This window comes from Hyla sarda, unplaced genomic scaffold (assembly GCF_029499605.1).
Source record: "Hyla sarda isolate aHylSar1 unplaced genomic scaffold, aHylSar1.hap1 scaffold_308, whole genome shotgun sequence".
NCBI lineage: Eukaryota > Metazoa > Chordata > Amphibia > Anura > Hylidae > Hyla > Hyla sarda.
This window is the reverse complement of record NW_026609803.1, coordinates 2946-75034: the sequence shown is the minus strand read 5'-3', so window position 1 is coordinate 75034 and position 72089 is coordinate 2946. Positions and strand designations below refer to the sequence as shown.

At 43.8% G+C, this 72089-nt stretch overlaps 1 protein-coding gene, 1 long non-coding RNA gene and 1 pseudogene across 2 annotated transcripts; 2 read left to right on the top strand and 1 right to left on the bottom strand.

The window, feature by feature from the left end:
• Positions 1–32640: 32640 nt before the first annotated feature.
• Positions 32641–37735, bottom strand: LOC130328485 (uncharacterized). Its single transcript, XR_008872457.1, has 3 exons — positions 37220–37735; positions 33271–33346; positions 32641–32852 (listed from the first exon to the last, which is right to left on the bottom strand). It is a non-coding gene; the product is annotated as an uncharacterized LOC130328485 (long non-coding RNA).
• Positions 37736–48247: 10512 nt separating this feature from the next.
• LOC130328484 (solute carrier family 52, riboflavin transporter, member 3-B-like) lies at positions 48248–57557 on the top strand (annotated as a pseudogene).
• On the top strand, positions 55174–57557 carry LOC130328483 (uncharacterized). Its single transcript, XM_056553466.1, has 2 exons — positions 55174–55603; positions 55683–57557. The coding sequence occupies exons 1-2, from the start codon at positions 55174–55176 to the stop codon at positions 56573–56575; spliced, it is 1323 nt and encodes a 440-aa protein (XP_056409441.1). The 3' UTR covers positions 56576–57557.
• Positions 57558–72089: the final 14532 nt, after the last annotated feature.

Genomic DNA, 72089 nt, shown 5'->3' with positions numbered 1-72089 from the left:
GTATATCATTACTGCACTATATGATCAGTCTCCTGCACATGTATATCATTACTGCACTATATGATCAGTCTCCTGCACATGTATATCATTACCGCACTATGTGAACAGTCTCCTGCACATGTATATCATTACTGCACTATGTGGACAGTCTCCTGCACATGTATATCATTACCGCACTATATGATCAGTCTCCTGCACATGTATATCATTACTGCACTATATGATCAGTCTCCTGCACATGTATATCATTACCGCACTATGTGAACAGTCTCCTGCACATGTATATCATTACTGCACTATGTGATCAGTCTCCTGCACATGTATATCATTACTGCACTATGTGATCAGTCTCCTGCACATGTATATCATTACTGCACTATGTGATCAGTCTCCTGCACATGTATATCATTACTGCACTATGTGATCAGTCTCCTGCACATGTATATCATTACTGCACTATATGATCAGTCTCCTGCACATGTATATCATTACTGCACTATGTGAACAGTCTCCTGCACATGTATATCATTACTGCACTATGTGATCAGTCTCCTGCACATGTACATCATTACCGCACTATATGATCAGTCTCCTGTACATGTATATCATTACCGCACTATGTGATCAGTCTCCTGCACATGTATAACATTACTGCACTATGTGATCAGTCTCCTGCACATGTATATCATTACTGCACTATATGATCAGTCTCCTGCACATGTATATCATTACTGCACTATATGATCAGTCTCCTGCACATGTATATCATTACCGCACTATGTGATCAGTCTCCTGCACATGTATATCATTACTGCACTATGTGATCAGTCTCCTGCACATGTATATCATTACTGCACTATGTGATCAGTCTCCTGCACATGTATATCATTACTGCACTATATGATCAGTCTCCTGCACATGTATATCATTACTGCACTATATGATCAGTCTCCTGCACATGTATATCATTACTGCACTATGTGATCAGTCTCCTGCACATGTACATCATTACCGCACTATATGATCAGTCTCCTGTACATGTATATCATTACCGCACTATGTGATCAGTCTCCTGCACATGTATAACATTACTGCACTATGTGATCAGTCTCCTGCACATGTATATCATTACTGCACTATATGATCAGTCTCCTGCACATGTATATCATTACTGCACTATATGATCAGTCTCCTGCACATGTATATCATTACCGCACTATGTGATCAGTCTCCTGCACATGTATATCATTACTGCACTATGTGATCAGTCTCCTGCACATGTATATCATTACTGCACTATATGATCAGTCTCCTGCACATGTATATCATTACTGCACTATATGATCAGTCTCCTGCACATGTATATCATTACTGCACTATATGATCAGTCTCCTGCACATGTATATCATTACTGCACTATATGATCAGTCTCCTGCACATGTATATCATTACTGCTCTATATGATCAGTCTCCTGCACATGTATATCATTACTGCACTATATGATCAGTCTCCTGCACATGTATATCATTACCGCACTATATGATCAGTCTCCTGCACATGTATATCATTACTGCTCTATATGATCAGTCTCCTGCACATGTATATCATTACTGCACTATATGATCAGTCTCCTGCACATGTATATCATTACCGCACTATATGATCAGTCTCCTGCACATGTATATCATTACTGCACTATGTGATCAGTCTCCTGCACATGTATATCATTACTGCACTATGTGATCAGTCTCCTGCACATGTATATCATTACTGCACTATGTGATCAGTCTCCTGCACATGTATATCATTACTGCACTATGTGATCAGTCTCCTGCTTATGTATATCATTACCGCACTATGTGATCAGTCTCCTGCACATGTATATCATTACCGCACTATGTGATCAGTCTCCTGCACATGTATATCATTACCGCACTATATGATCAGTCTCCTGCACATGTATATCATTACTGCACTATATGATCAGTCTCCTGCACATGTATATCATTACCGCACTATATGATCAGTCTCCTGCACATGTATATCATTACTGCACTATATGATCAGTCTCCTGCACATGTATAACATTACTGCACTATATGATCAGTCTCCTGCACATGTATATCATTACTGCACTATATGATCAGTCTCCTGCACATGTATATCATTACTGCACTATATGATCAGTCTCCTGCACATGTATATCATTTCTGCACTATATGATCAGTCTCCTGCACATGTATATCATTACTGCACTATATGATCAGTCTCCTGCACATGTATATCATTACTGCTCTATATGATCAGTCTCCTGCACATGTATATCATTACTGCACTATATGATCAGTCTCCTGCACATGTATATCATTACCGCACTATATGATCAGTCTCCTGCACATGTATATCATTACCGCTCTATGTGAACAGTCTCCTGCACATGTATATCATTACTGCACTATATGATCAGTCTCCTGCACATGTATATCATTACTGCACTATATGATCAGTCTCCTGCACATGTATATCATTACCGCACTATGTGAACAGTCTCCTGCACATGTATATCATTACTGCACTATATGATCAGTCTCCTGCACATGTATATCATTACTGCACTATGTGATCAGTCTCCTGCACATGTATATCATTACTGCACTATGTGATCAGTCTCCTGCACATGTATATCATTACTGCACTATGTGATCAGTCTCCTGCACATGTATATCATTACTGCACTATGTGATCAGTCTCCTGCACATGTATATCATTACTGCACTATGTGAACAGTCTCCTGCACATGTATATCATTACTGCACTATATGATCAGTCTCCTGCACATGTATATCATTACTGCACTATATGATCAGTCTCCTGCACATGTATATCATTACTGCACTATGTGATCAGTCTCCTGCACATGTATATCATTACTGCACTATATGATCAGTCTCCTGCACATGTATAACATTACCGCACTATGTGAACAGTCTCCTGCACATGTATATCATTACTGCACTATATGATCAGTCTCCTGCACATGTATATCATTACCGCTCTATGTGAACAGTCTCCTGCACATGTATATCATTAATGCACTATATGATCAGTCTCCTGCACATGTATATCATTACTGCACTATATGATCAGTCTCCTGCACATGTATATCATTACCGCTCTATGTGAACAGTCTCCTGCACATGTATATCATTACTGCACTATATGAACAGTCTCCTGCACATGCATATCATTACTGCACTATATGAACAGTCTCCTGCACATGTATAACATTACTGCTCTATGTGAACAGTCTCCTGCACATGTATAACATTATCACATTTTGTAGTTCTGTGCTGCTGGGAGGATCTATATGTGTCTCCCGTATACTGAGACTCGCACACCTTTACACTCAATCGGACTCACCGCTCCGCCCCACCCTGTGGCCTTATGCTTCACCCCCACAGCTGCCAATCTGGTCAGTCTAAGGCACGCTACACCAACAGCTGCGCTCACCTCCAACCTTTGTCTCTTAACTAACTTCCTCACAGTTTTCTTTTCATTTATTTTATATTTATACTTCTGTGTTTCCGGGCGGTGTGCCTCCAGCTGTTGTGAAGCTACGATTCTCACTTATAGGAATCATGCCGTTGGGTTCATGCTGTACACATCCTGGTACTCATGCACGTTGGTAGGATTCATGCCGGTAACATTTATACGCCACACACGCTTATAGGGTTCATTCGTTCTCTACGCGCTTGTAGTTTTATACCGTACACACGCTTTTAGGGTCATACTGTACACCCCCTTTGTAAGGTTTATACTGCACACACGCTTGTAAGATTCATACAGTACACACTTGTAGAGTTTATACCGTTTACTTGCCTACAGGTTTCATACTGTACACTCTCTTGTAGGATTATATTGTACATTCGCCCTTAGGATTCATGCTGTACGCTTGCTTGTAGCATTCATACTGCACTCACGCTTGAGCATATTTGTGGGGTGCATGCTTGTAGCATTTACTCTATACACACGCTTGTACATATTTGTAGCATTATGCTGCGTACATACTTATAAGATTCATGCCGTACACAGTACACACTGGTAGGATATCCTGTGCACACGCTTGTTGGATTCTTACTTTACACGCGTTAGGATTATGCAGTACATTCGCGGTAGCATTTATACAGTACACTCGCTCGCATAATTCATAAAGTTCATGCGGTGCATACCAATGTAGCATTCATACTGTACACTTGCTCGTAGGTTTACGTGGTATACACGCTTGTACTCGCTTGCAAGGTTCATACTACACACGCTCTTGTAGGAGTCATGTTGTACACACTAATAGGAATCATACTATGTACACGCTCATACGAGTCACACTGTACGCATGTTTATAGTATTACATGGTCCACGCTCGTAGGATTACTACTGAATATGCACTCATAAGGTTTGTGCTGCACTCCCGCTCGCAGGACTTGTATCACGCATGTTTGTAGGGTTATATTACTCGGGTGCACGCGGGAATCAGGCTGCGTGTGCACTCGTGGCATGTGTTCTGTACATGCGCTTGCGCTATTTGTGAAGTTCGTACGCCCGCAGTTTTGTGCAGCACACATGCTCATACAGCACATGGGGTGTGGCCCCGTACGCAGGTATGTGGTCACAATAGTTACTACTTGACGGCATAATCTCTGCCATCGGTCGTGGTTAGCTTCAGGTGTTCACTGGTGGTCTATACGCGTATATGGTTGGCCCGAGTATAGGTTCAGCAAGTTGGTGGTACAGCCATGCATAGCGGTTCACGACAGTTTCACACGTAGTCGTTCTGCACGCATCTTTATATAGGCAGGGTGATACATAGCAGTTGTCGCTGCTGACACATATTCAGAACGACAATTACACGACGCACAGGCGGGGCTTACCCAGTAAACCGTTGCAGACGGGGTATGTTTCATTATCGTTGGTACTGACATGCCTTCTGAACGACACTGACATTACGCATAGGTGGTGTTTACCTGTTAAGCCTGTAATGTTGCAGAAAGGGTACGTCGCATAATTGTTATTACTGACACGCCTTCAGAACAGCAATAACACCACACATAGGTGATGTATACCCATCATGCCTGCCACGCCTGCAGGGGGTACGTTGCACGGTTGTTACTGACACGCAGTCAGAACAGCAATAACGCCACACATAGGTGATGTATACCCATCATGCCTGCCACGCCTGCAGGCGGTACGTTGCACGGTTGTTACTGACACGCCTTCAGAACAGCAATAACGCCACACATAGGTGATAAGATTTGTTTTATTATCCAAGTAATCACCTCATGAACCTGACACGTGTTACGCCTAGCGCTCCGGGTCCCCGCTCCTCCCCGGAGCGCTCACGGCGTTCTTCTCCCTGCAGCTCCCCGGTCAGCGCTGACCGGGAGCGCTGCTCTGCCATGGCCGTTGGGGATGCGATTCGCACAGCGGGACGCGCCCGCTTGCGAGTCGCATCCCAGGTCACTTACCCGTTCCCGTCTCCTGCGATCATGTGCTGGCGCGCGCGGCTCCGCTCTCTAGGGCGCGCGCGCGCCAGCTCCCTGAGACTTAAAGGGCCAGTGCACCAATGATTGGTGCCTGGCCCAATTAGCTTAATTGGTTCCCACCTGTTCCCTGGCTATATCTAGTCTCCTCCCTTGCACTCCCTTGCCGGATCTTGTTGCCTTAGTGCCAGTGAAAGCGTTCCTTGTGTGTTAAATAGCCTGTGTACCAGTACCTTTGCTATCTCCCCTGACTACGAACCTTGCCGCCTGCCCCCGACCATCTGCTACGTCCGACCTTGCTACTGCCTACTCCCTTGTACCTCGCCTATCTTCAGTATCTTCAGCAGCCAGAGAGGTGAGCCGTTGCTAGTGGATACGACCTGGTCACTACCGCCGCAGCAAGACCATCCCGCTTTGCGGCGGGCTCTGGTGAAAACCAGTAGTGGCTTAGAACCGGTCCACTAGCACGGTCCACGCCAATCCCTCTCTGGCACAGAGGATCCACTACCTGCCAGCCGGCATCGTGACAGTAGATCCGGCCATGGATCCCGCTGAAGTTCCTCTGCCAGCTGCCGCCGACCTCCCTACATTGGTCGCCCGACAAGAGCACCAGCTGTCGTACTTGATCTCCATGACACAGCAACTCCAGTCGCAGCTACAGCAGCTCCAGTCACAGCAACAGCAGCAACAGTCGCAGCTACAGCAAGTTCAGTCTCAGCTACAGCAGCAACAACCATCTCCTCCGCCAGCTCCTGCACCCCTTCCGCAGCGAGTGGCCACTCCTAGCCTCCGCCTGTCTTTGCCGGACAAATTTAATGGGGACTCTAAGTTTTGCCGTGGCTTTCTTTCCCAATGTTCCCTGCATCTGGAGATGATGTCGGACCTGTTTCCCACTGAAAGGTCTAAGGTGGCTTTCGTAGTCAGCCTTCTGTCCGGAAAAGCCCTGTCATGGGCCACACCGCTCTGGGACCGCAATGACCCCGTCACTGCCTCTGTACACTCCTTCTTCTCGGAAATCCGAAGTGTCTTTGAGGAACCTGCCCGAGCCTCTTCTGCTGAGACTGCCCTGTTGAACCTAGTCCAGGGTAATTCTTCCGTTGGCGAGTATGCCGTACAATTCCGTACTCTTGCTTCAGAATTGTCCTGGAATAATGAGGCCCTCTGCGCGACCTTCAAAAAAGGCCTATCCAGCAACATTAAAGATGTTCTGGCCGCACGAGAGACTCCTGCTAATCTGCATGAACTCATTCATCTAGCCACTCGCATTGACATGCGTTTTTCTGAGAGGCATCAAGAGCTCCGCCAGGAAAAAGACTTAGATCTCTGGCCACCTCTCCCACAGTCTCCATTGCAACCTGCGCCTAGGCCTCCCGCCGAGGAGGCCATGCAAGTGGATCGGTCTCGCCTGACCCTGGAAGAGAGGAATCGCCGTAAGGAAGAGAATCTTTGCCTGTACTGTGCCAGTACTGAACATTTTTTGGTGGATTGCCCAATCCGTCCTCCACGTCTGGGAAACGCACGCTCGCACTCAGCTCTCGTGGGTGTGGCGTCTCTTGATGCCAAGTCGGCTTCTCCACGTCTCACGGTACCTGTTCGGATTTCCACTTCAGCCAGCTCTCCCCTCTCAGCCGTGGCCTGCCTGGACTCTGGAGCTTCTGGGAATTTTATTCGGGAGTCCCTTGTGAATAAATTCCGTATTCCAGTGACCCGTCTTGTCAAGCCACTCCACATTTCCGCGGTCAACGGAGCCAGGTTGGACTGTACCATACGTTTCCGCACGGAGCCCCTTCTTATGAGCATCGGATCTCATCACGAGAGGATTGAACTTTTGGTCCTCCCCAATTGCACCTCGGAAATTCTCCTTGGACTTCCCTGGCTTCAACTTCATTCCCCAATCCTGGATTGGTCCACTGGGGAGATCAAGAGTTGGGGGTCCTCTTGTGCCAAGAACTGTCTAAAACCGGTTCCCAGTAACCCTTGCCGTAACTCTGTGGTTCCTCCTGTATTCGGTCCCCCTAAGGTCTTTAAGGACTCTGCCTGCCACAGGAAATGCCCCTCCCCCCCTCCCAGTTCCATCAGGCAAGCTTCTGTGTCCCCTCATGGCCCTCGTCCTGGTGTCACACTGCCCCGTGCCAGGTCTCGCCCTCTGCCCTCTCTCCCCATTCCTACTCCTGCGGTTCTGCCTGCCGTTGAGGAATCCCTCCATCCTTTCCCGGTGTCCTCATCCCAGGGGAGGCAGTTACCCGATAAAGAGAAGGGGAGACCTAAGGGGGGGGGTACTGTTACGCCTAGCGCTCCGGGTCCCCGCTCCTCCCCGGAGCGCTCACGGCGTTCTTCTCCCTGCAGCTCCCCGGTCAGCGCTGACCGGGAGCGCTGCTCTGCCATGGCCGTTGGGGATGCGATTCGCACAGCGGGACGCGCCCGCTTGCGAGTCGCATCCCAGGTCACTTACCCGTTCCCGTCTCCTGCGATCATGTGCTGGCGCGCGCGGCTCCGCTCTCTAGGGCGCGCGCGCGCCAGCTCCCTGAGACTTAAAGGGCCAGTGCACCAATGATTGGTGCCTGGCCCAATTAGCTTAATTGGTTCCCACCTGTTCCCTGGCTATATCTAGTCTCCTCCCTTGCACTCCCTTGCCGGATCTTGTTGCCTTAGTGCCAGTGAAAGCGTTCCTTGTGTGTTAAATAGCCTGTGTACCAGTACCTTTGCTATCTCCCCTGACTACGAACCTTGCCGCCTGCCCCCGACCATCTGCTACGTCCGACCTTGCTACTGCCTACTCCCTTGTACCTCGCCTATCTTCAGTATCTTCAGCAGCCAGAGAGGTGAGCCGTTGCTAGTGGATACGACCTGGTCACTACCGCCGCAGCAAGACCATCCCACTGTTACGCCGAGCGCTCCGGGTCCCCGCTCCTCCCCGGAGCGCTCACTTCACTCCCTCCGCTGCAGCGCTCCGGTCACGTCCTCTGACCCGGGGCGCTGCGATCCTGCTGCCAGCCGGGATGCGATTCGCGATGCGGGTAGCGCCCGCTCGCGATGCGCACCCCGGCTCCCCTACCTGACTCGCTCCCCGTCTGTTCTGTCCCGGCGCGTGCGGCCCCGCTCCCTAGGGCGCGCGCGCGCCGGGTCTCTGCGATTTAAAGGGCCACTGCGCCGCTGATTGGCGCAGTGGTTCCAATTAGGGTTTTCACCTGTGCACTTCCCTATATTACCTCACTTCCCTTGCACTCCCTTGCCGGATCTTGTTGCCTTAGTGCCAGTGAAAGCGTTCCTTGTGTGTTCCTTGCCTGTGTTTCCAGACCTTCTGCCGTTGCCCCTGACTACGATCCTTGCTGCCTGCCCCGACCTTCTGCTACGTCCGACCTTGCTTCTGCCTACTCCCTTGTACCGCGCCTATCTTCAGCAGCCAGAGAGGTGAGCCGTTGCTAGTGGATACGACCTGGTCACTACCGCCGCAGCAAGACCATCCCGCTTTGCGGCGGGCTCTGGTGAAAACCAGTAGTGGCTTAGAACCGGTCCACTAGCACGGTCCACGCCAATCCCTCTCTGGCACAGAGGGTCCACTACCTGCCAGCCGGCATCGTGACAGTAGATCCGGCCATGGATCCCGCTGAAGTTCCTCTGCCAGTTGTCGCTGACCTCACCACGGTGGTCGCCCAGCAGTCACAACAGATAGCGCAACAAGGCCAACAGCTGTCTCAACTGACCGTTATGCTACAACAGTTGCTACCACAGCTTCAGCAGTCATCTCCTCCGCCAGCTCCTGCACCTCCTCCGCAGCGAGTGGCCGCTCCTGGGATACGCTTATCCTTGCCGGATAAATTTGATGGGGACTCTAAGTTTTGCCGTGGCTTTCTTTCCCAATGTTCCCTGCATCTGGAGATGATGTCGGACCTGTTTCCCACTGAAAGGTCTAAGGTGGCTTTCGTAGTCAGTCTTCTGTCCGGAAAAGCCCTGTCATGGGCCACACCGCTCTGGGACCGCAATGACCCCGTCACTGCCTCTGTACACTCCTTCTTCTCGGAAATCCGAAGTGTCTTTGAGGAACCTGCCCGAGCCTCTTCTGCTGAGACTGCCCTGTTGAACCTGGTCCAGGGTAATTCTTCCGTTGGCGAGTATGCCGTACAATTCCGTACACTTGCTTCAGAATTGTCCTGGAATAATGAGGCCCTCTGCGCGACCTTCAAAAAAGGCCTATCCAGCAACATTAAAGATGTTCTGGCCGCACGAGAAATTCCTGCTAATCTACATGAACTTATTCACCTAGCCACTCGCATTGACATGCGTTTTTCTGAAAGGCGTCAGGAACTCCGCCTAGATATGGACTCTGTTCGCACGAGGCGTTTCGTCTCCTCGGCTCCTCTCTCCTCTGGTCCCCTGCAATCTGTTCCTGTGCCTCCCGCCGTGGAGGCTATGCAGGTCGACCGGTCTCGCCTGACACCTCAAGAGAGGACACGACGCCGTATGGAGAACCTCTGCCTGTACTGTGCTAGTACCGAACACTTCCTGAGGGATTGTCCTATCCGTCCTCCCCGCCTGGAAAGACGTACGCTGACTCCGCACAAAGGTGAGACAGTCCTTGATGTCTACTCTGCTTCTCCACGTCTTACTGTGCCTGTGCGGATGTCTGCCTCTGCCTTCTCCTTCTCTACAGTGGCCTTCTTGGACTCTGGATCTGCAGGAAATTTTATTTTGGCCTCTCTCGTCAACAGGTTCAACATCCCAGTGACCAGTCTCGCCAGACCCCTCTACATCAATTGTGTAAATAATGAAAGATTGGACTGTACCATACGTTTCCGCACGGAGCCCCTTCTTATGAGCATCGGATCTCATCATGAGAGGATTGAACTTTTGGTCCTCCCCAATTGCACCTCGGAGATTCTCCTTGGACTTCCCTGGCTTCAACTTCATTCCCCAACCCTGGATTGGTCCACTGGGGAGATCAAGAGTTGGGGGTCCTCTTGTTCCAAGAACTGTCTAAAACCGGTTCCCAGTAACCCTTGCCGTAACTCTGTGGTTCCTCCAGTAACCGGTCTCCCTAAGGCCTATATGGACTTCGCGGATGTTTTCTGCAAAAAACAAGCTGAGACTCTACCTCCTCACAGGCCTTATGATTGCCCTATCGACCTCCTCCCGGGTACTACTCCACCCCGGGGCAGAATTTATCCTCTCTCTGCCCCAGAGACTCTTGCCATGTCCGAATACGTCCAGGAGAATCTAAAAAAGGGCTTTATCCGTAAATCCTCCTCTCCTGCCGGAGCCGGATTTTTCTTTGTGTCCAAAAAAGATGGCTCCCTACGTCCTTGCATTGACTACCGCGGTCTTAATAAAATCACGGTTAAGAACCGCTACCCCTTACCCCTCATCTCTGAACTCTTTGATCGCCTCCAAGGTGCCCACATCTTCACTAAATTGGACTTAAGAGGCGCCTATAACCTCATCCGCATCAGAGAGGGGGACGAGTGGAAAACGGCATTTAACACCAGAGATGGACACTTTGAGTATCTGGTCATGCCCTTTGGACTGTGCAATGCCCCTGCCGTCTTCCAAGACTTTGTCAATGAAATTTTTCGTGATCTGTTATACTCCTGTGTTGTGGTATATCTGGACGATATCCTAATTTTTTCTGCCAATCTAGAAGAACACCGCCAGCATGTCCGTATGGTTCTTCAGAGACTTCGTGACAACCAACTCTATGCCAAAATTGAGAAATGTCTGTTTGAATGCCAATCTCTTCCTTTTCTAGGATATTTGGTCTCTGGCCAGGGACTACAGATGGATCCAGACAAACTCTCTGCCGTCTTAAATTGGCCACGCCCCTCCGGACTCCGTGCTATCCAACGCTTTTTGGGGTTCGCCAATTATTACAGGCAATTTATTCCACATTTTTCTACCATTGTGGCTCCTATCGTGGCTTTAACCAAGAAAAATGCTGATCCCAAGTCCTGGCCTCCTCAAGCAGAAGACTCCTTTAAACGACTCAAGTCTGCCTTTTCTTCGGCTCCCGTGCTCTCCAGACCTGACCCTTCCAAACCCTTCCTATTGGAGGTTGATGCCTCCTCAGTAGGAGCTGGAGCTGTTCTTCTACAAAAAAATCCTTCCGGGCATGCTGTCACTTGTGGTTTTTTCTCTAGGACCTTCTCTCCAGCGGAGAGGAACTACTCCATCGGGGATCGAGAGCTTCTAGCCATTAAATTAGCACTTGAGGAATGGAGGCATCTGCTGGAGGGATCAAGATTTCCTGTTATTATCTACACCGACCACAAGAACCTCTCCTACCTCCAGTCGGCCCAACGGCTGAATCCTCGCCAGGCCCGGTGGTCTCTGTTCTTTGCCCGATTTAATTTTGAGATTCACTTTCGTCCTGCCGATAAGAACATTAGGGCCGATGCTCTCTCTCGTTCCTCGGATGCCTCAGAAGTTGATCTCCCTCCGCAACACATCATTCCACCTGACTGCCTGATCTCCACTTCTCCTGCCTCCATCAGGCAGACTCCTCCAGGAAAGACCTTTGTTTCTCCACGCCAACGCCTCGGAATCCTCAAATGGGGTCACTCCTCCCATCTCGCAGGTCATGCGGGCATCAAGAAATCTGTGCAACTCATCTCCCGCTTCTATTGGTGGCCGACTCTGGAGACGGATGTTGGGGACTTTGTGCGAGCCTGCACTATCTGTGCCCGGGATAAGACTCCTCGCCAGAAGCCCGCTGGTTTTCTTCATCCTCTGCCTGTCCCCGAACAGCCTTGGTCTCTGATTGGTATGGATTTTATTACTGATTTACCCCCTTCCCGTGGCAACACCGTTATTTGGGTGGTCGTTGATCGATTCTCCAAAATGGCACATTTCATCCCTCTTCCTGGTCTTCCTTCTGCGCCTCAGTTGGCTAAACAATTTTTTGTACACATTTTTCGTCTTCACGGGTTGCCTACGCAGATTGTCTCGGATAGAGGGGTCCAATTCGTGTCTAAATTCTGGAGGGCTCTCTGTAAACAACTCAAGATTAAATTAAATTTTTCCTCTGCATATCATCCCCAGTCCAATGGACAAGTAGAAAGAATTAACCAGATCCTGGGTGATTATTTGCGACATTTTGTTTCCTCCCGCCAGGATGACTGGGCAGATCTCCTTCCATGGGCCGAATTTTCGTATAACTTCAGGGTCTCTGAATCTTCCTCCAAATCCCCATTTTTCGTGGTGTACGGCCGTCACCCTCTTCCCCCCCTCCCTACCCCCTTGCCCTCTGGTCTGCCCGCTGTGGATGAAATTTCTCGTGACCTTTCCATTATATGGAGAGAGACCCAAAATTCTCTCTTACAGGCTTCTTCACGCATGAAGAGGTTCGCGGATAAGAAAAGAAGAGCTCCCCCCGTTTTTTCCCCTGGAGACAAGGTATGGCTCTCCGCTAAATATGTCCGCTTCCGTGTCCCTAGCTACAAGTTGGGACCACGCTATCTTGGTCCTTTCAAAATTTTGTGTCAAATTAATCCTGTCTCTTATAAACTTCTTCTTCCTCCTTCTCTTCGTATCCCTAATGCCTTTCACGTCTCTCTTCTCAAACCACTCATCCTCAACCGTTTTTCTCCCAAATCTGTTCCTCCCACTCCTGTTTCCGGCTCCTCGGACGTCTTCTCGGTCAAGGAAATTTTGGCTGCCAAAAAGGTCAGAGGGAAAAATTTTTTTTTAGTAGACTGGGAGGGTTGTGGTCCTGAAGAGAGATCCTGGGAACCTGAGGACAACATCCTTGACAAAAGTCTGCTCCTCAGGTTCTCAGGCTCCAAGAAGAGGGGGAGACCCAAGGGGGGGGGTACTGTTACGCCGAGCGCTCCGGGTCCCCGCTCCTCCCCGGAGCGCTCGCTTCACTCCCTCCGCTGCAGCGCTCCGGTCACGTCCTCTGACCCGGGGCGCTGCGATCCTGCTGCCAGCCGGGATGCGATTCGCGATGCGGGTAGCGCCCGCTCGCGATGCGCACCCCGGCTCCCCTACCTGACTCGCTCCCCGTCTGTTCTGTCCCGGCGCGCGCGGCCCCGCTCCCTAGGGCGCGCGCGCGCCGGGTCTCTGCGATTTAAAGGGCCACTGCGCCGCTGATTGGCGCAGTGGTTCCAATTAGGGTTTTCACCTGTGCACTTCCCTATATTACCTCACTTCCCTTGCACTCCCTTGCCGGATCTTGTTGCCTTAGTGCCAGTGAAAGCGTTCCTTGTGTGTTCCTTGCCTGTGTTTCCAGACCTTCTGCCGTTGCCCCTGACTACGATCCTTGCTGCCTGCCCCGACCTTCTGCTACGTCCGACCTTGCTTCTGCCTACTCCCTTGTACCGCGCCTATCTTCAGCAGCCAGAGAGGTGAGCCGTTGCTAGTGGATACGACCTGGTCACTACCGCCGCAGCAAGACCATCCCGCTTTGCGGCGGGCTCTGGTGAAAACCAGTAGTGGCTTAGAACCGGTCCACTAGCACGGTCCACGCCAATCCCTCTCTGGCACAGAGGGTCCACTACCTGCCAGCCGGCATCGTGACACCCGCTTTGCGGCGGGCTCTGGTGAAAACCAGTAGTGGCTTAGAACCGGTCCACTAGCACGGTCCACGCCAATCCCTCTCTGGCACAGAGGATCCACTACCTGCCAGCCGGCATCGTGACAACACGTCTTCAGATTGTGTTTACTTGTGTTGTCGGTGCACCTCTTTTACGATATAGTCACGTTCTCAAAAAATGGAATTCACGATGTTTTGGGTTGTCATGGTACTCGTATGAACTTTCGCACTTACCACTGGGCACACACTTATCTAGACTCAGTTACGCATACAATTCTCGTCCGACACGCCTTCGGATACTTTCCCTCTGTCCTGGTTTAAAGAGTTGTTTATTGTTGTCCAAGTAATCACCTCATGAACCTGACACGCTTTCAGGTTGTGATTGCTTGCGTTGTCGATGCGCTCCTTTCTCTGTGTAGTCATGTCCCAAAAATGTACTTCATGGTGTTCTTGGTTGATATGGTACTCGTATAACGCTTCGCACTTGTCACCGGGTGCATACTCGTCTAGGCCCGGTTACGCATACGATTCTCGTCCGACACATCTTCGGATACTTTCCCTCTGTTCTGGTTTAAAGTGTCGTACATTGTTGTCCAAGTAATCACCTCATGAACCTGACACGTTTTCAGGTTGTGATTGCTTGCGTTGTCGATGCACTCCTTTCTCTGTGTAGTCTTGTTCCTAAAGATGCTCTTCAGGGTGTTCTAGGTTGTTAAGGTACTTGTATAACGTTTCGTACTTGTCTAGGTCCAGTCACGTATACAATTCTCATCCGACACGTCTTCGGATACTCTCTCTCTGTCCTGGAGTTAGACGGTCAGCTATGTTATAGATAAATGAGCTTGGCTAGACGGTTAGTTTGGCTGTCCCTACAACATACATTTACTTTCACATGTGCTCACATTGAAGCAGTCCAGAATATTGCAGCAGATGCCTTATCTAGGAACAACCTGTCACAATTCTTTCAGGTGATGCCAGAAGCCGATTCCATAGGGGCGCAAGTTCCCCCATTCCATTCACTAGTCATGAACTGAACCAGCACCTTCGGATAGCCAAACGTTTGGTCAGTGATTCCTTGTCCGCAAATACACGAAAAATTTATGGTACGGCGTGGAACTCATTCTCCAAATTCAGATCCAAGCACGCCGAAGGCGACAAGATTTCAGTTCCCTTCCTATTAGCATATGTCGGGTTTTGCCATACCACACTGCATTTATCCCACAATACTATTAAGAGTTATCTAGCCGGTATCCAACACCATTTATCCTTGACCAATACCCGTAGTTACTCCATACACTCTTCTCGCTTGGTGAAGTCCGCTTTGAAGGGCATCCTTGAGAAGGAAGTCCCTCGCAGCCCAGTCAGACAACCAATCTCAGGCAACATGTTCAGGCAGTTGTCCGACTTGTTAGACTCCGCACCATTGGGTATTCGCGATAGTCTCACATTGATAGCGGCCATGTACCTTGCCTATTATGGGTTTCTCAGACCGGGTGAGTGTACTACTCGGACCATTAACGCGCCCTTTCCTAAGGTCAGTCAGCTGTCACATGTCTCTGATCATTTCCAGCTGTCCCTCAGTCAGACCAAGACCTCGTCTCCGGGTCAAACTGTGATTGTCCGGTTTTCCCCACCGTGCACAAATGGTGTCCTGTCACAATCCTCCGTGAATTGTTGAATGCCTGTGTTAACCTATCAGCTGACGACCCTTTACTCCATTTCAGATCCAACCCGCTAACTACTTCTCAATTCATCAAACATTTACGCATTTTGGTCAGGTCGCTGGGAGGAGTCCCGACTTCATTATCCGGTCACTCCTTCCGTATTGGCGCAGCTACAGCCGCTTCTAAGCACGGGGTCCCAGCCCACGTAATCATGAAATTAGGATGTTGGAAATGCGGATGCTACATGCAGTATATCCCTAACCCTCGCAAAGAAATGGCTAGCGCATTCCAGTCTCTTGTGTTGTAATCTGCAATAAACAAATGTTTGTTTAAATCTGGGTTTTGCCCTCTTTTCCAGACATATTCTTTACGCCGCAGTTATGGCACACTTCAGACTGCTTAGTTGAGGTTGATAGGTTATTGGTTACAGTTGGTTGTTAGGTTAGTTCTAGGGTTGTACGCATATAAGTCATGTAGCAACGACCACAAATGGTAAGGCCTGCGCAGCTGGCCTGTAATTGTGGGAGGAGCGGGATGACCATAAAACCCACGGCTCTCCCCCCTTCAATGACGCCGTGGGTTCTTCGCTCCCACCCGCCCCCCCCCCCCCCTTCTTTTCATTTCATCACACTTACCACAGGGTATGCCCTCTTTTCCTGGCATATTCTTCACGCCGCAGTTATGGCACACTTCAGACTGCTTAGTTGAGGTTGATAGATTATTGGTTACAGTTGGTTGTTAGGTTAGTACTAGGGTTGTACGCATATCGGTCATGTAGCAACGACCACAAATATATATACATACATATATATATATATATATATATATATATATATATATATATATATATATAATTATAATATCTGGAGAGCAGTGATGTCATCTCCTGTATAATATATATATATGATATCTGGAGAGCAGTGATGTCACCTCCTGTATAATATATATATATGATATCTGGAGAGCAGTGATGTCACCTCCTGTATAATATATATATGATATCTGGAGAGCAGTGATGTCACCTCCTGTATAATATATATATATGATATCTGGAGAGCAGTGATGTCACCTCCTGTGTAATATATATATATGATATCTGGAGAGCAGTGATGTCACCTCCTGTATAATATATATATATGATATCTGGAGAGCAGTGATGTCACCTCCTGTATAATATATGGAGAGCAGTGATGTCACCTCCTGTAAAATATATATATATATGATATCTGGAGAGCAGTGATGTCACCTCCTGTATAATATATATATATATATATATATATATATATATAATATCTGGAGAGCAGTGATGTCACCTCCTGTATAATATATATATGATATCTGGAGAGCAGTGATGTCACCTCCTGTATAATATATGGAGAGCAGTGATGTCACCTCCTGTAAAATATATATATATATGATATCTGGAGAGCAGTGATGTCACCTCCTGTATAATATATATATATATATATATATATATATATAATGATATCTGGAGAGCAGTGATGTCACCTCCTGTATAATATATATATGATATCTGGAGAGCAGTGATGTCACCTCCTGTATAATATATGGAGAGCAGTGATGTCACCTCCTGTAAAATATATATATATATGATATCTGGAGAGCAGTGATGTCACCTCCTGTATAATATATATATATGTATGATATCTGGAGAGCAGTGGTCACCTCCTGTATAATATATATATATATATGATATCTGGAGAGCAGTGGTCACCTCCTGTATAATATATGGAGAGCAGTGATGTCACCTCCTGTATAATATATATATATATGATATCTGGAGAGCAGTGATGTCACCTCCTGTATAATATATATATATATGATATCTGGAGAGCAGTGATGTCACCTCCTGTATAATATATATCTATATGTGTGAAGGCTGACGCAGTTAGCCTGTATTTGTGAGAGGGGGCGGGGTTAATCACTATAAGAACCCGCGGTGCCCCTAGCACAGTACGCCGCGGGTTCTTCACGTGATGAGAGGTCAGCTGACACACCAGTCACCTGACCGGAAGCTGTTTCCGGCGGTGCAGTGCGGTACGGTACGGGTAAGTGGCCGGGGCTGGCCTGGGTGGCGGCATTTCTCCGCAACCACCTCTCCGGAGGTAAGCCGGAGTCCGGGGGTGTACCCTCGGCCAGGCCCCGGCCCCGGTTTCAGTAACAGTGGGACACATGGCCCGTTCTCTTCCTCCGGCTGGTCTGGCACGGCAGTGCATAACGAGTCCCCTCCGGCAGTGGGATCCGTGACGGGGGCATGCTGCTGCTGTCTTTGGATGGCTGCGCGAGTCCTCGCTCCCCCACGAACCCCCGTGGCAGTACGGTACCAGCATTTCTACAGCCGGGTCGGTGCTATCACCTTAGGGTTTTCTGCCAGGGTACTGGCCCCTGTTTGTGGTTTCGGGGAGATTATAGGCCATCATCATACCCCCGCCACCTGTCATGGTTATGTAGTGTATATTGTGTGTGTCGGTTACCGGGTTCGTGCACAACGGGGGAAAGGGGGGGGGGGGGTTTAGTCACATGCCAGCACGTTCTCTGGCTGCTCAGCTCTGCATTTTACTACAAGGGGTTAATTATATGCCGGCACGTTCTCTGGCTGCTCAGCTCTGCATTTTACTACAAGGGGTTAATTATATGCCGACACGTTCTCTGGCTGCTCAGCTCTGCATTTTACTACAAGGGGTTAATTATATGCCGACACGTTCTCTGGCTGCTCAGCTCTGCATTTTACTACAAGGGGTTAATTATATGCCGACGCGTTCTCTGGCTGCTCAGCTCTGCATTTTACTACAAGGGGTTAATTATATGCCGACACGTTCTCTGGCTGCTCAGCTCTGCATTTTACTACAAGGGGTTAATTATATGCCGACACGTTCTCTGGCTGCTCAGCTCTGCATTTTACTACAAGGGGTTAATTATATGCCGACGCGTTCTCTGGCTGCTCAGCTCTGCATTTTACTACAAGGGGTTAATTATATGCCGACACGTTCTCTGGCTGCTCAGCTCTGCATTTTACTACAAGGGGTTAATTATATGCCGACACGTTCTCTGGCTGCTCAGCTCTGCATTTTACTACAAGGGGTTAATTATATGCCGACACGTTCTCTGGCTGCTCAGCTCTGCATTTTTACTATTAGGGGTTATTATATGCCAGCACACTCTCGACTGCTCCGCTCGTTGCATTACACTAAGGGATATTTAAAAAAAAAAAAAAGAGGTTATTCTATGCACTCATTCCTTCCACGCATACAGTCAGATAATTATGCCGAGTACACGATTCATTTTCTACGCATACGGTCATGTATTTGTTGGTGTTCACGCTCTTATAATTTATTCCTCATACACGGTCATATAGTTGGTCTGAGCAGGCTCAAAAAAAAAAAAAAAAATTTTTTATCTTCGTTCCTATAATTATTCTACGCATACGACCATATAATCGGTTCCTTGCACACGCCCCCTTAATGTGCTCCATGTATATGATTATATATGTATATATACACGTACACGTTTTAGCTTATTCAAGGTTACGACACGGCCCTGTTTCATGTGTTTGTCAATACACATGCACTTGTAGCATTGGTGCAGTTCAGGCGCACGTAGTATGGGCGCTGGTAATTCTGTACATGCACTCATGGTATTTGTACGATTCATGCACTCGCGCACGTTGATTACGCTCATGGCATTTTTCTGTTTACTCGTTCGTAGCATTTGTGCCTTACACACGCTTGTGGGATTTAGGCCTTACAGGTGCTCGTGGGATTAATGCCTTACACGCTTGTAGAATTCATGCTGTACACACGCTTGTGGGGTTTATACAGTGCACACGCCTGTTGGTTTCATGTGGTACACATGCTTGTTGGGTTTATACTGTACACACGGTTGTAGCGTTTGTGCTGTACACACGGTTGTAGCACTTGTGCCGTGCACACGCTTGTAGTGTTTGTGCTGTATACACGCCTGTACATGCTTGTAGGATTCATGTTGTACTCACGCTTGTAGGGTTTATACTGTACACACGCTTTCACATGCTTGTTGGATTTATACTATACACACGCTTGTTGGATTTATACTGTACACACTTGTAGGAATTATGCTGTACGCATGCTTGTAGGATCTATGCTGTACACATGCTTGTAGGGTTTATACTGTACATACTATTGTACATGCTTGTTGGATTTATACTGTACACACGCTTGTTGGATTTATACTGTACACACGCTTGTAGGATTTATGCTGTACACACGGGGGTAGCGTTTATACTGTACACTCTTTTGTTGGATTTATACTGTACACTCTTGTAGGATTTATGCTGTACACTCACTCATAGGATTCATACTGTACAAACGCTTGCACACACTCGTAGGATCCATACTGTGCACGCGTTTGTTGGATTTAAACTGTGCACGCTGGTACGTGCGTGTGGGGTTTGTGCTGCACGCGCGCTTGTAGGATATATTCTGTGCACGCGCTCGTGGGGTTCATAATGTACACACGCTTGTACACGCTTGTAGGATTTATACTGTACACAGGCTTGTAGGATCATCCTACACACGTGCTTGTAGGATTTATTCTGCACACGCGCTCGTAGGATTCGTACGGTACACGTTCGTAGGATTTGTACTGTACACACGCTCGTAGGAATTATACTGTACACATGCTTGCAGGATTTATACTGTACACACGCTTGTAGGATTTATATTGTACACACGCTCGTAAGGTTTTGTACTGTACACGCTCGTAGGATTTGTTCAGTACATGCCCTTGTAGGATATATACTGTACGCTCGCTTGTAGGAATTATGATGTACACACGCTCGTAGGAGTTACACTGTACACACGCTCATAGGGTTTTGTACTGTACACACGCTCGTAGGATTTATACTGTGCAGTGTACACACGCTCGTAGGATTTATACTGTGCAGTGTACACACGCTCATAGGGTTTGTACTGTTCACACGCTCGTAGGGTTTATACAGTACACGCTTGTAGGATAAGTACGGTGCACTCGCTTGTAGGATTTACACACGCTCGTAGGAGTTATGCTGTACGTAGGATCTATACAGTACATGCGCTAGTAGGATTTATACAGTACACGCGCTCGTAGGATTTGTGCTGTACACGGGCTCGTAGGATTTGTGCTGTACACGGGCTCGTAGGATCTGTGTTGCACACTCGCTGGTAGGAATTATACTGTGCAGGCTCGTAGGGTTGTATTGTACATGTGCTCATGAGAACCATGCTGTTCGTGTGCTCGTGGCATACGTCTAGTACATGCGCTTGCGATGCTTGTGCGGCTCTTGCGCTTGTAGCATTTGTGCCGCACGTGTGCTCGTACAGCGCATGTAGTGTTGTTCTGTGCATGGGTACGTGGTCATAGAATTACTGCATGCATGTATTGTTTATCGGTTGTCGTTGGCCATACGCACATACAGTTTGGTTGTGCATTTGCGCATACAGTTGTCCTGAGTATAGGTTCATCAAGTTTGTTGGTAGAGTCACTCATAGCTGTTAGACGGCACAGTTCTATACATATGCACATAGTTGTTCCGTTCATATTTTTGTATAGTGGGGCCGGGCTTACGTATATAGTTTGTTCCGGCGTTCGTGTACGCGCATTTTATTCATTCGGTCTATACGCTCAGTTTCCATGCATACTCTCGTATAGTCTGTCCTGTCCATATGCTCATCCAGTTGGTTTGGACAGTTGCCCAGTTTGTTAGAGGCCATATTGTTTTGTGCATACGCTCATATAACTTGTTCTGGGTGTTTGCTTACGCAGTTCGTTCTGTGCATGTAGTTAGCTTATGCATACAGGTCATTCGGTGAACACAGGCAGTGGTTCGGCCATACGTCCGTATGGTTCTTTCTCTGCACACGCGCATACAATTTGATCGGTGCATACGCTCACATAATTGTTAGGTGCTCACATAGTGTATTCCGTACATACCAACATATAGTTTGTTCCCCGCATGTTCACATAGTTCGTTTGTGCATATGCCCGTATAGCTTGTGCATACGCGCACACAGTTCGTTCTCGGCATGCTCACTTAGTTCTATGCATATGCGCATAATAGTTTTCGGCATACGCTTACTTAGTTAGTCCATGCAGACGCACTCATAGTTTGTTCTGGCATACGTTCACTCAGTTAGTCCTGTGCATACGCGCAAATAGTTCTGTGCTTACGCTTATGTAGTTGCCAAGCGCACTCGCTCATAAAGTCGTGTGCATTCACTTACTTAGTCTGTTCCATGGACTTGCTCTGGTAATCGGTTTAAGTTGTTCAGTGTTTCTGCTAGTAGTTATTGTGATGTACATATTTGATAGTTTGGTGCATACACTCGCTCGTGTAGTTCATTCCAGCTCACGTTCATATGCTTTGTGCGGAACAGGCTCTCGTATAGTTTGGTCGGTGTATGCGGTCAAGGTGTCTGGTGTGGACACGTGGTCTGGGTGTTATTGTTGAACACATGGTCTGGTTGGTTTGCCGGGCCCACGTTCAGTGTCATGTGCAGCATATGTGCCAAGGAGTTATGCTTGGTATATGCTTACGGTATTCATACTCGGTACATGTTCATATACATTCAGCACATACGTTACTTTGTTGAGGTTTTCAATTTCGGATTGACCAGTCACGTCTACAGGTCGGTCCGGATACAACCTGTCACGGCTTCAGGTTGGCGACAGTGTCATCACATACGTTGTGTTTAGGTAGCAGTTGGGTTAGGCTACAGGTATAGCTTTATTTTCGGATGCCACGTATTTACGTCAATCATGGTTACGACCTGTCGTGGCTTGGCGGTGATACTTTTAGTTTTATAGTTAATTAAGTTTCAGACCTGTCACGTCTACAGGTCGGTTCAGTTACTACTCGACACGGCTTCGGGTTGACGACAATGTTATGTGTTTTCACAAGTTCATTAGCATCAGGGGCCACGTATATACGTCAATCATGGTTACGACCTGTCGCGGCTTGGCGGTGATACTTTTAGTTTCGTAGTTAATTGAGTTTTCAGACCTGTCACGTCTACAGGTCGGTTCAGTTACTACTCGACACGGCTTCGGGTTGACGACAATGTCATGTGTTTTCACAAGGTCATTTAGCATCGGGGTCATGCATATAGCTTGGTTTCAGTTGAAGTTTGGCTGTCTTAGCTTCAGGTTGATCATTATTTTGGTTATACATTGGTTGAGTGTCAGGATCAGGCTTGCCGCATGAGTGGTGTCATCACCTGTCACGTCCACAGGTCGGTTACAGTTACAACCTAACACGGTTTTAGGTTGACGACTAGGTAGTTATGTTTTATGTATATATGCACTTGGGATTATGCATACGGTCAGGGTTTGGTTTGTAGCAAGTACTCGGAGGGGCTTACACACACACTTTACTTTCCTACTTGGTTTTATTGGGTTTTGCCACTCTTCTCTTCATCTAGCACGATTAAGTTATACCTAGCAGTGGTTCAGCTCCACATCTCATTGGCACATTCCGACTTGGCCTCCTTGTTTCATTCGATACAGTTAAAGCGGAGCTGAAAGGTGCGCTAAGGATCCAAGCCTTCTTCCTGTCAGCCTTTGTCGGCCGACTCGTTCAGACAGTTAGTAGATGTTCTAGACAGGCCCCCCGTTCAGCTGCAAAGATAGTTTGTGTTGTAAAGCAGCTTTGTTTCAGGGTTACTATGGCTTCCTCAGACCTGGGGAGTTCTCTCTAGTAAAACGAAAAATGACATTTGTTGGAGACTGAGCCAACTGATATGGAATTCCGATCACTATTAGCTTGAGTTGAGCGCTACCAAAACATCGTTACCCGGGCAAGTCGTTACCATATGCTGCTTTTCCACATTTCATTTCATAGGTAGTGCCCGGTTTGTCTGCTACGTGACCTGTTGTTCATACGCCAGGGAGCCAGTAGGTCACAACCCTTATTATTATTCTGAAGTTTTGCTCTCACCACTCCGCAATTCGTTAAAGTACGCATTTTAGTGATATGCTTTGGGGGGTGACTTGGCTGTGATATCTGGACACCCCCTTCGCATCAGGTGCCTCCTCATCAGCATCACGTCAGGGGATGCCAGCCCGTGTGATTTGTAATTTGAGTCGCTGAAATCTAGCTCATACATGCGCCCATCCCCTATCCAAAGTCTGGAAGGTCCCATGCTTTCCAGTTCTGGTTTTGTAATGTTGTCTTATTTCATAAAGCGTTTTTGTTTCAAATATTGAAGTTTTGCCCTCTATTTTATTCAGGTGTACCTACACGCGGCAGTATATGGCACAACTCAGACTGCCTGTCAGTTAGTATATCAGTGGTTAGGCTGTTAGGCAGGTACGCTACGCATTTGAGCCACCGATCACAAATATATAATATCTGGAGAGCAGTGATGTCACCTCCTGTATAATATATAATATCTGGAGAGCAGTGATGTCACCTCCTGTATAATATATATATGATATCTGGAGAGCAGTGATGTCACCTCCTGTATAATATATATATATGATATCTGGAGAGCAGTGATGTCACCTCCTGTATAATATATATATATGATATCTGGAGAGCAGTGATGTCACCTCCTGTATAATATATATATGATATCTGGAGAGCAGTGATGTCACCTCCTGTATAATATATGTATGATATCTGGAGAGCAGTGATGTCACCTCCTGTATAATATATGGAGAGCAGTGATGTCACCTCCTGTATAATATATATCTATATATATAATATCTGGAGAGCAGTGATGTCACCTCCTGTATAATATATAATATCTGGAGAGCAGTGATGTCACCTCCTGTATAATATATAATATCTGGAGAGCAGTGATGTCACCTCCTGTATAATATATAATATCTGGAGAGCAGTGATGTCACCTCCTGTATAATATATAATATCTGGAGAGCAGTGATGTCACCTCCTGTATAATATATAATATCTGGAGAGCAGTGATGTCACCTCCTGTATAATATATAATATCTGGAGAGCAGTGATGTCACCTCCTGTATAATATATATATATATGATATCTGGAGAGCAGTGATGTCACCTCCTGTATAATATATAATATCTGGAGAGCAGTGATGTCACCTCCTGTATAATATATAATATCTGGAGAGCAGTGATGTCACCTCCTGTATAATATATATATGATATCTGGAGAGCAGTGATGTCACCTCCTGTATAATATATATATGATATCTGGAGAGCAGTGATGTCACCTCCTGTATAATATATATATGATATCTGGAGAGCAGCGATGTCACCTTCTGTATAATATATATATATATATATATATATATATATGATATCTGGAGAGCAGTGATGTCACCTCCTGTATAATATATATATGATATCTGGAGAGCAGTGATGTCACCTCCTGTATAATATATATATATATTATATCTGGAGAGCAGTGATGTCACCTCCTGTATAATATATAATATCTGGAGAGCAGTGATGTCACTTCCTGTATAATATATATGTGATATCTGGAGAGCAGTGATGTCACCTCCTGTATAATATATATATATGTGATATCTGGAGAGCAGTGATGTCACCTCCTGTATAATATATATATATGTGATATCTGGAGAGCAGTGATGTCACCTCCTGTATAATAGATATATATGATATCTGGAGAGCAGTGATGTCACCTCCTGTATAATATATATATATGATATCTGGAGAGCAGTGATGTCACCTCCTGTATAATATATATATATATATATATATATATATATATATATGATATCTGGAGAGCAGTGATGTCACCTCCTGTATAATATATATATGATATCTGGAGAGCAGTGATGTCACCTCCTGTATAATATATGGAGAGCAGTGATGTCACCTCCTGTATAATATCTGGAGAGCAGTGATGTCACCTCCTGTATAATATATATATGATATCTGGAGAGCAGTGATGTCACCTCCTGTGTAATATATATGATATCTGGAGAGCAGTGATGTCACCTCCTGTATAATATATATATGATATCTGGAGAGCAGTGATGTCACCTCCTGTATAATATATATATATATGATATCTGGAGAGCAGTGATGTCACCTCCTGTATAATATATATATGATATCTGGAGAGCAGTGATGTCACCTCCTGTATAATATATATATATATATGATATCTGGAGAGCAGTGATGTCACCTCCTGTATAATATATATATATGATATCTGGAGAGCAGTGATGTCACCTCCTGTATAATATATATATATATGATATCTGGAGAGCAGTGATGTCACTTCCTGTATAATATATATAATATATATATATCTGAGATCTGGGGAGCAGTGATGTCACCTCCTGTATAATATATATATATGATATCTGGAGAGCAGTGATGTCACCTCCTGTATAATATATATATGATATCTGGAGAGCAGTGATGTCACCTCCTGTGTAATATATATATATATATATGATATCTGGAGAGCAGTGATGTCACCTCCTGTATAATATATATATATCTGATATCTGGAGAGCAGTGATGTCACCTCCTGTATAATATATATATATGATATCTGGAGAGCAGTGATGTCACCTCCTGTATAATATATATATGATATCTGGAGAGCAGTGATGTCACCTCCTGTATAATATATATATGATATCTGGAGAGCAGTGATGTCACCTCCTGTATAATATATATATATGATATCTGGAGAGCAGTGATGTCACCTCCTGTATAATATATATATATGATATCTGGAGAGCAGTGATGTCACCTCCTGTATAATATATATATATATATATATATATATGATATCTGGAGAGCAGTGATGTCACCTCCTGTATAATATATAATATCTGGAGAGCAGTGATGTCACCTCCTGTATAATATATATATGATATCTGGAGAGCAGTGATGTCACCTCCTGTGTAATATATATGATATCTGGAGAGCAGTGATGTCACCTCCTGTATAATATATATATGATATCTGGAGAGCAGTGATGTCACCTCCTGTATAATATATATATATATGATATCTGGAGAGCAGTGATGTCACCTCCTGTATAATATATATATGATATCTGGAGAGCAGTGATGTCACCTCCTGTATAATATATATATATGATATCTGGAGAGCAGTGATGTCACCTCCTGTGTAATATATATATATGATATCTGGAGAGCAGTGATGTCACCTCCTGTATAATATATATATGATATCTGGAGAGCAGTGATGTCACCTCCTGTATAATATATATATATGATATCTGGAGAGCAGTGATGTCACCTCCTGTATAATATATATATGATATCTGGAGAGCAGTGATGTCACCTCCTGTATAATATATATATATGATATCTGGAGAGCAGTGATGTCACCTCCTGTATAATATATATATATGATATCTGGAGAGCAGTGATGTCACCTCCTGTATAATATATATATATATATGATATCTGGAGAGCAGTGATGTCACCTCCTGTATAATATATAATATCTGGAGAGCAGTGATGTCACCTCCTGTATAATATATATATATGATATCTGGAGAGCAGTGATGTCACCTCCTGTATAATATATATATGATATCTGGAGAGCAGTGATGTCACCTCCTGTATAATATATATATGATATCTGGAGAGCAGTGATGTCACCTCCTGTATAATATATATATATGATATCTGGAGAGCAGTGATGTCACCTCCTGTGTAATATATATGATATCTGGAGAGCAGTGATGTCACCTCCTGTATAATATATATATGATATCTGGAGAGCAGTGATGTCACCTCCTGTATAATATATATATATATGATATCTGGAGAGCAGTGATGTCACCTCCTGTATAATATATATATGATATCTGGAGAGCAGTGATGTCACCTCCTGTATAATATATATATATATGATATCTGGAGAGCAGTGATGTCACCTCCTGTATAATATATATATATATGATATCTGGAGAGCAGTGATGTCACCTCCTGTATAATATATATATATGATATCTGGAGAGCAGTGATGTCACCTCCTGTATAATATATATATATATGATATCTGGAGAGCAGTGATGTCACCTCCTGTATAATATATATATATGATATCTGGAGAGCAGTGATGTCACCTCCTGTATAATATATATATATATGATATCTGGAGAGCAGTGATGTCACCTCCTGTATAATATATATATGATATCTGGAGAGCAGTGATGTCACCTCCTGTATAATATATATATATGATATCTGGAGAGCAGTGATGTCACCTCCTGTATAATATATATATATGATATCTGGAGAGCAGTGATGTCACCTCCTGTATAATATATATATATGATATCTGGAGAGCAGTGATGTCACCTCCTGTATAATATATATATATGATATCTGGAGAGCAGTGATGTCACCTCCTGTATAATATATATATATGATATCTGGAGAGCAGTGATGTCACCTCCTGTATAATATATATATATGATATCTGGAGAGCAGTGATGTCACCTCCTGTATAATATATATATATATGATATCTGGAGAGCAGTGATGTCACCTCCTGTATAATATATAATATCTGGAGAGCAGTGATGTCACCTCCTGTATAATATATATATATGATATCTGGAGAGCAGTGATGTCACCTCCTGTATAATATATATATGATATCTGGAGAGCAGTGATGTCACCTCCTGTATAATATATATATATGATATCTGGAGAGCAGTGATGTCACCTCCTGTGTAATATATATGATATCTGGAGAGCAGTGATGTCACCTCCTGTATAATATATATATGATATCTGGAGAGCAGTGATGTCACCTCCTGTATAATATATATATATATGATATCTGGAGAGCAGTGATGTCACCTCCTGTATAATATATATATGATATCTGGAGAGCAGTGATGTCACCTCCTGTATAATATATATATATATGATATCTGGAGAGCAGTGATGTCACCTCCTGTATAATATATATATATGATATCTGGAGAGCAGTGATGTCACCTCCTGTATAATATATATATATATATATATGATATCTGGAGAGCAGTGATGTCACTTCCTGTATAATATATATAATATATATATATATATCTGAGATCTGGGGAGCAGTGATGTCACCTCCTGTATAATATATATATATGATATCTGGAGAGCAGTGATGTCACCTCCTGTATAATATATATATGATATCTGGAGAGCAGTGATGTCACCTCCTGTGTAATATATATATATATATATATGATATCTGGAGAGCAGTGATGTCACCTCCTGTATAATATATATATATCTGATATCTGGAGAGCAGTGATGTCACCTCCTGTATAATATATATATATATATGATATCTGGAGAGCAGTGATGTCACCTCCTGTATAATCTATATATATATATGAGATCTGGAGAGCAGTGATGTCACCTCCTGTGTAATATATATATATGATATCTGGAGAGCAGTGATGTCACCTCCTGTATAATATATATATGATATCTGGAGAGCAGTGATGTCACCTCCTGTATAATATATATATATGATATCTGGAGAGCAGTGATGTCACCTCCTGTATAATATATATATGATATCTGGAGAGCAGTGATGTCACCTCCTGTATAATATATATATATGATATCTGGAGAGCAGTGATGTCACCTCCTGTATAATATATTATATATGATATCTGGAGAGCAGTGATGTCACCTCCTCTATAATATATATGATATCTGGAGAGCAGTGATGTCACCTCCTGTATAATATATATATATATGATATCTGGAGAGCAGTGATGTCACCTCCTGTATAATATATATACATATATGATATCTGGAGAGCAGTGATGTCACCTCCTGTATAATATATATATATATGATATCTGGAGAGCAGTGATGTCACCTCCTGTATAATATATATATGATATCTGGAGAGCAGTGATGTCACCTCCTGTATAATATATATATATGATATCTGGAGAGCAGTGATGTCACCTCCTGTATAATATATATATGATATCTGGAGAGCAGTAATGTCACCTCCTGTATAATATATATATGATATCTGGAGAGCAGTGATGTCACCTCCTGTATAATATATATATATATATGATATCTGGAGAGCAGTGATGTCACCTCCTGTATAATAAATATATATGATATCTGGAGAGCAGTGATGTCACCTCCTGTATAATATATAATATCTGGAGAGCAGTGATGTCACCTCCTGTATAATATATATATATGATATCTGGAGAGCAGTGATGTCACCTCCTGTATAATATATATATATAATATCTGGAGAGCAGTGATGTCACCTCCTGTATAATATATATCGTATTTATCGGGGTATACCACGCACCGGCCTATAACACGCACCCTCATTTTATCAAGGATATTTGGGTAAAAAAAGTTTTTTACCCAAATATCCATGGTAAAATGAGGGTGCGTGTGTGGGCGTGTATACCCCGATATACCCCCAGGAAAGGCAGGGGGAGAGAGGCCGTCGCTGCCCGCTTCTCTCCCCCCCCCCCCCCCCTTTCCTGGGGTCTAGAGCGCTGCTGTCGGCCCTTTTCACCCCCTGGTTATCGGCGCCGCTGCCCGTTCTGTCCCCCTGACTATCGGTGCCGGCGAGAGAAGGGGCAGCGGCACCCATTGCCGGCGCCGCTGCCCCGTTGCCTCCCCCCATCCCCGGTGGCATAATTACCTGAGTCGGGTCCGCGCTGCTGCAGGCCTCCGTCGTGCGTCCCCAGCGTCGTTGCTATGCACGGCGCGGCGCACTGACGTCATATATTACACAGGAGGTGACATCACTGCTCTCCAGATATCATATATATCTATTATACAGGAGGTGACATCACTGCTCTCCAGATATCATATATATATATATATATATATTATACAGGAGGTGACATCACTGCTCTCCAGATATCATATATATCTATTATACAGGAGGTGACATCACTGCTCTCCAGATATCATATATATATATATATATAATATTATACAGCAGGTGACATCACTGCTCTCCAGATATCATATATATACCGTATTTATCGGCGTATAACACGCACTTTTTAGGCTAAAATTTTTAGCCTAAAGTCTGTGTGCGTGTTATACGCCGATACACCCCCAGGAAAGGCAGGGGGAGAGAGGCCGTCGCTGCCCGCTTCTCTCCCCCTGCCTTTCCTGGGGTCTAGAGCGCTGCTGTCGGCCCTTTTCACCCCCTGGTTATATATATATATATATATATATATATATATATATATATATATATATATGATATCTGAAGAGCAGTGATGTCACCTCCTGTATAATATATATATGATATCTGGAGAGCAGTGATGTCACCTCCTCTATAATATATATGATATCTGGAGAGCAGTGATGTCACCTCCTGTATAATATATATATGATATCTGGAGAGCAGTGATGTCACCTCCTGTATAATATATATATGATATCTGGAGAGCAGTGATGTCACCTCCTGTATAATATATATATATATATATATGATATCTGGAGAGCAGTGATGTCACCTCCTGTATAATATATATATATATGATATCTGGAGAGCAGTGATGTCGCCTCCTGTATAATGTATATATATATACATATATGATATCTGGAGAGCAGTGATGTCACCTCCTGTATAATATATATATATATATATATATATGATATCTGGAGAGCAGTGATGTCACCTCCTGTATAATATATATATATATGATATCTGGAGAGCAGTGATGTCACCTCCTGTATAATATATATATATATATATATATATATATATATATATATATATATATATATATATATATATATATGATATCTGGAGAGCAGTGATGTCACCTCCTGTATAATATATATATATGATATCTGGAGAGCAGTGATGTCACCTCCTGTATAATATATATATACAATATCTGGAGAGCAGTGATGTCACCTCCTGTATAATATATATATATATGATATCTGGAGAGCAGTGATGTCACCTCCTGTATAATATATATATATGATATCTGGAGAGCAGTGATGTCACCTCCTGTATAATATATATATAATGATATCTGGAGAGCAGTGATGTCACCTCCTGTATAATATATATATATATATGATATCTGGAGAGCAGTGATGTCACCTCCTGTATAATATATATATATGATATCTGGAGAGCAGTGATGTGACCTCCTGTATAATATATATATGATATCTGGAGAGCAGTGATGTCACCTCCTGTATAATATATATATACGATATCTGGAGAGCAGTGATGTCACCTCCTGTATAATATATATATATGATATCTGGAGAGCAGTGATGTCACCTCCTGTATAATATATATATATGATATCTGGAGAGCAGTGATGTCACCTCCTGTATAATATATATATATGATATCTGGAGAGCAGTGATGTCACCTCCTGTATAATATATATATATGATATCTGGAGAGCAGTGATGTCACCTCCTGTATAATATATATATATGATATCTGGAGAGCAGTGATGTCACCTCCTGTATAATATATATTTGTGGTCGTAGCTCCTGCTCGGGAAGCGTGCCTACCTAACCTACTGAATACCAACCCCTACCTAGCCAGCAGTCTGAGGTGTGCCATAACTGCAGCGTATAGAATATGCCTGGAAAAAGAGGGCATACCCTGTGACTGAATAAATGAACCTTAAGGGAGGGTGGGTGGGGATCGAAGAACCCGCGGCGCTTGGATGTGACGCCGCCGTGGGTTCTTAAAGCAGCCCGCTCCTCCCACAAACCCAGGCCAGCTGCGCAGGCCTAAACACTTGTGGTCGTAGCTCCTGCTCGGGAAGCGTGCCTACCTAACCTACTGAATACCAACCCCTACCTAGCCAGCAGTCTGAGGTGTGCCATAACTGCAGCGTATAGAATATGCCTGGAAAAAGAGGGCAAAACCCAATAATTGCATGAAGTACGTTTATTACAGAAAGTTACAAAACCAACGATTCAAAAGCACTAGCCATCTCTGAACGAGGGTTAGGGATGTATTGCATGTAACATCCCGATTTCCAGCGCCCCAATTTCTTTATGACGTGAGCTGGAATTCCGTTTTTCGATGCGGCAGTGGCAGCGCCGATTCTGAGTGAATGGCCAGTCAAAGCAGATGGATCTCCACCAAGAGACCTAATGAGAATGCGAAGATATTTAATGAATTGAGAAGTGGTTAGCACATCATGCTTGAAACTTAACAGAGGACTCTCCGGAGAAGAACTAACACAATTGCTAAGTAGAGTATTGAATACGGCAACCGAGCACCACTTGTGGGTGGTAGGGAAATACCGAACTATGGTTACCTGACCGGGTAGGGAGGTGTTAGTGTTAAGCAAGGACAGCTCATAATGTCTATAACAAACCTAAGTTGGTTGACTTTGAGACACTGACTCTTGGTAGATCTAGACGTAAATTCACCTGGCCTTAGGAACCCATAAAACCCAAGATATAAGGCTGCCTTTAAGATTAAACTATCTCGAAACCCAAATGGAAAGGTATCGAGAATGTCTGACAATTTCCTGAACCATTCCCCCGAAATAGGTTGCCTTACCGGAATGTTGGGAACCTCATTTCTCTGGATGCCCTTCAGGGCCGACTTGACTAGACGAGAAGAAAAGAGAGAATGACTATAGGGATTGGTTAAGGACAAATGGAACTGTATGCCCGCTAGATAGCTTTTGATGGTATTAAATGAGAGATGCAGAGATAAGTGCCAAAACCCTATATAAGCTAAAATGAACGGAACAGAGTCAACTGTACTTTCATTGTGCATGGCTTTGAATCTTGTAAACGAGTTCCAACCCGCATCATAGATTCTTTGAGTGTTGGTAGAAAGTGATTGATTGATCAATTGTTGTGCTGCTTGAAAATGTAGGTTCAGTTCAGGATTAGTAAATGGTAAGGCGGGACCTGGGCCCCTAGGACATCTGCTTCTGGTATTATCTGAAAGAAGCGGGAGAGATTATTTCTAGATAAGGCATCCGCTGCCATGTTCTGAACACCGCTAATGTGGGCGCAAGTGAAGTTAAATGCATGATGCAGAGACAACCAAACTAACCGCCTTGCTAAAGCCATGATAAGAGGACAACTAGATCGGCCTTTCAACAAAATATCCACTGTAGCTGCGTTGTCTGACACAAACACAACTGTGGATTTCCTCCAAGCGTGACCCCACACCTGGGCTGCCGCCACTATGGTGTAGAGCTCAAAGGTTGCTGAGTTGCTTGTGAAACCGTCCAGCTGAGCAATCTCGGTAGGCCAAGACGCAGCGAACCAGTGAGTGCCCCAGATTGCTGCGAAACCCAAAGTGGAAGCCGCGTCAGAAAAAATCATGGGGGACTGATTATCTACTGTCGGTATGAAAAAAGATATGCCATTCCAACCAGTCAAGAATGCTTGCTTCCCACATGGCCAGGTCGGCCAACGCTTGTTGGTCTAAGTATATGATGCTATTCTGCTGGGGCGCAGAGGGAAGCAGGCTCAAAAGACGGGAAATGAAGGTGCGACCTTGCGGGATGATCCGCATGGCGAAATTGAGCATCCCCAAGATAGACTGCAGTTCTACCTTGGGTATATGGGGGTTGTCTCTGAAATTGCGGATGGCAGTTCTAATTCTAAGTAGCTTAGTTTCAGGGAGCCTGGCTTCCATCTTTTGCGAATCGAGCACCACTCCGAGGAAGGTAATGACTGTTGAAGGGCCTTCGGTCTTTGTCGGTGACACGGGCACTTTTAGCTGATGGAATACAGCTCTTAGGATGTCTAAGTCCCTAGGAATGGAGTTGGGTGGCTCGATTAGCAAAAAATCATCCAGGTAGTGTATAACGTGCCTACAATCGAACCTGTTTTCAAGTAGCCAATGTAAAGCCGAAGCGAAACGGTTGAATAGCCATGGACTGCTTCGAGCACCGAACGTCAGCTTGGTGGCAAAATAATACTGACTCTGCCAACGAATGCCGTGCCATCTCCATTGTTGTGGCATAATGGGGAGGAGCTTAAAGGCGTCCATGATGTCAGCCTTAGACAACCATGCTCCCTGCCCCATGGAGAGAATGATGGCGATGGCCTCGTCGACAGAGGAGTATTTTAACGCGACTTCATCCGCAGGAATTAAAGAGTTAATACTCAGGACAGAGGAAGAATACGGGGCAGACAGATCATATATTAGCCACTTTTTATTGTTAAATTTGCCAGTAACAAGGCCAACAGGACTGACTCTCCAGGAATGGGAAAATGGACTAATCACAAAACCTTTGTCTACTTCAACTTGAATAAGGGACGATACGGTGACAGGATCAGCCAGAGCTGACTTTAGGTTCCTGCATTCATAGGTCATATCAGGCAGAGCCACCAGACCCGTGTGGAAACCAGACTGGAATCCAGATAATAAGTGCTGCACAAATTGCTGATCTGGATGGCCCTGCAAAAACTGACCCAGGAAGACAGTATCAACCACAGCTAGTCAGGATTTTTCAATTTTTTGACCACATGCGGTTTTAGGGTGGGCTCTATAGCAGATGAAGCAAATATGTAAGAGTCTACATTGGCTGTAAGAGCAAGACGTGTAATTAAAATTATTACATATTTGCGACTTTCCTAAATACCGGATTGGCCTACCCAACTTATCTGTTAAACCTGAAGTTTTGGGACCCTTGGCCTGGCTAGCAGCTGAAGTGCTAGGAGGAGTTTCTTCGTTCACCGAGGCACACCACTCTGTGGTGTGGGAGGATGAATGACAGTTGGCGCAAACCGGGGCCTTGAGTCCCGCGAAATGATTGCAGTACAACTCAGTGTCCACAATTGCCCAGTTGACATTGTAATTGAACTGACTGAGGGCGGCCGCGGCTTTGGCCGCAAAGGATTTGTGATACTCATAAAAGGAATACCCTCCAAATTTATGTTATAGCTCTGTGATTTTGTACAGGTATAGATCCAGTTCCTCCCTTCTTTCAGGTTTCACCGTGCATATAATATCACGGTATATGCTGAAAGCCATTATGAATTCTGACAGGGTTAACTTCCTATTCAACCTGACGTCTTTGGACTTCAATACGACAGATACATCACCACAGGCTATAGTTTTGTTTTCGCTCAGGTCGTGCGTGGCTATCAATAACAAAGCTAAATTGACCTCTTTGCCTTCTAGTATATCCTTTTTTTATGTGAGCCGGTATGAAGTGGGCTGGCGCGATGTGAGGGACGGCAGAGGCAGTACCTGAGGTGCTAGCTTGAGGCTGGAATGGTGGAGGGAGGGTTATAGCCGGCGGTGAAGTAGCTGTGGCATCCCTGTTCTCCATAGCGTCCATCCTATTTTGCATTTTAGACATGTTAGACGTGAGATTATTAATCATGGCATGTAGCTGCGTGAGGGAAGTCTGCAAGGTGGACATAGAAACTTCCTCAGGGTTAAGCCCTGCAGCCTCATTTGTCAAGATCCTATATAATTCTGCCTTACGGGCAGAGGCCGGGAAGGGTATACCCCTCTTGACCAACTCAGCAGTGAGTTTCGGCACAGTCCATGTTCTTAAGGAGGGAAGACTGGCATGCTCAGAAGTTTTGGCTGCGTTTTCCAGCACCGAAGCGGAGTCCTCTATGTCGGAGGCGTGAGACATTCTGAAACGATCAAAACCAAACTGCAGTGAATCTCTGAGCCTAGACTGAACTGCTACCAACACCACAACTCACTTCACCTATTCACTTATCCACCCAAAACAACCTATAAAGGGTGACAGAACATGCGAGGGCGTGTCAGACAATGGTTCGTATGCGTAGGGGGCTTATCAAACATGCGTTAGTGATGAGTGAAAACGACTACCGCTCAACCAATACACTCTGTACTATTTACTACTACGTGACTTATGACTTGAAATAGGTGCACCAAAAACATTTTAAGTAGCCACAACCTGAAGGCGTGTCAGGTTCATGAGGTGACTACTTAATCTGAGCGACTGGTATTCTTACCCGAGATTGATGTCTTGATGCAACCTTAGAACTGAACATAACATGCAACATCATGCAGGCCCGGAACAGACCTAATAAACTCAGTGCCAGGCTATACTAGCCATAGACCACTCTGCCACCAACACCATGACTTATCTCACCTACTCACCTATTAGCCAGTAACACTAAAAGGGGGCAAAACATCCGAAGACGTGTCGGATACCGGACTGATGCGTAAGGGGCCTAACAACTATGTTAGTGACACGTGCACTAAATGGATCAACCAGAAGTTCACCAACAACACCCTGTACTATGAAGTACGTGACTAGTGAACTGGATTAAGTGCACCGAAGGAAATAAGTAATCACAACCTGAAGGCGTGTCAGGTTCATGAGGTGGTTACTTAATATGAAATTGAAACACTCTTACCGGAGGCAGGTCTTGGCACAACCTGGAATAAACATGACATGCGACTTCACCTTAACCCAGAATATAAGAGGAACCTACTAGAGAAATCTGAATTGACATACCTTAAGCCTGCGCAACCTATCAGGAAAGGATACGAGAAATGCTGAGTGGTGACCCGATGCAATGACAACCGATGAGACAAGATACTTGAGAACCCAGACACTCCAAAACGCTGGGTCAGAAGCTGAAACAGAGACCAGGTATAAGCTACAACAAAGAGCACCAGGCTAAACCTACCTAACTTACGTACCTGACCTTAAGATGGTAGAAGGATGAGAGAGAGCAGGACCGGAACTTGGTGTTTGTTCAGGACACAACCGGATCTATGCAGAAATGTCCGTATTAACTATGTACAAACCACCAAGAAACCAAAGAACGGAGCATACCTGGACCTTATAGGAATCTTGAACCGAGTAAGACCAGACAATGCAACCTGTAACAGAAAGTATTCCTAACTATGAACAGAAAAAGGAGGCCCCAGCTAACAAAAGCACTAGAACATACCTGAATATAACCACTTGCCAATTAACGATCTCTGACCAAAGACACTGACTGAAGACACTGGTTGACACAGACCTGTGAACTAAATTGACATGTTGTAGTGACTGAAACCCCCGACAACATTCCTGTAAGTGAAGTACTAAACCTAATATTGGTAAGTTGCTATGAAGATCTCAGAAGCAGACAACGAACATGACCTATGATAAACAAGAGTGTCGTGTGACTGACGTGCACAGCTTCGTACTGAAACTACCTACTGTTAGAACTATGCGACTTGTGAAACAAGACTGGAATGCTTGTATGCGCAAAATGAAAATGAACGTACAAGATCGTTTGTGCAATAGAGGTTACCCCTGCCGCGGTTATACCGAGCAACACCGCAAGTAAGACAGTGATTCACGTGTCTAACACCTATCCATGCATACTGCTGTTATGATACACTACTTTTTATTTTTATTTTTTATGATATGTATAAATATATACATATACATGCATAAATACATACACATATACGACCTGTATGTGCACACATGCACACCCATACACATACCTACCCCCTATCTTTATTTATAAATTTTATATTCAATCATTTATTTGTTTTTGAAAAATTGACCAGTATTAAAATAAACCACACATCGCATGGTAGACACTATGCCATAAACATAATGATAAGACAGTAGTCGCCACCCTGCATCGTTAGGAATGAATGATTGAGATATGGGCAGATGAGGTTACGGAGCCAGGTGCGTGTAGGACAGCAATTACTGCGACAGAGAGTGACGTATCATAACATTAAGTGCCTGCATTGTTTGTGAGCAGTGGGGCGCGGTGATACGGGATAGCGTACCCACCGGGACAATGCAGCCCTGTGGCAGGTGAGCTACCCCTGCCCTAAACACAAGAACATGACATCCCAGGGCCGACATGCAGGCCAGGAGTCCGCTGTACCCCGCTTATTAGGGCGGTAGGTTAGCGTGACTAGCGGCCCGGCATGGCTGCAAAATGGTAACATACCCGCAATTGAGTATCACAAAGCATATGCTGGGTGAGTCGGGAGGTTGCCGGGCTAACCATATGGCGCAACGGAAACCAGGCGGCCCGACAACGCGACTCCCGGCGTCCCCAGCAACTCACCACCCGAAGCGCTGCTCCGTGCACACGTGTAGATGCCGACTTCCGGTCAGTTTGAACGGGAATCAGCTGACACCCGGAACTGAAGGATCGAAGAACCCGCGGCGCTTGGATGTGACGCCGCCGTGGGTTCTTAAAGCAGCCCGCTCCCCCCACAAACTCAGGCCAGCTGCGCAGGCCTAAACACATATGATATCTGGAGAGCAGTGATGTCACCTCCTGTATAATATATATATATATATATATATATATATATAGGGGAATATGTAAAGCAGCTCATTACACAACCTTTTCAGGTAGTGTTCCCTGGTATCAGCTTAGCTCCTGTTAAGGAATATAAAAAGCTGAACGGGATATATGCCAAGCCAGACTACTTGGCATATATCCGGGGAGTAGTCTGGCTTGGCATATATCCCGTTCAGCTTTTTATATTCCTTAACAGGAGCTAAGCTGATACCAGGGAACACTACCTGAAAAGGTTGTGTAATGAGCTGCTTTACATATTCCCCTACCCAGAATGCCTGCGGAGTGCTAAATGGCCTAACCTGAATCTCCGTTACACCTGAAGAGGTGTCCTCTCCCTGAGGAAAGTACTAACCCCTTTTATATATATATATATATATATATATATATATATATATATATATATATATATATGATATCTGGAGAGCAGTGATGTCACCCCCTGTATGATATATATATATATGATATCTGGAGAGCAGTGATGTCACCTCCTGTATAATATATATATATGATATCTGGAGAGCAGTGATGTCACTTCCTGTATAATATATATGATATCTGGAGAGCAGTGATGTCACTTCCTGTATAATATATATATGATATCTGGAGAGCAGTGATGTCACTTCCTGTATAATATATATATATATATGATATTTGGAGAGCAGTGATGTCACCTCCTGTATAATATATATATATATATATGATATCTGGAGAGCAGTGATGTCACCTCCTGTATAATATATATATATATGATATCTGGAGAGCAGTGATGTCACCTCCTGTATAATATATATATATATATATATGATTTCTGGAGAGCAGTGATGTCACCTCCTGTATAATATATATATGATATCTGGAGAGCAGTGATGTCACATCCTGTATAATATATATATTATATCTGGAGAGCAGTGATGTCACCTCCTGTATAATATTATATATATATATGATATCTGGGGAGCAGTGATGTCACCTCCTGTATAATATATATATATATATGATATCTGGGGAGCAGTGATGTCACCTCCTGTATAATATATATATGATATCTGGAGAGCAGTGATGTTACCTCCTGTATAATATATATATATATATGATATCTGGAGAGCAGTGATGTCACCTCCTGTATAATTGTCACGCCGAGCGCTCCGGGTCCCGCTGCTTCCCCGGAGCGCTCGCGGCGTGCTTCTGTATGCAGCGCTCCGGTCGGCACCGCTGACCGCGAGCGCTGCGTCCATGTTCTCGGAGGGGACGCAATCCGAGGTGCGGGACGTGCCCACTCTCGGATCGCGTCCCGTGTCTCTCACCCTCCACGTCCTCCTTCACTGCCCTCCCGATGCGCGCGGCCCCGCTCTCTAGGGCGCGCGCGCCGGCTCTATGAAATTTAAAGGGCCAGTGCACCACTAATTGGTGCCTGGCCCAATCAGTTCTGAACACATAAAAACCCACTTCCCCTTCCTGTCCTTGCCGGATCTTGTTGCCTTGTGCCCTGAGAAAGCGTTATAGTGTGTCCCAAGCCTGTGTACCTTGACCTTCTGCTGTTGCCCCTGACTACGAACCTCGCTGCCTGCCCTGACCTTCTGCTACGTCTGACCTCGCCTCTGTCTAGTCCTTGTGTACCGCGCCAGTCTCAGCTGCCAGAGAGGTCGAGTCGCTACTGGGGAACACGACCTGGTAGTTACTGCCGCAGCAAGTCCATCCTGCTTTGCGGCGGGCTCTGGTGAACACCAATAACGGCTTAGAACCGATTCCCCAGTACGGCCCGCGTCATCGCCTCTCTGGTACAGGGGATCCACCTCCAGTGTCTTCACCAGCTGCTAGTCCGGACCCTGACAATAATATATATATGATATCTGGAGAGCAGTGATGTCACCTCCTGTATAATATATATATGATATCTGGAGAGCAGTGATGTCACCTCCTGTATAATATATATATGATATCTGGAGAGCAGTGATGTCACCTCCTGTATAATATATATATGATATCTGGAGAGCAGTGATGTCACCTCCTGTATATATATATATATATGATATCTGGAGAGCAGTGATGTCACCTCCTGTATAATATATATATGATATCTGGAGAGCAGTGATGTCACTTCCTGTATAATATATATGATATCTGGAGAGCAGTGATGTCACTTCCTGTATAATATATATATGATATCTGGAGAGCAGTGATGTCACCTCCTGTATAATATATGGAGAGCAGTGATGTCACCTCCTGTATAATATTTATATATGATATCTGGAGAGCAGTGATGTCACCTCCTGTATAATATATATGATATCTGGAGAGCAGTGATGTCACCTCCTGTATAATATATATATGATATCTGGAGAGCAGTGATGTCACCTCCTGTATAATATATATATATATGATATCTGGAGAGCAGTGATGTCACCTCCTGTATAATATATATATATATATCATATCTGGAGAGCAGTGATGTCACCTCCTGTATAATATATATGATATCTGGAGAGCAGTGATGTCACCTCCTGTATAATATATATGATATCTGGAGAGCAGTGATGTCACCTCCTGTATAATATATATATGATATTTGGAGAGCAGTGATGTCACTTCCTGTATAATATATATGATATCTGGAGAGCAGTGATGTCACCTCCTGTATAATATATATATGATATTTGGAGAGCAGTGATGTCACCTCCTGTATAATATATATGATATCTGGGGAGCAGTGATGTCACCTCCTGTATAGTATATATGATATCTGGAGAGCAGTGATGTCACCTCCTGTATAATATTATATTATACAGGAGGTGACATCACTGCTCTCCAGATATCATATATATATATATTATACAGGAGGTGACATCACTGCTCTCCAGATATCACATATATATATTATACAGGAGGTGACATCACTGCTCTCCAGATATCATATATATTATACAGGAGGTGACATCACTGCTCCTCAGATATCATATATATATATATATATATATATATATATATATATATATATATATATTATACAGGAGGTGACATCACTGCTCTCCAGATATCACATATATATATATATTATACAGGAGGTGACATCACTGCTCTCCAGATATCACATATATATATTATACAGGAGGTGACATCACTGCTCTCCAGATATCATATATATTATACAGGAGGTGACATCACTGCTCTCCAGATATCATATATATTATACAGGAGGTGACATCACTGCTCTCCAGATATCATATATATATATATATATATATATATATATATATATATATATATATATATATATATATATTATACAGGAGGTGACATCACTGCTCTCCAGATATCATATATATATTATACAGGAGATGACATCACTGCTTTCCAGATATCATATATATATATATTATAGAGGAGGTGACATCACTGCTCTCCAGATATCATATATATATATTATACAGGAGGTGACATCACTGCTCTCCAGATATCATATATATATTATACAGGAGGTGACATCACTGCTCTCCAGATATCATATATATATTTTATACAGGAGGTGACATCACTGCTCTAAAGATATCATATATATTATACAGGAAGTGACATCACTGCTCTCCAGATATCATATATATATATATATATATATATATATATATATATATATATATACAGGAGGTGACATCACTGCTCCCCAGATATCATATATATATTATACAGGAAGTGACATCACTGCTCTCCATATATTATACAGGAGGTGACATCACTGCTCTCCAGATATCATATATATATTATACAGGAAGTGACATCACTGCTCTCCAGATATCATATATATTATACAGGAAGTGACATCACTGCTCTCCAGATATCATATATATATTATACAGGAGGTGACATCACTGCTCTCCAGATATCATATATATATATATATACAGGAGGTGACATCACTGCTCTCCAGATATCATATATATATATATTATACAGAGGTGACATCACTGCTCTCCAGATATCATATATATATATATTATACAGGAGGTGACATCACTGCTCTCCAGATATCATATATATATATTATACAGGAGGTGACATCACTGCTCTCCAGATATCATATATATATTATACAGGAGGTGACATCACTGCTCTCCAGATATCATATATATATATTACACAGGAGGTGACATCACTGCTCTCCAGATATCATATATATAGATTATACAGGAGGTGACATCACTGCTCTCCAGATATCATATATATTATACAGGAGGTGACATCACTGCTCTCCAGATATCATATATATATTATACAGGAGGTGACATCACTGCTCCCCAGATATCATATATATATTATACAGGAGGTGACATCACTGCTCCCAGATATCATATATATATATTATACAGGAGGTGACATTACTGCTCTCCAGATATCATATATATATATATATATATATATTATACAGGAGGTGACATCACTGCTCTCCAGATATCACATATATATATTATACAGGAGGTGACATCACTGCTCTCCAGATATCATATATATATATATATATATATATATATATATATATATATATATATATATATATATATATTATACAGGAGGTGACATCACTGCTCTCCAGATATCATATATATATATTATACAGGAGGTGACATCACTGCTCTCCAGATATCATATATATATTATACAGGAAGTGACATCACTGCTCTCCAGATATCATATATATTATACAGGAAGTGACATCACTGCTCTCCAGATATCATATATATATTATACAGGAGGTGACATCACTGCTCTCCAGATATCATATATATATATAATATTATACAGGAGGTGACATCACTGCTCTCCAGATATCATTATATATATATATTATACAGGAGGTGACATCACTGCTCTCCAGATATCATATATATATATTATACAGGAGGTGACATCACTGCTCTCCAGATATCATATATATATATTACACAGGAGGTGACATCACTGCTCTCCAGATATCATATATATATTATACAGGAGGTGACATCACTGCTCTCCAGATATCATATATATATAATATTATACAGGAGGTGACATCACTGCTCTCCAGATATCATATATATATATATATATATATATATTTACAGGAGGTGACATCACTGCTCTCCAGATATAATATATATATATATTATACAGGAGGTGACATCACTGCTCTCCAGATATCATATATATATTTATTATACAGGAGGTGACATCACTGCTCTCCAGATATCATATATATATTATACAGGAGGTGACATCACTGCTCTCCAGATATCATATATATATATTATACAGGAGGTGACATCACTGCTCTCCAGATATCATATATATATATATTATACAGGAGGTGACATCACTGCTCTCCAGATATCATATATATATTATACAGGAAGTGACATTACTGCTCTCCAGATATCATATATATATTATACAGGAGGTGACATCACTGCTCTCCAGATATCATATATATATATATATATATATATATATATTATACAGGAGGTGACATCACTGCTCTCCAGATATCATATATATATTATACAGGAAGTGACATTACTGCTCTCCAGATATCATATATATATTATACAGGAAGTGACATCACTGCTCTCCAGATATCATATATATATATATTATACAGGAAGTGACATTACTGCTCTCCAGATATCATATATATATTATACAGGAAGTGACATTACTGCTCTCCAGATATCATATATATATATATATATATATATATATATATATATATATATATATATATATTATACAGGAGGTGACATCACTGCTCTCCAGATATCATATATATATATATATTATACAGGAGGTGACATCACTGCTCTCCAGATATCATATATATATATTATACAGGAGGTGACATCACTGCTCTCCAGATATCATATATATATATGTTATACAGGAGGTGACATCTATATATATATATATATATATATATATATATATATATATATATATATATATATATAGATGTCACCTCCTGTATAATAAATATATATATGATATCTGGAGAGCAGTGATGTCACCTCCTGTATAATATATATATATATGATATCTGGAGAGCAGTGATGTCACCTCCTGTATAATATATATATATATATATATATATGATATCTGGAGAGCAGTAATGTCACTTCCTGTATAATATATATATGATATCTGGAGAGCAGTGATGTCACCTCCTGTATAATATATATATGATATCTGGGGAGCAGTGATGTCACCTCCTGTATAATATATAATATCTGGAGAGCAGTGATGTCACTTCCTGTATAATATATATATGATATCTGGAGAGCAGTGATGTCACCTCCTGTATAATAAATATATATATGATATCTGGAGAGCAGTGATGTCACCTCCTGTATAATATATATGATATCTGGAGAGCAGTGATGTCACCTCCTGTATAATATATATATATGATATCTGGAGAGCAGTGATGTCACCTCCTGTATAATATATATATATGATATCTGGAGAGCAGTGATGTCACCTCCTGTATAATATATATATATGATATCTGGAGAGCAGTGATGTCACCTCCTGTATAATATATATGATATCTGGAGAGCAGTGATGTCACCTCCTGTATAATATATATATATATATATATATATATATGATATCTGGAGAGCAGTGATGTCACCTCCTGTATAATATATATATATGATATCTGGAGAGCAGTGATGTCACCTCCTGTATAATATATATGATATCTGGAGAGCAGTGATGTCACCTCCTGTATAATATATATATATATATATATATATATGATATCTGGAGAGCAGTGATGTCACCTCCTGTATAATATATATATGATATCTGGAGAGCAGTGATGTTATTTAGAATTGCCGTCTCTATCTCTTTCCCCTGTAATGCCTGGTCTGTGTTCATAGTGATCTTTTGTTGCTGTAAGTCTTATCTATTATGAATTTTTGCTGCTTTATTTCCATTTCATAGACTGATCAATGCTGAACCCAGATTTCATTATCGAGCTTGCAGACCAAATCACTGGATGTTGAGACAGGATGAAAAATCTTCTTTTAAATATATTTTTTAAAAAGCTGTAACGATCCCACCCAGATCCATCATTGAAGAAATGACCTCATAACCTACTCAAATCCATCACTGAAGGAATGACATTACCTACTCAAATCCATCACTGAAGGAATGACCTTATAACCTTCTCAGATCCATCACTGAAGGAATGACCTCATAACCTTCTCAGATCCATCACTGAAGGAATGACCTTATAACCTTCTCAGATCCATCACTGAAGGAATGACCTCATAACCTACTCAGATCCATCACTGAAGGAATGACCTCATAACCTACTCAGATCCATCACTGAAGGAATGACCTTATAACTTACTCAGATCCATCACTGAAGGAATGACCTCATAACTTACTCAGATCTATCACTGAAGGAATGACCTCATAACCTTCTCAAATCCATCACTGAAGGAATGACCTCATAACCTTCTCAAATCCATCACTGAAGGAATGACCTCATAACCTACTCAGATCCATCACTGAAGGAATGACCTCATAACCTACTCAGATCCATCACTGAAGGAATGACCTCATAACCTTCTCAGATCCATCACTGAAGGAATGACCTTATAACCTATTCAGATCCATCAATGAAGGAATGACCTCATAACCTACTCAGATCAATTACTGAAGGAATGACCTTATAACCTTCTCAGATCCATCACTGAAGGAATGACCTCATAACCTACTCAGATCCATCACTGAAGGAATGACCTTATAACCTTCCCAGATCCATCACTGAAGGAATGACCTCATAACCTATTCAGATCCCTCACTGAAGGAATGACCTCATAACCTACTCAGATCCATCACTGAAGGAATGACATTATATATAACCTTCTCAGATCTATCACTGAAGGAATGACCTTATACCTTCTCAGATCCATCACTGAGGGAATGACCTTATACCTTCTCAGATCCATCACTGAAGGAATGACCTTATACCTTCTCAGATCCATCACTGAAGGAATGACCTCATAACCTTCTCAGATCCATCACTGAAGGAATGACATTATATATAACCTTCTCAGATCTATCACTGAAGGAATGACCTCATAACCTACTCAGATCCATCACTGAAGGAATGACATTATATATAACCTTCTCAGATCTATCACTGAAGGAATGACCTCATAACCTTCTCAGATCCATCACTGAAGGAATGACCTCATAACCTTCTCAGATCCATCACTGAAGGAATGACCTCATAACTTACTCAGATCTATCACTGAAGGAATGACCTAATAACCTTCTCAGATCCATCACTGAAGGAATGACATTATATATAACCTTCTCAGATCTATCACTGAAGGAATGACCTTATACCTTCTCAGATCTATCACTGAAGGAATGACCTCATAACCTTCTCAGATCCATCACTGAAGGAATGACATTATATATAACCTTCTCAGATCTATCACTGAAGGAATGACCTCATAACCTACTCAGATCCATCACTGAAGGAATGACATTATATATAACCTTCTCAGATCTATCACTGAAGGAATGACCTCATAACCTACTCAGATCCATCACTGAAGGAATGACATTATATATAACCTTCTCAGATCTATCACTGAAGGAATGACCTCATAACCTACTCAGATCCATTACTGAAGGAATGACCTTATAACCTTCTCAGATCTATCACTGAAGGAATGACCTCATAACCTACTCAGATCCATTACTGAAGGAATGACCTTATAACCTTCTCAGATCCATCACTGAAGGAATGACCTTATAACCTTCTCAGATCCATCACTGAAGGAATGACCTCATAACCTACTCAGATCCATCACTGAAGGAATGACATTATATATAACCTTCTCAGATCTATCACTGAAGGAATGACCTCATAACCTACTCAGATCCATTACTGAAGGAATGACCTTATAACCTTCTCAGATCTATCACTGAAGGAATGACCTCATAACCTACTCAGATCCATTACTGAAGGAATGACCTTATAACCTTCTCAGATCCATCACTGAAGGAATGACCTTATAACCTTCTCAGATCCATCACTGAAGGAATGACCTCATAACCTACTCAGATCCATCACTGAAGGAATGACCTTATACCTTCTCAGATCTATCACTGAAGGAATGACATTATATATAACCTTCTCAGATCTATCACTGAAGGAATGACCTCATAACCTTCTCAGATCCATCACTGAAGGAATGACATTATATATAACCTTCTCAGATCTATCACTGAAGGAATGACCTCATAACCTACTCAGATCCATCACTGAAGGAATGACATTATATATAACCTTCTCAGATCTATCACTGAAGGAATGACCTCATAACCTACTCAGATCCATCACTGAAGGAATGACCTTATAACCTTCTCAGATCCATCACTGAAGGAATGACCTATTAACCTATTTAGATCCTACTGATCACAACCTGAAGCATCATGGCGGTCATCCTGCATGTTCTTTCTGCCCTGCTAGGCCTGGGTTCTTGGGTGGCCATCAATGGAGTGTGGGTGGAGCTACCTCTTTTGGTGCCTCACACTCCAGAAGGCTGGGAGCTTCCTTCCTACCTTTCCATACTCATCAGTTTGCTAACATTGGGCCACTGCCAGTCACTCTTCTTCACAGGTTTTGTCCAGGACATCTCAGTGAGGGGCCTGTAATCTTTGTGATTGTGGCAGTGGGTGTTGTGTCCTGCGTTTTGCTGCTTTCCTCTGGCAGGAGACAAGCCAGTTGGTTCGTCACAAAGAAGTACCGCTCTGCTGTTCTCTATGTTTCTTTCTGTCATTGGTGGACTGCACGTCTTCTGTCACGTTTCTTCCTTATATGACTCGTCTCAGTCCGGATTACCTAATCTCATACTTCATTGGAGAGGGGCCTTAGTGGGCTGATGCCAGCTTTACTCGCTTTGGCTCAAGGTGTGGGTTGTGGTGAGCTGTGAACCCATGAACACAACTCAATCAAACGGCTCCTACACTGTCGGAAACTTAACAGCCGTTTACCAGCCAGCTCGATTCCCAGCATGGAGTTTCTTTCTGTTTCTGGCGGGTATGATGGGTCTCTGTCTGATCGCTTTCACCATCCTTCACAAGATGCCCAAGGAACAGGAGCACAAAAAGCCGGAAAACAGAAGAGAAGAACGAAGAGAAATCTGGTGGTGAAGGAGTAGAGCAGAAGCCGATGATGGGCGAGGATGAAGCCGCAACAAAGGCGCAAAGAAAGAAACGGGAAAGTATACGATATGGGAAAAGGTCTTCATCTACCTCCTACTGCCTGGGTGAATGCTCTGACCAACGCCGTGCTGCCCTCCATCCAGACCTATTCCTGTATGCCGTATGAGGAAGCGTCTATCACCTGGCTGCCACACTCACTTCCATTGCAACCCCTTAGCATGTGGCATTGCCATGTATCTACCCAACAGGTAAGGGAAGTTACTTGCCAACTTACAGTTCAGTATCTCTAAATTATACAGTGATCTGAGATTATTTGGGGGTTGGGAGCAATTGAAGAAAAAATTATTTTATTGAAAGGATATTTAATGCTTGGAACAAAGCGGATGGGATGGTAATCCCCAAACCTGGGTTTACTTATTTATTTTCAGATAAAAAATAACAAGGAAGTAAGGGTGCACTATGTCTCCTGAATATTTGTTATTAGTCCTGTCTTCTCACACAGTTTCAAATTTTTCAGAGGATTTGGCGTCACTTCACATATTTCCTGAACTAAAAAAATGTTCACTGACTATTTTGGGATTTCCTGTAGGAGTCTCTTGACCGTCGGGGGTCTGACTGGGATCGGTTCCAGCATTGGATCATACATCATGGCTATGGCTGTGTTAAGTCCCTGTCCACCTCTGCAGCAAGAGAACATCGGTGGCGTCATTATTGTATGTATTTTAACCATTAGTTATCCAGAAAGTCTTCACCCCCGGTCACTAGATACATTGTATCTAGAAAGCCTTCAGCCCCGGTCACTATATACAATGTATCCAGAAAGTCTTCAGCCCCGATTTTTAAGAGTGCCCATATGACCAATAGAAGAGCCCCCCAGAGACCCTTTAAAGCGTGCCCACAGGAATAGAATAGGCCCCCAGAGATCCCTGTATACAGTGTGCCCATAGGACCAATAGAAGATACCCCCAGAGAGCCCTGTAAACAGTGTACCAATAGGAGGGGCCCCAGAGATCCCTGTATACAGTGTGCCCATGGGCCCAATAGAAGAGACCCCCAGAGATCCCTGTATACAGTGTGCCCATAGGACCAATGGAAGAGACCCCCAGAGATCCCTTTATACAGTGTGCCCATATGACCAATAGAAGACCCCCCCCCCAGAGAACCCTTTAAAGTGTGCCCACAGGAATAGAATAGGCCCCCAGGGATCCCTGTATACAGTGTGCCCATAGGACCAATAGAAGATACCCCCAGAGAGCCCTGTAAACAGTGTACCAATAGGAGGGGCCCCAGAGATCCCTGTATACAGTGTGCCCACGGGACCAATAGAAGAGACCCCCAGAGATCCCTGTATACAGTGTGCCCATAGGACCAATGGAAGAGACCCACCAGAGATCCCTGTATACAGTGTGCCCATAGGACCAATAGAAGATATCCCCAGAGAACAATGTAAACAGTGTACCAATAGGACCAATAGGAGGGGCCCCAGAGATCCTTGTATGCAGTGTGCCCATAGGACCAATAGAAGAGACCCCTAGAGATCCCTGTATACAGTGTGCTCATAGGACAATAGAAGAGGCCCCCAGAGATCCCTGTATACAGTGTGCTCATAGGACCAATAGAAGAGGCCCCAGAGATCCCTGTATACAGTGTGCCCATAGGACCAATAGAAGAGGCCCCCAGAGATCCCTGTATACAGTGTGCCCATAGGACCAATAGAAGAGGCCCCCAGAGATCCCTGTATACCGTGTGCCCATAGGACCAATAGAAGAGGCCCCCAGAGATCCCTGTATACAGTGTGCTCATAGGACCAATAGAAGAGGCCCCCAGAGATCCCTGTATACAGTGTGCCCATAGGACCAATAGAAGAGGCCCCCAGAGATCCCTGTATACAGTGTACCAATAGGACCAATAGAAGAGCCCCCAGAAATCCCTGTATACAGTGTGCTCATAGGACAATAGAAGAGGCCCCAGAGATCCCTGTATACAGTGTGCTCATAGGACCAATAGAAGAGACCCCCAGAGATCCCTGTATACAGTGTGCTCATAGGACAATAGAAGAGGCCCCCAGAGATCCCTGTATACAGTGTGCTCATAGGACAATAGAAGAGGCCCCCAGAGATCCCTGTATACAGTGTGCTCATAGGACAATAGAAGAGGCCCCCAGAGATCCCTGTATACAGTGTGCTCATAGGACCAATAGAAGAGGCCCCCAGAGATCCCTGTATACAGTGTGCTCATAGGACAATAGAAGAGGCCCCCGGAGATCCCTGTATACAGTGTGCTCATAGGACAATAGAAGAGGCCCCCAGAGATCCCTGTATACAGTGTGCTCATGGGACCAATAGAAGAGGCCCCCAGAGATCCCTGTATACAGTGTGCCCATAGGACCAATAGAAGAGGCCCCCAGAGATCCCTGTATACAGTGTGCCCATAGGACAATAGAAGAGGCCCCCAGAGATCCCTGTATACAGTGTGCCCATAGGACAATAGAAGAGGCCCCCAGAGATCCCTGTATACAGTGTGCTCATAGGATAATAGAAGAGGCCCCCAGAGATCCCTGTATACAGTGTGCTCATAGGACCAATAGAAGAGGCCCCCAGAGATCCCTGTATACAGTGTGCCCATAGGACAATAGAAGAGGCCCCCAGAGATCCCTGTATACAGTGTGCCCATAGGACAATAGAAGAGGCCCCCAGAGATCCCTGTATACAGTGTGCTCATAGGATAATAGAAGAGGCCCCAGAGATCCCTGTATACAGTGTGCTCATAGGACCAATAGAAGAGGCCCCCAGAGATCCCTGTATACAGTGTGCTCATAGGACCAATAGAAGAGACCCCCAGAGATCCCTGTATACAGTGTGCTCATAGGACCAATAGAAGAGACCCCCAGAGATCCCTGTATACAGTGTGCTCATAGGACAATAGAAGAGGCCCCCAGAGATCCCTGTATACAGTGTGCTCATAGGACAATAGAAGAGGCCCCCAGAGATCCCTGTATACAGTGTGCTCATAGGACAATAGAAGAGGCCCCCAGAGATCCCTGTATACAGTGTGCTCATAGGACCAATAGAAGAGGCCCCCAGAGATCCCTGTATACAGTGTGCTCATAGGACAATAGAAGAGGCCCCCGGAGATCCCTGTATACAGTGTGCTCATAGGACAATAGAAGAGGCTCCCAGAGATCCCTGTATACAGTGTGCTCATGGGACCAATAGAAGAGGCCCCCAGAGATCCCTGTATACAGTGTGCCCATAGGACCAATAGAAGAGGCCCCCAGAGATCCCTGTATACAGTGTGCCCATAGGACAATAGAAGAGGCCCCCAGAGATCCCTGTATACAGTGTGCCCATAGGACAATAGAAGAGGCCCCCAGAGATCCCTGTATACAGTGTGCTCATAGGATAATAGAAGAGGCCCCCAGAGATCCCTGTATACAGTGTGCTCATAGGACCAATAGAAGAGGCCCCCAGAGATCCCTGTATACAGTGTGCTCATAGGACCAATAGAAGAGGCCCCCAGAGATCTCTGTATACAGTGTGCTCATAGGACCAATAGAAGAGGCCCCCAGAGATCCCTGTATACAGTGTGCTCATAGGACCAATAGAAGAGACCCCCAGAGATCCCTGTATACAGTGTGCTCATAGGACCAATAGAAGAGGCCCCCAGAGATCTCTGTATACAGTGTGCCCATAGGACAATAGAAGAGGCCCCCAGAGATCCCTGTATACAGTGTGCTCATAGGACCAATAGAAGAGGCCCCCAGAGATCCCTGTATACAGTGTGCTCATAGGACCAATAGAAGAGGCCCCCAGAGATCCCTGTATACAGTGTGCCCATAGGACAATAGAAGAGGCCCCCAGAGATCCCTGTATACAGTGTGCCCATAGGACAATAGAAGAGGCCCCCAGAGATCCCTGTATACAGTGTGCTCATAGGATAATAGAAGAGGCCCCCAGAGATCCCTGTATACAGTGTGCTCATAGGACCAATAGAAGAGGCCCCCAGAGATCCCTGTATACAGTGTGCTCATAGGACCAATAGAAGAGGCCCCCAGAGATCTCTGTATACAGTGTGCTCATAGGACCAATAGAAGAGGCCCCCAGAGATCCCTGTATACAGTGTGCTCATAGGACCAATAGAAGAGGCCCCCAGAGATCTCTGTATACAGTGTGCCCATAGGACAATAGAAGAGGCCCCCAGAGATCCCTGTATACAGTGTGCTCATAGGACCAATAGAAGAGGCCCCCAGCGATCCCTGTATACAGTGTGCTCGTAGGACAATAGAAGAGGCCCCCAGAGATCCCTGTATACAGTGTGCCCGTAGGACCAATAGAAGAGGCCCCCAGAGATCCCTGTATACAGTGTGCCCGTAGGACCAATAGAAGAGGCCCCCAGAGATCCCTGTATACAGTGTGCCCATAGGACCAATAGAAGAGGCCCCCAGAGATCTCTGTATACAGTGTGCTCATAGGACCAATAGAAGAGGCCCCCAGAGATCCCTGTATACAGTGTGCTCATAGGACCAATAGAAGAACCCCCAGAAATCCCTGTATACAGTGTGCTCATAGGACAATAGAAGAGCCCCAGAGATCCCTGTATACAGTGTGCTCATAGGACCAATAGAAGAGACCCCCAGAGATCCCTGTATACAGTGTGCTCATAGGACAATAGAAGAGGCCCCCAGAGATCCCTGTATACAGTGTGCTCATAGGACAATAGAAGAGGCCCCCAGAGATCCTGTATACAGTGTGCTCATAGGACAATAGAAGAGGCCCCCAGAGATCCTGTATACAGTGTGCTCTAGGACCAATAGAAGAGGCCCCCAGAGATCCCTGTATACAGTGTGCTCATAGGACCAATAGAAGAGGCCCCCAGTGATCCCTGTATACAGTGTGCTCATAGGACCAATAGAAGAGCGCCCCAGAGATCCCTGTATACAGTGTGCTCATAGGACAATAGAAGAGGCCCCAGAGATCCCTGTATACAGTGTGCTCATAGTCCAATAGAAGAGGCCCCCAGAGATCCTGTATACGTGTGCTCATAGGACAATAGAAGAGGCCCCCAGAGATCCTGTATACGGTGTGCCCATAGGACCAATAGAGAAGACCCCCAGAGATCCCTGTATACAGTGTGCCCATAGGACCATAGAAGAGGCCCCCAGAGATCCCTGTATACAGTGTGCCATAGGACAAGAGAAGAGGCCCCCAGAGATCCCTGTATACAGTGTGCTCATAGGACAATAGAAGAGGCCCCCAGAGATCCCTGTATACAGTGTGCTCATAGGACCAATAGAAGAGGCCCCCAGAGATCCCTGTATACAGTGTGCTCATAGGACCAATAGAAGAGGCCCCAGATCCCTGTATACAGTGTGCTCATAGGACCAATAGAAGAGGCCCCCAGAGATCCCTGTATACAGTGTGCTCATAGGACCAATAGAAGAGCCCCCAGAGATCCCTGTATACAGTGTGCTCATAGGACCAATAGAAGAGGCCCCCAGAGATCCCTGTATACAGTGTGCTCATAGGACCAATAGAAGAGGCCCCCAGAGCACTGTGTATGTTATCGCCAGGTGGTATAATCATTGACTTCTGCTCTCCCTACAGGTTGGAGCCTGGGTGTTGTTTGTGGGGGGTCCTGTCCTACGTGAAGGTGATGATCGGAGTGATTTTGCGGGATGAAGGACACAGCGCCCTGGTGTGGTGTGGGGCAGTGTGCAGCTGGTTCTATGGTGGGAGCGCTCACTATGTTCCCACTGGTAAACGTCTACACCATGTTTCAGTCAGGAGACCCCTGTAATCTCAGGTGCCCCCAATAAACTTACCCACGGTGACACCCACTCGATTGTGTACACTCTCATGGACTTTACAAAAGGCGAATTACATAACAGAAAGAACCCCGGAGAAATGGGAGGAGCCATATGAATGTGATGTCATAGGAAGAACAGACTTTTGATGTAATGACAGTGTACGTGGACATATGCGAGGAGCCATATGGAGGTGGCATAATAAGAGGAAGAACACAGACTTACGATGTAATGACAGTGTACGTGGACATATGGGAGGAGCCATATGGAGGTGGCATAATAAGAGGAAGAACACAGACTTACGATGTAATGACAGTGTACATGGACATATGGAGGGAGCCATATGGAGGTGGCATAATAAGAGGAAGAACACAGACTTATGATGTAATGACAGTGTACATGGACATATGGGAGGAGCCATATGGAGGTGGCATAATAAGAGGAAGAACACAGACTTACGATGTAATAACAGTGTACATGGACATATGGGAGGAGCCATATGGAGGTGGCATAATAAGAGGAAGAACACAGACTTATGATGTAATGACAGTGTACATGGACATATGGGAGGAGCCATATGGAGGTGACATAATAAGAGGAAGAACACAGACTTATGATGTTACCACAGTGTACATGGACATATGGGGGGGAGCCATATGGAGGTGGCATAATAAGAGGAAGAACACAGACTTATGATGTAATCACAGTGTACATGGACATATGGGAGGAGCCATATGGAGGTGGCATAATAAGAGGAAGAACACAGACTTATGATGTAATGACAATGTACATGGACATATGGGAGGAGCCATATGGAGGTGGCATAATAAGAGGAAGGACACAGACTTATGATGTAACAACAGTGTACATGGACATATGGGAGGAGCCATATGGAGGTGGCATAATAAGAGGAAGAACACAGACTTATGATGTAATGACAATGTACATGGACATATGGGAGGAGCCATATGGAGGTGGCATAATAAGAGGAAGGACACAGACTTATGATGTAACAACAGTGTACATGGACATATGGGAGGAGCCATACGGAGGTGGCATAATAAGAGGAAGAACACAGACTTACGATGTAATGACAGTGTACATGGACATATGGGAGGAGCCATATGGAGGTGGCATAATAAGAGGAAGAACACAGACTTACGATGTAATGACAGTGTACATGGACATATGGGAGGAGCCATATGGAGGTGGCATAATAAGAGGAAGAACACAGACTTATGATGTAATCACAGTGTACATGGACATATGGGAGGAGCCATACGGAGGTGGCATAATAAGAGGAAGAACACAGACTTATGATGTAATGACAATGTACATAGACATATGGGAGGAGCCATATGGAGGTGGCATAATAAGAGGAAGAACACAGACTTATGATGTAATAACAGTGTACATGGACATATGGGGGGGGGGGGGGGGGGGTCACAATCCAGTCCTATCGTCCAACCAAGACACTAGAGAGATGCTTGTGCAAGGGTTAAAGCCACCTGACCCCTTGGTACCTGTTACCAGTCCCAGCAAGTCACCAAATTAACCCTTTGATAAATGTGTGTTTCACCCGAGCCTCTTTCAGAAAGGTGAACCTATTTTGAGATCAAAGACCAGAGCTGATAATTTAAACATTTATTCAGAAAAAATCGTTTCACATCTACTTACAAAATAAAAGGACAAAGGACACACAGGCACAAAAATATACTAAAGAGTTTGTCAAAACAAATTCACAAAACAGCATAATGGTTATGTAGCAGTCCTTGTGGGTCCTGAGTCTCCAGCTGTTTCTTAGGATGTTGTCAGCTTTTTCCACAGGGTTGTAATGAAAGTTTGTGAACCAAGAATGTGCTCAGCATCTATGTTTTATACAGTGCGGCAAAACAGTATTTAGTCAGCCCCCAATTGTACTCGTTCTCCCCCTTATAAAGATGATCATCATAGGTTATAACCCCAACTATTAGAGGCTCAGGTATATATAGAAAAAGAAACAGAGAAAAAGCGCACTAATGGTGTTGCGCTCACCTGTCCCAGGCACAACACTGTTGACTGCTTCTTAGTCCCAGATCACTGGGAGACAGATGGTCTGGAAAGGGCCGCTGGCACCTCACCGTCACGGGAACCGGTCCTGGACGTCTGGTCAGTAGAGGCAAATAAAGGGATCTGTCATCCACAAAAACACGGTGCTCCAAAAGCGCTCCTTTTCAAGGTGATGGCTGGGATTAATAAACGTTTTGCAGCGTCACTTCTTGTTGGACCATTCAAAGAAGTATTCTACAAGGAACAGGCTATCAAAAGAAACAGCGTTTTCAGTGGTTCCCTGTATACTGCCTGAAGACAACAGAATAAGGAAAGCGCCATCATTTACGACTCACGGCTATTAATCCCAGCCATCACCTTGAAAAGGAGCGCCATGTTTTTGTGGATCACAGATCCCTTTATTTGCCTCTAATAACCTCAACTATGAGACACAATGAGAAAAAAATCATAAATCACATTGTCTGATTATTAAAGAATTTGTTTGCAAATTATGGTGGAAAATAAGTATTTGGTCAATAAGAAAAGTTCATTTCAATACTTTATTATATCCCCTTTGTTGGGAATGACAGAGGTCACATGATTTCTGTCTTCACAAGGTTCTCACACGCTGTTGGTAATGACAGAGGTCACATGATGTCTGTCTTCACAAGGTTCTCACACACTGTTGGCAATGACAGAGGTCACATGTTTTCTGTCTTCACAAGGTTCTCACACACTGTTGGTAATGACAGAGGTCACATGTTTTCTGTCTTCACAAGGTTCTCACACACTGTTGGTAATGACAGAGGTCACATGATTTCTGTCTTCACAAGGTTCTCACACACTGTTGGTAATGACAGAGGTCACATGTTTTCTGTCTTCACAAGGTTCTCACACACTGTTGGTAATGACAGAGGTCACATGATTTCTGTCTTCACAAGGTTCTCACACACTGTTGGTAATGACAGAGGTCACATGATTTCTGTCTTCACAAGGTTCTCACACACTGTTGGTAATGACAGGTCACATGATTTCTGTCTTCACAAGGTTCTCACACACTGTTGGTAATGACAGAGGTCACATGTTTTCTGTCTTCACAAGGTTCTCACACACTCTTGGTAATGACAGAGGTCACATGATTTCTGTCTTCACAAGGTTCTCACACACTGTTGGTAATGACAGAGGTCACATGATTTCTGTCTTCACAAGGTTCTCACACACTGTTGGTAATGACAGAGGTCACATGATTTCTGTCTTCACAAGGTTCTCACACACTGTTGGTAATGACAGAGGTCACATGTTTTCTGTCTTCACAAGGTTCTCACACTCTTGGTAATGACAGAGGTCACATGTTTTCTGTCTTCACAAGGTTCTCACACACTCTTGGTAATGACAGAGGTCACATGATTTCTGTCTTCACAAGGTTCTCACACACTGTTGGTAATGACAGAGGTCACATGATTTCTGTCTTCACAAGGTTCTCACACACTGTTGGTAATGACAGAGGTCACATGTTTTCTGTCTTCACAAGGTTCTCACACACTGTTGGTAATGACAGAGGTCACATGATTTCTGTCTTCACAAGGTTCTCACACACTGTTGGTAATGACAGAGGTCACATGTTTTCTGTCTTCACAAGGTTCTCACACACTGTTGGTAATGACAGAGGTCACATGTTTTCTGCCTTCACAAGGTTCTCACACACTGTTGGTAATGACAGAGGTCACATGTTTTCTGCCTTCACAAGGTTCTCACACACTGTTGGTAATGACAGAGGTCACGTGTTTTCTGCCTTCACAAGGTTCTCACACACTGTTGGTGATGACAGAGGTCACATGATTTCTGTCTTCACAAGGTTCTCACACACTGTTGGTAATGACAGAGGTCACATGATTTCTGTCTTCACAAGGTTCTCACACACTGTTGGTAATGACAGAGGTCACATGATTTCTGTCTTCACAAGGTTCTCACACGCTGTTGGTAATGACAGAGGTCACATGATTTCTGTCTTCACAAGGTTCTCACACGCTGTTGGTAATGACAGAGGTCACATGATTTCTGTCTTCACAAGGTTCTCACACGCTGTTGGTAATGACAGAGGTCACATGTTTTCTGTCTTCACAAGGTTCTCACACACTGTTGGTAATGACAGAGGTCACATGATTTCTGTCTTCACAAGGTTCTCACACACTGTTGGTAATGACAGAGGTCACATGATTTCTGTCTTCACAAGGTTCTCACACACTGTTGGTAATGACAGAGGTCACATGATTTCTGTCTTCACAAGGTTCTCACACACTGTTGGTAATGACAGAGGTCACATGATTTCTGTCTTCACAAGGTTCTCACACACTGTTGGTAATGACAGAGGTCACATGTTTTCTGTCTTCACAAGGTTCTCACACACTGTTGGTAATGACAGAGGTCACATGATTTCTGTCTTCACAAGGTTCTCACACACTGTTGGTAATGACAGAGGTCACATGATTTCTGTCTTCACAAGGTTCTCACACACTGTTGGTAATGACAGAGGTCACATGTTTTCTGTCTTCACAAGGTTCTCACACACTGTTGGTAATGACAGAGGTCACATGTTTTCTGTCTTCACAAGGTTCTCACACACTGTTGGTAATGACAGAGGTCACATGTTTTCTGTCTTCACAAGGTTCTCACACACTGTTGGTAATGACAGAGGTCACATGTTTTCTGTCTTCACAAGGTTCTCACACACTGTTGGTAATGACAGAGGTCACATGATTTCTGTCTTCACAAGGTTCTCACACACTGTTGGCAATGACAGAGGTCACATGTTTTCTGTCTTCACAAGGTTCTCACACACTGTTGGCAATGACAGAGGTCACATGTTTTCTGCCTTCACAAGGTTCTCACACACTGTTGGTAATGACAGAGGTCACATGATTTCTGCCTTCACAAGGTTCTCACACACTGTTGTTAATGACAGAGGTCACATGTTTTCTGCCTTCACAAGGTTCTCACACACTGTTGTTAATGACAGAGGTCACATGATTTCTGTCTTCACAAGGTTCTCACACACTGTTGTTAATGACAGAGGTCACATGTTTTCTGTCTTCACAAGGTTCTCACACGCTGTTGGTAATGACAGAGGTCACATGATTTCTGTCTTCACAAGGTTCTCACACGCTGTTGGTAATGACAGAGGTCACGTGTTTTCTGTCTTCTCAAGGTTCTCTCACGCTGTTGGTAATGACAGAGGTCACGTGTTTTCTGTCTTCTCAAGGTTCTCACACGCTGTTGGCAATGACAGAGGTCACGTGTTTTCTGTCTTCACAAGGTTCTCACACGCTGTTGGCAATGACAGAGGTCACGTGTTTTCTGTCTTCACAAGGTGCTCACACGCTGTTGGCAATGACAGAGGTCACGTGTTTTCTGTCTTCACAAGGTGCTCACACGCTGTTGGGAATGACAGAGGTCACGTGTTTTCTGTCTTCACAAGGTGCTCACACGCTGTTGGTAATGACAGAGGTCACGTGTTTTCTGTCTTCACAAGGTGCTCACACGCTGTTGGGAATGACAGAGGTCACGTGTTTTCTGTCTTCACAAGGTGCTCACACGCTGTTGGGAATGACAGAGGTCACGTGTTTTCTGTCTTCACAAGGTTCTCACACGCTGTTGTTAATGACAGAGGTCACGTGTTTTCTGTCTTCACAAGGTTCTCACACGCTGTTGGTAATGACAGAGGTCACATGTTTTCTGTCTTCACAAGGTTCTCACACGCTGTTGGTAATGACAGAGGTCACATGTTTTCTGTCTTCTCAAGGTTCTCACACGCTGTTGTTAATGACAGAGGTCACGTGTTTTCTGTCTTCACAAGGTTCTCACACGCTGTTGGTAATGACAGAGGTCACGTGTTTTCTGTCTTCACAAGGTTCTCACACGCTGTTGGTAATGACAGAGGTCACGTGTTTTCTGTCTTCACAAGGTTCTCACACGCTGTTGGTAATGACAGAGGTCACGTGTTTTCTGTCTTCACAAGGTTCTCACACGCTGTTGGTAATGACAGAGGTCACGTGTTTTCTGTCTTCACAAGGTTCTCACACGCTGTTGGTAATGACAGAGGTCACGTGTTTTCTGTCTTCACAAGGTTCTCACACGCTGTTGGTAATGACAGAGGTCACGTGTTTTCTGCCTTCACAAGGTTCTCACACGCTGTTGGTAATGACAGAGGTCACGTGTTTTCTGCCTTCACAAGGTTCTCACACGCTGTTGGTAATGACAGAGGTCACGTGTTTTCTGCCTTCACAAGGTTCTCACACACTGTTGGTAATGACAGAGGTCACATGTTTTCTGCCTTCACAAGGTTCTCACACACTGTTGGTAATGACAGAGGTCACATGTTTTCTGCCTTCACAAGGTTCTCACACACTGTTGGTAATGACAGAGGTCACATGTTTTCTGCCTTCACAAGGTTCTCACACACTGTTGGTAATGACAGAGGTCACATGTTTTCTGCCTTCACAAGGTTCTCACACACTGTTGGTAATGACAGAGGTCACATGATTTCTGCCTTCACAAGGTTCTCACACACTGTTGGTAATGACAGAGGTCACATGTTTTCTGCCTTCACAAGGTTCTCACACACTGTTGGTAATGACAGAGGTCACATGTTTTCTGCCTTCACAAGGTTCTCACACACTGTTGGTAATGACAGAGGTCACATGTTTTCTGCCTTCACAAGGTTCTCACACACTGTTGGTAATGACAGAGGTCACATGTTTTCTGCCTTCACAAGGTTCTCACACACTGTTGGTAATGACAGAGGTCACATGTTTTCTGCCTTCACAAGGTTCTCACACACTGTTGGTAATGACAGAGGTCACATGTTTTCTGCTTTCACAAGGTTCTCACACACTGTTGGTAATGACAGAGGTCACATGTTTTCTGCCTTCACAAGGTTCTCACACACTGTTGGTAATGACAGAGGTCACATGTTTTCTGCCTTCACAAGGATCTCACACACTGTTGGTAATGACAGAGGTCACATGTTTTCTGCCTTCACAAGGTTCTCACACACTGTTGGTAATGACAGAGGTCACATGTTTTCTGTCTTCACAAGCTTCTCACACACTGTTGCTGGTATTTTGGCCCATTCCTCCATGCAGATCTCCTTTTAGAGCAGTGATGTTTTGGGGCTGTCGCTAGGCAATACGGACTTTCAACTTCCTCCAAAGGTTTTCTATGGGGTTGAGATCTTGAGACTGGCTAGGCCACTCCAGGACCTTGAAATGCTTCTTAAGGGTGCATTCCCACGTGGCGTATTTTGCTGCGTATTTGGTGCTGCGCAAATATGCAGCAAATACGCCGTGTGGGAACGTACCCTTAGAAGACACTCCTTCGTTGCCTGGGTGGTGTATTTGGGATCGCTGTCATGCTGACCCAGCCACATTTCGTCATGGTCCCTTTGCAGAAAAATAGCCCCAAAGCATGATGTTTCCACCCCCATGCTTCACAGTAGGTATGGTGTTCTTTGGATGCAACTCTGCATTCTTTCTCCTCCAAACACAAGTAGAATTTTCACCAAAAATATTACTTTGGTTTCATCTGACCATATGACATTCTCCCAATCCTCTTCTGGATCATCCAAATGCTCTCTAGCAAACTTCAGATGGGCCCGGACATGTACTGGCGTAACCCCTTAGGGACTCAGCCCATTTTCACCTTAAAGGGGTTCTCCAGCATAAGGTGATTTTAGTACATACCTGGCAGACAGTAATGGACATGCTTAGGAAGGATCTGTGCTTGTCTTGGGCTAAATGGCTATCCTGTGAGATTACCATAACACTGTGGCTAGCTTTCTGTGAACCAGTGGCGGATCCAGGGGGGGGCAACGGGGCAATTGCCCCCCCCGAGATTGCTGTCCCCCGCCCCCTAGAATAGTGGAGCCGAAGCTGTAAGCTTCCGCTCCACCATTCACTAACCTAGGCAGTCACACGCTATGAGTACACAGCGTGTGAGCTGCGGGGACATGATCCTCTGCAGGCCAGCGCGATGACGTCACATCATCGCGCCGGCGCCCGGAAATCCCGTCCCCGTGGCCAGCATACAGTAAGTAAGAAGAGTATGCTCAGGGCCCAGGGGATTTGGGATTTGGAATATGTGCCACTGTTAAGGGCACTGTATCGGAGGGGGAGGGGATTTAAAAACTTAGGGGGGGGGGGAGGGGAAGAGAAAGGGGAATTTTTAATGTGAGGTGCTGCAGGGCAAAGCACTGGGGGCACTATATGTTAAGAGCACATGACAGGGGGGGCCCCCTGTGCTGTGCCCCTCACATATAATGCCCCCTGTGCTGTGCCCCACACATAATGCCCCCTGTGCTGTGCCCCACACATATAATGCCCCCTGTGCTGTGCCCCACACATAATGTCCCCTGTGCTGTTCCCCTCACATATAATGCCTGTGCTGTGCCCCACACATATAATGCCCCTTGTTCTGTGCCCATCACATATAATGCCCCCTGTGCTGTGCCCCACACATATAATGCCCCCTGGGCTGTGCCCCTCACAAATAATGCCCCCATCATGCGCCCCTCATATATAATGCCCCCATCCTGTGCCCCTCATATATAATGCGCCATCATGCGCCCCTCACATATAATGCCCCCTGTCCTGTGCCCCTCACATATAATGCCCCCTGACTAGACAGGACAGGGGGCATTATATGTGAGGGGCAAAGAACGCGGGCATTATATGTGAAGAGCACAGCACGGGGAATTATATGGGATGGGTGCATGATGGGGGCATTATATGTGAGGGGCAAAGAACGGGGGCATTATATGTGAAGGGCACAGCACAGGGGGCATTATATGTGTGGGGCATATGACAGGAGCATTATATGTGAGGGGCACAGCATGGGGGCATTATATGTGAGGGGAACAGCACAGGGGACATTATATGTGAGGGGCACAGCACGGGGGGCATTATATGTGAGGGGCACAGCACAGGGGGCATTATATGTGAGGGACGCATGATGGGGGCATTATATGTGAGGGGCAAAGAACGGGGAATTATATGTGAAGGGCACAGCAAAGGGGGCAATATATGTTAGGGGCACAGGGCATTATTATGTGGGGGGAACAGGACGGGTCATAATTATTATATGTAGGGGCACAAGATGGGGCATTATTACTATATGTGAAGGCACAGAGTGTTTTGCATTTCAGAAGTATATTGTAGATTATGAGGAATTTCTGGGGTGGTACATTTTTTTATGGGTCACAATACATTTGGGTATTTTATTCAGATGGTGCACTGCACAGCAAGTTATATTCAGAGAGTGCAGTGTGTGGTAGTATTAAATTTAGAGGGTACAGTGTGTGGTAGTATTATATTCAGAGAGTGCAGTGTGTGGTAGTATTATATACAGAGGGTACAGTGTGTGGTAGTATTCTATTCAGAGAGTGCAGTGTGTGGTAGTATTAAATTTAGAGGGCACAGTGTGTGGTAGTATATTCAGAGAGTGCAGTGTGTGGTAGTATTATATTCAGAGAGTGCAGTGTGTGGTAGTATTATATACAGAGGGTACAGTGTGTGGTAGTATTCTATTCAGAGAGTGCAGTGTGTGGTAGTATTATATTCAGAGAGTGCAGTGTGTGGTAGTATTATATACAGAGGGTACAGTGTGTGGTAGTATTCTATTCAGAGAGTGCAGTGAGTGGTAGTATTACATTTAGAGGGCACAGTGTGTGGTAGTATATTCAGAGAGTGCAGTGTGTGGTAGTATTATATTCAGAGAGTGCATTGTTTGGTAGTATTATATACAGAGGGTACAGTGTGTGGTAGTATTCTATTCAGAGAGTGCAGTGTGTGGTAGTATTAAATTTAGAGGGCACAGTGTGTGGTAGTATTATATTCAGAGAGTGCAGTGTGTGGTAGTATTCTATTCAGAGAGTGCAGTGTGTGGTAGTATTAAATTTAGAGGGCACAGTGTGGTAGTATTATATTCAGAGAGTGCAGTGTGTGGTAGTATTATATTCAGAGAGTGCAGTGTTTGTTAGTATTAAATTTAGAGGGCACAGTGTGTGGTAGTGTTATATTCAGAGGGCACAGTGTGTGGTAGTATTATATTTAGATGGCGCAGTGTGTGGTAGTATTATATTCAGAGGGTACGGTGTGTGATAGTATTATATTCAGAGGGTACGGTGTGTGGCGGTATTATATTCAGAGGGTACAGTGTGTTGTATATTCAGGAGGTACAGTGTGTCAGAATTATATTCAGAAGGTATGTGGCAGTATTATATTCGAAGAATACAGTGTTTGGCAGTATTATAATAATTATTGTTTTCATATAGAGGATCAGAATGCGCTGACATAGTGAGGAGACGTCTGGGCATCAAGTTCTGCAGGGAGAACATTTAGCTGAAACAAGTCCCGGTGGTATGTACATCTGAATTAGATAAGGAAAGACTATAGAGAAGATGTCACCTGTAGTCACTGATATCATTGTGTATTCTCCTCACTATAGAGAAGACGTCACCTGTAGTCACTGATATCATTGTGTATTCTCCTCACTATAGAGAAGATGTCACCTGTAGTCACTGATATCATTGTGTATTCTCCTCACTATAGAGAAGACGTCACCTGTAGTCACTGATATCATTGTGTATTCTCCTCACTATAGAGAAGACGTCACCTGTAGTCACTGATATCATTGTGTATTCTCCTCACTATAGAGAAGACATCACCTGTAGTCACTGATATCATTGTACATTCTCCTCACTATAGAGAAGACGTCACCTGTAGTCACTGATATAATTGTACATTCTCCTCACTATAGAGAAGACGTCACCTGTAGTCACTGATATCATTGTGTATTCTCCTCACTATAGAGAAGACGTCACCTGTAACCACTGATATCATTGTGTATTCTCCTCACTATAGAGAAGACGTCACCTGTAGTCACTGATATCATTGTGTATTCTCCTCACTATAGAGAAGACGTCACCTGTAATCACTGATATCATTGTGTATTCTCCTCACTATAGAGAAGACGTCACCTGTAGTCACTGATATCATTGTGTATTCTCCTCACTATAGAGAAGACGTCACCTGTAGTCACTGATATCATTGTGTATTCTCCTCACTATAGAGAAGACATCACCTGTAGTCACTGATATCATTGTACATTCTCCTCACTATTGAGAAGACGTCACCTGTAGTCACTGATATAATTGTACATTCTCCTCACTATAGAGAAGACGTCACCTGTAGTCACTGATATCATTGTGTATTCTCCTCACTATAGAGAAGACGTCACCTGTAACCACTGATATCATTGTGTATTCTCCTCACTATAGAGAAGACGTCACCTGTAGTCACTGATATCATTGTGTATTCTCCTCACTATAGAGAAGACGTCACCTGTAATCACTGATATCATTGTGTATTCTCCTCACTATAGAGAAGACGTCACCTGTAGTCACTGATATCATTGTGTATTCTCCTCACTATAGAGAATACGTCACCTGTAATCACTGATATCATTGTGTATTCTCACTATAGAGAAGACGTCACCTGTAGTCACTGATATCATTGTACATTCTCCTCACTATAGAGAAGACGTCACCTGTAATCACTGATATCATTGTGTATTCTCCTCACTATAGAGAAGACGTCACCTGTAGTCACTGATATCATTGTGTATTCTCCTCACTATAGAGAAGACATCACCTGTAATCACTGATATCATTGTGTATTCTCCTCACTATAGAGAAGACGTCACCTGTAATCACTGATATCATTGTGTATTCTCCTCACTATAGAGAAGACGTCACCTGTAGTCACTGATATCATTGTGTATTCTCCTCACTATAGAGAAGACATCACCTGCAATCACTGATGTCATTCTGTATCCTCCTGTGTGTGTCCCATCAGAGCTGTAGTCACTGAAGAAGTTCTGCAGTAATGATGGGTGAAACAACAACTCCCAGCATCCCCTCACCACTACTTAGGTCATACTGAAAGTAGTGTAGTTTTAAATGGTAAAAACTTCTTTAGCACTTTCCCATTCTGTGGCAATTGGTATATTTGATAATTATTCTGACATGTGAACATGGCCTAAGAGTCTTAAACAAGGTTAGGATTGTTTGATACATTTAATAATATTGTAAGTTCCGTAAGCAACATCTTATTTTCTGTCCTCCAACACAAAATACTCTAATAGTGCCCCTCCCGAGACTCCACTCTGGATCCGCCCCTGCTGTGAACTGAGCTTTCCTGTTTTCTGGTTTGCCTACAAATCCCATGATACCATTTTCTTCCTTCCCACACATCAGCCACCCCACCCATTGAAACTAAATGAGCTTCAGACCTGTGGTTTTCAATCAGGATACCTACAGCTGTTGCATTAGTTGCAGATTGATCGCTCCACCCATTGAAGCAGACAGGCTCCCTGTCATCAGCTGACTAGTGAATCAGGTCTCGGCCGCATTGCAAGCTGGGAAAAATTCAGAGACAGCAGTCATTTTGTCTGCTGGTAAAAATAAATATTGGGGTGAAAATCACAGAAGAATTGTGAGAAAACCGTCACATACAGGTACAGACACTATATTATGGACTACACTAACTTTACAGCCCCTGGAGCATAGTCAAATAAAAAAAATCCCAGAATAACCCTTTAAAGACTGAGCCCTTTTTTTTTTTTGCAATTCTGACCACTGTCACTTTATGCATTAATAACTCTGAGATGCTTTTATTCTGATTCCGAGATTCTTTTTTCGTGACATATTCTACTTTAACATAGGGGTAAATGTTCGTCCCCAAATGTTGTGAAAATTTTTAAAATTTTGCATTTTTCTAACTTTGAAACTTTCTACTTGTAAAGAAAATGGACGGAAAATAAATTATATATTGATTCACATATACAATGTGTCTACTTTATGTTTGCATCATTAAGTTGAGATGTTTTGACTTTTTGAAGACATCAGAGGCTTCAAAGTTGAGTAGCAATTTTCAAACTTTTCACGGAAAATTCAAAATCTTAATTTTTCAGGGACGAGTTAAGTTTGAAGAGGATTTGAGGGGCCTTTCTGTGAGAAATACCACATAAATGACCCCATTATAGAAACTGCACCCCTCAAAATATTCAAAATGACATTCAGTAAGTGTGTTAACCCTTTAAGTGTTCAAAGGAATAGCAGCAAAGTGAAGGAGAAAATTCAAATTCTTGTAGAGCCATTTTTTTCAAATTTTACAAAGGGTAGAAGGAGAGAAATCCCCCCAAAATTTGTAACCCAATTTCTCTCGAGTAAGGAAATACCTCATGTGTGGATGTAAGGTGCTCTGTGGATGCAGTAGAGGGCTCAGAAGGGAAGGAGCGACAATGGGATTTTGGAGAGTGAGTTTTTCTGAAATGGTTTTCGGGGGGCATGAAACATTTAGGAAGCCCCTATGGTGCCAGAACAGCAATACAAAACCACATGGCATACCATTTTGGAAACTACACCCCTCAAGGAACGTAACTAGGGGCACAGTGAGCCTTAACACCCCACAGGTGTTTTTGACTACTTCTCTTTAAAGTCAGATGTGTAAATGAAAAAAAAAGATTTCACTACAATGCCCCCTAAAATTTGTAACCCCATTTCTTCTGAGTATGGAAATACCCCATATGTGGATGTAAAGTGCACTGTGGGTGAACTACAGGGCTCAGAAGAGAAAGAGCGCCATTGAGCTTTTGGAGAGAGAATTTGTCTGGAATGGAAGTCAAGGGCCATGTGCATTTACAAAGCTGCCATGGTGCCAGAACAGTGGACCCCCCCACATGTGACCACAAAGAGACCCCCAATAATACAGGAAAACACAAACAGACCCCCCCCCCAATAATACAGGAATACAAAAACAGATCCCCCAATAATACAGGAATATACAAACAGATCCCCAATAATACAGGAATACACAAAGAGATCCAAAATAATACAGGAATATACAAACAGACCCCCCAATGAAACAGGACTACACAAACAGACCCCCCCACAATAATACAGGAATACACAAACAGATCCCCAAATAATACAGGAATACACAAACAGACCCCCTAATAATACAGGAATACACAAACAGACCCCCCAATAATACAGGAATATACAAACAGATCCCCCAATGATACAGGAATACACAAACAGATCCCCAATAATAAAGGAATATACAAACAGATCCCCAATAACACAGGAATACACAAACAGATCCCTCAATAATACAGGAATACACAAACAGATCCCTCAATAATACAGGAATACACAAACAGATCCCCAATAATACAGGAATACACAAACAGATCCCCAATAATACAGGAATACACAAACAGACCCCCCCCCCCAATAATACAGGAATACAAAAACAGATCCCCAATAATACAGGAATATACAAACAGATCCCCAATAATACAGGAATACACAAAGAGATCCAAAATAATACAGGAATATACAAACAGACCCCCCAATGAAACAGGACTACACAAACAGACCCCCCCCCCAATAATACAGGAATACACAAACAGATCCCCAAATAATACAGGAATACACAAACAGACCCCCTAATAATACAGGAATACACAAACAGACCTCCCAATAATACAGGAATATACAAACAGATCCCCCAATGATACAGGAATACACAAACAGATCCCCAATAATACAGGGATATACAAACAGATCACCAAATAGTACAGGAATACACAAACAGATCCCCAATAATACAGGAATATACAAACAGATCCCCAATAATACAGGAATATACAAACAGATCCCCCAATAATACAGGAATACACAAACAGATCCCCCAATAATACAGGAATATACAAACAGATCCCCAATAATACAGGAATACACAAACAGATCCCCAATAATACAGAAATACACAAACAGATCCCCAATAATACAGGAATATACAAACAGATCCCCCAATAATACAGGAATACACAAACAGATCCCCCAATAATACAGGAATATACAAACAGATCCCCCAATAATACAGGAATACACAAACAGATCCCCCAATAATACAGGAATATACAAACAGATCCCCAATAATACAGGAATACACAAACAGACCCCCAATAATACAGGAATACACAAAAGAGATCCCCAATAATACAGGAATATACAAACAGACCCCCCCCCCCAATAATACAGGAATACACAAACAGATCCCCCAATAATACAGGAATACACAAACAGATCCCCCAATAATACAGGAATACACAAACAGATCACCAATAATACAGGAATACACAAACAGACCCCCCAATAATATAGGAATATACAAACAGGTCCCCCAATGATACAGGAATACACAAAACAGATCCCCCAATAATACAGGAATACACAAAACAGATCCCCAATAATACAGGAATACACAAACATATCCCCCAATAATACAGGAATACACAAACAGATCCCCAATAATACAGGAATACACAAACAGACCCCGAATAATACAGGAATATACAAACAGATCCCCAATAATACAGGAATACACAAACAGATCCCTCAATAATACAGGAATACACAAACAGATCCCCAATAATACAGGAATACACAAACAGATCCCCCAATAATACAGGAATACACAAACAGATCCCCAATAATGCAGGAATACACAAACAGATCCCCATAATACAGGAATACACAAACAGACCCCCAATAATACAGGAATACACAAACAGATCCCCAATGATACAGGAATATACAAACAGATCCCCCAATAATACTGGAATACACAAACATATCCCCCAATAATACAGGAATACACAAACAGATCCCCAATAATGCAGGAATACACAAACAGATCCCCAATAATACAGGAATACACAAACAGATCCCCAATAATACAGGAATACACAAACAGATCCCCAATAATACAGGAATACACAAACAGATCCCCCAATAATACAGAAATATACAAACAGAACCCCCAATAATACAGGAATATACAAACAGACCCCCAGTAAAACAGGAATACACAAACAGACCCCCCCAATAATAGAGGAATATACAAACAAATCCCCAATAATACAGGAATATACAAACAGATCCCCCAATAATACAGGAATATACAAACAGACCCCCAGTAAAAAAGGAATACACAAACAGACCCCCCCCCCAATAATACAGGAATAAACAAACAGATCCCCCCAATAAAACAGGAATACACAAACAGATCCCCCAATAATACAGGAATACACAAACAGATCCCTCAATAATACAGGAATATACAAACAGATCCCCAATAATACAGGAATACACAAACAGATCCCCAATAATACAGGAATACACAAACAGATCCCCCAATAATACAGGAATACACAAACAGATCCCTCAATAATACAGGAATATACAAACAGATCCCCAATAATACAGGAATACACAAACAGATCCCCAATAATACAGGAATACACAAACAGATCCCCCTAATAATACAGGAATACACAAACAGATCCCCCTAATAATACAGGAATACACAAACAGATCCCCAATAATACAGCAATACACAAACAGATCCCCCAATAATACAGGAATACACAAACAGACCCCCCAATAATACAGGAATATACAAACAGATCCCCAATAATACAGCAATACACAAACAGATCCCCCAATAATACAGGAATACACAAACAGACCCCCCAATAATACAGGAATATACAACAGATCCCCAATAATACAGGAATATACAACAGATCCCCAATAATACAGGAATACACAAACAGATCCCCCAATAATACAGGAATACACAAACAGATCCCCCAATAATACAGGAATACACAAACAGACCCCCAATAATACAGGAATACACAAACAGACCCCCCAATAATACAGGAATATACAAACAGATCCCCCAATAAAACAGGACTACACAAACAGACCCCCCCCCCAAATAATACAGGAATACACAAACAGACCCCCCAATAATACAGGAATACACAAACAGATCCCCCAGTAAAACAGGACTACACAAACAGACCCCCCTCCCCAATAATACAGGAATATACAAACAGATCCCCCAATAATA

Bases quoted from the DNA above. Each gene is read 5' to 3' on its own strand.
- LOC130328483 (XM_056553466.1), top strand. From the start codon at position 55,174: ATGACAGTGTACGTGGACATATGCGAGGAGCCATATGGAGGTGGCATA. The intron at 55,604-55,682 runs GTGACATAATAA...AGCCATATGGAG, and splicing joins ATGGGAGGAGCCATATGGAG to GTGGCATAATAAGAGGAAGA.